This window comes from Paramacrobiotus metropolitanus, unplaced genomic scaffold (assembly GCF_019649055.1).
Source record: "Paramacrobiotus metropolitanus isolate TYO unplaced genomic scaffold, Prichtersi_v1.0 Parri_scaffold0000160, whole genome shotgun sequence".
Classification (NCBI taxonomy): Eukaryota; Metazoa; Tardigrada; class Eutardigrada; order Parachela; family Macrobiotidae; genus Paramacrobiotus; species Paramacrobiotus metropolitanus.
This window is the reverse complement of record NW_026570380.1, coordinates 5,577-76,398: the sequence shown is the minus strand read 5'-3', so window position 1 is coordinate 76,398 and position 70,822 is coordinate 5,577. Positions and strand designations below refer to the sequence as shown.

General features: G+C 49.1%; 2 protein-coding genes and 1 long non-coding RNA gene across 8 annotated transcripts; 1 reads left to right on the top strand and 2 right to left on the bottom strand.

Annotated features, from left to right (window-relative positions):
• Positions 1–47,741: 47,741 nt before the first annotated feature.
• LOC129600004 (uncharacterized) lies at positions 47,742–50,524 on the top strand. 5 transcript variants are annotated; one of them, XR_008691996.1, is made up of 3 exons: positions 47,742–47,887; positions 47,981–49,935; positions 50,076–50,524. XR_008691996.1 is itself a non-coding variant. In XM_055498379.1 (2 exons), exons 1-2 carry the CDS (start codon positions 49,665–49,667, stop codon positions 50,300–50,302), a joined length of 498 nt encoding a protein of 165 aa, XP_055354354.1. In that variant the 5' UTR covers positions 49,013–49,664; the 3' UTR covers positions 50,303–50,524. The 5 variants fall into 5 exon arrangements, 1 of the variants encoding a protein (XP_055354354.1); XR_008691998.1 differs by having other exon boundaries at positions 47,742–47,904; XR_008691997.1 differs by having other exon boundaries at positions 47,742–47,904; positions 47,978–49,935.
• A 7,537-nt stretch (positions 50,525–58,061) lies between these two features.
• Positions 58,062–62,954, bottom strand: LOC129600008 (uncharacterized). Its single transcript, XR_008691999.1, has 3 exons — positions 62,547–62,954; positions 59,288–59,651; positions 58,062–59,164 (listed from the first exon to the last, which is right to left on the bottom strand). It is a non-coding gene; the product is annotated as an uncharacterized LOC129600008 (long non-coding RNA).
• Positions 59,946–68,494, bottom strand: LOC129600005 (uncharacterized). 2 transcript variants are annotated; one of them, XM_055498381.1, is made up of 2 exons: positions 68,121–68,494; positions 59,946–62,600 (listed from the first exon to the last, which is right to left on the bottom strand). In XM_055498381.1, the coding sequence occupies exon 2, from the start codon at positions 60,950–60,952 to the stop codon at positions 60,020–60,022; it is 933 nt and encodes a 310-aa protein (XP_055354356.1). In that variant the 5' UTR covers positions 60,953–62,600; positions 68,121–68,494; the 3' UTR covers positions 59,946–60,019. The 2 variants fall into 2 exon arrangements, with proteins under 2 accessions (XP_055354356.1, XP_055354355.1); XM_055498380.1 differs by lacking the exon at positions 68,121–68,494 and adding an exon at positions 62,953–63,077 and having other exon boundaries at positions 59,956–62,600.
• Between the last annotated feature and the right edge of the window lie 2,328 nt (positions 68,495–70,822).

Sequence of the window (70,822 nt, the reverse complement as noted above, 5' to 3'; positions counted from 1 at the left end):
AATATCGTGTTGGGCGTGGTTTCCACGATTAGCTTTGTTAGCTGGTCGGGGCGTCTGTTGGCTCCAACCGTAGCAGATGTGGTTCCGATGTGCTATGTTAGCCTACATGGTTCCGCGGTCTGCGCATGCCATGCTGGGGAACTGAGGTCGGTTGCTCAGTTCTGTCCAGGGGATTCTTCGGGGGACGTACCGGTACGGTGAAAGGACCAAGATACCCAGGTCTAACCACTCGTTTCCGGGTCAGACCAAAGAATCCGGCCGGCCTTTGTGGTCGGCTTAAATGGCATGATCGTGGTCGACGTCTGTTACGTCCATGGTGTATCTGTAGGAAAAACGTAAGAAAGGTGTCCATTCCGAATTCCATGTCGTTTCTCGACGGTGCTGTTTCTCAGCTAGGCTGATTCTCAGCCAGGTCGGTTCTCGACCATGCCGGTTTTTGGCTCCTTGTCCTCTTGGGTATTGTGGTCGAGGACTAGGTTTCCTTTGTGGAAACCTGCCCCTATCCCAAGTTCACATCGACCGGCGCATCACCGCCGAAGTAGTCATCTTCGTCATCGTCCGGTTTTGGTCGGTGATGAGGTCGTAATGTAGACTCCCCTGGTTTGCAGCTGACGGAACTACTTCGTTGGGACGCATTGTCGTCCTCCGTCTCCTGTCCAGGGTGTTCGGCTTGGGACTTCTTTGCCTTGGCTCCCTGTTTTCGCAGCTTCCGTGCTAAGGGTCGTGCGCCCGGTGCCAAGTCGTCCGACATCCCTTCTTCGTAGTGATGTGAGGTGAATCCGGCCGGTAAGTGTTTCTTTTCACGATACCAGCTCACAAATCGAGGTGCGTCGTCGTACGTATCGATCTGTTCTTGGGTCCGGATTGCGTATCGTCCGGCGTGCCGTTCGTGGGCGAAGAGGAGATCCCGTAACCAGACGGCTAGGGTGATGCTTCTCATCGGCGAGCCGAGTTGGGCTACAATTGTTTCCAGTGCTGGTGGGATCCTCTGATTCCGGTAAAGTCCGTACAATGTGAAGTGGCAGTGGTAGTTGCCGAGTCGTGCTGCAAAGAGGTATCGTAGTACCGCTGCCGTACTGTTCTGTTCCAGTGCGATCTCCTCTTGTGGGAGATATTGCAGCAAGTCCAGAGCCGCTCGAGCCGCCGTGATGACAAAAGCCGGGTGTGCGTCGGTGATGACGAACTGGGCTACGCTTTCCAGCTCATCGTGCTGGCATTCGCGTGGGCCTAGTTGGCTTAACCGTGGTCCGTCCGGACTGTACAGCGGTGTGTTCAGCAAGGCGGGGTCAGTCATCGATGGCAAGGCGTTCGCTCGGTCATATGGATGTTCCATATTCGGGTTGGTATGGCTGGTCATGTTGAAGGTCGGCAACCATTGATGTCGTTCCATCAACGTCTGGTAGCCGGACCGGACGAGGAACTGTCGTAAGCTTTCGACCATACGCCATACTTGTGGGCGATGTCGTTCCTCATACTCCATGGTGTTCATGATGTAGTTCGTCCGTTCGGTCGGATGTGGCATGACGATCTCAATTCCCTGTTGGCGGGCAAGGTCGTAACGAGGGTCTTCTCGAGCCGGCACCTCCACTTGTGGGAGATTTGCCATTTGGTCGGCTACATCCACATCCATTTCGTTGGGTTGTGCTTCGGATTGTGCTACCGGTTCCACCATGTCGGCGTCCGGCTGCGGTTCTGGTGTGATAACGTTCCGTTTCGACTTACTGGTTGAGTCGACGACCAGTCCAATGCTGACTTCTTCAGCTCCGGTTCGTTTGCCGGGTGGAGGTCTGGTCGATTCTTTTCCAGCTCCACGAATAATAGCCCGTTGTTCCTCGATTCTGTGTCGAGCGTCATGGCCAATTCGATGTCGGAGATCGTGTCCTGCCAAGTTTCTAGCCGGTCGACGCCGCTGTTAGGTCGTCGACGGCGGCGGCGCCATTGGTTGCGCTGCCGGTCCAGGTTGTGGAATCTGTTGGGACCCTATCGGTTGAGCTTGGGTAATGACCGGCGTAGCCCTTTGTGGGATAGCCGTCAACTGGTCGGATGTGGCCGGGGTCAGGGTAACCAGCTGTTGGGTTCCATCCGGCATATTCATCATCATCTTTATCTCAACGCTCTGAAGTGGTCGGTGTGGATCTCCGACAAAAACTTCGCGTATTTCCTTGACCAACTGTTCTGGTTCCGAGCGACCCTGTGTGGGTGCCGGTAATCGAACCGTCATTTCCGGTTCATGGCGGGTCGGTGGTGGGTAAACTTTCATTTTAGCGATCTTCTCATTGACCTTTTCCAGTTTTTCCTTCTCTTCTTTTTGGCGTACCAGGTCTTGTTGCTGGCGCCATTCGAAGAGTCGGGCAGTTAGCACCGGAGGTCGAGTGCCTTTCCAACCTTCGTCCTCGGTCCGTTGCCGTTGGATGACTGCCAAGTTATCCTGTTCGTACGCCCGTAGCTGGTTGACGAGGTTCTCTCGGCCAGCCAAGTATCTATACGCGCTGAGGTTTCCAGCGACGACGTTCAAATAAAGGGCTTGAGCCTGGGCGTATATCTGTCTTCCGGTGTCCGGAGTCCGTTCGTTCGTAAACGAGATGATGCACTGCGCGCACGGGAGTCTGTTACCCTGCGGCGTTGCGTTCTCACTGCACCGTTGGCATTCTCTGGTGTAGGCTTCTGTTCGGGGCTGTTAAAACAAAAGTTAAGCAATCCACTTTGTCGGATGCATTCTATGTTATTGGTCCTATGATTTTACACCCTATAATTACTACGGTCGGGCCAGGTCGGTTCTCGAGCTGGTAGAGGCGCCTTTGTGGTGCCGCTGAGGTAGGTCGACTTCTGTTGGTCGACAACACCTTTGTGGCGTTTTGTGGAGGTAGTCGATTCTGCAACTCCTCCAACGCGTTCTGCGTTTCCTCATTCCCGAGTAGGAGGGTCGGTTGGTTCCGGCCGGTCCACTTGGAGAGAGTCGGTCGACTCACCCTGTTGCTCCGTGGCCGGTCGTTCCTTCGGCAAATGTCCATGTCGGTGTGTCGACGGGTTACAAGCCACGAACCGCTGGCCGCCTTGGATGTTATCCGTGCTTGAGGCGAAACGTTTCTGGAAGAATCCCTTCTCCAGGACCCACTCCAGTTCGTCGGCCAGGTCGTATCCCTTGTTTCTGGGATCTTTCTTCGGCTTGTATTTCGGGTCGTTCAACTGAGGTTTCTTCGCCAGTCGAGCGAATTCGAATCGCGCCAATAGTTGGTGCATCAGTTCACCGCGCGTTATTCCATCCGGATGCCAAGTCATTTCCATACACGCTTCGATGGCGTGTACCCATCCCTCGTATGTATCGGGGGCCGGATCCAGTTTGTCCGGTGGAAATTCGTAATACATCCGCTTGTTGCTGGTATGTGTCCGGATGATTTTTCCGCGCTGGTATCCGAGTTCGCAATACCGTTTGACGTTGTTGTAGCTCAATTGTCGCCACTCGCCTTCGTTCACCTTCCAGTGTTGGAGGAGTTTAAAGGCGATCCTCGGCGTAGCGAACTTCGGTCCACGGGTCGCGAGAGCCTTCAGAGCCGCAAACGTGTACATCCATCCCGGGGTCGTATTCCGAGACGGACGGTTTCGGCTGTTGGGCGCGCATCATACCGGTATATTTTACGCGTACGTTTGCCAATGGGGGAATGTCGTTTGGTAAGTCTTCCCTGGTATCTTCGTCCCATTCCGTTAGGAGTTGATCTGGTTCAGAGTCGGGAGTTACTGGTATCCGTTGACCGTAGTAACGGGGGACGTAGACGTCGCCACTATCTCCCTGCATCGGCTCGTCGGCATTGTTACCGTCGGCCGGTGGCTTATCCTGTTTGTCGGATATTTCCGGTTCGCCCTGCTGTTGGGGCGCCGAAGGCGGTGGCGGTGGTGGTTTACCGTTTTCGTCGTCGTCGTCTTTTCCCGATCCGCTTCCAGGTGTTTGGAAGTCTTCATCGTCTTCGTCGTCGTCTTCCGACTCGGACGTGGTCGACTCGTCTTTCTTAGCCGGCTTCTTCTTAGACTTTGTTGTCTTCGGCTGACTCTTTCGTTGAGTCTTCTCTTCTGGGGCCGGCGAGTTTTCCATCGGCGAGGTCGGCGGAAGTGACTGTGTGTCCTTCGGTTTATACCGTCCTTTCGCACTTCGCGTCTGTTTTGCCGTGCTGGCCCGTCCTGTTGGGGCCGGTGCCGTGTTGATGTACGTTTTCGGCTCGAAAGGTGCCCGAGGTCGGGGGCGAGCCTGGATCCGCTTCTGGGATGACTGTCCGGCTGATCTAGCTATGTGCAGCATGTCGGCTGCAGCACCGGACGGTTGTTCGTCCGTCTCACTATACTCTTCGACAATCATTTCCGTACCCGCCGGTGGCTTGTCCCTGTTGACGTAAGACATCCGCAGTTTGAACTCACGCCGTTGTTGTTCCGGTATGAATCCTGGTACGGTGTACCGAACGGGTAGGTCGCGTTCCGCGTTGGTCGTTTGAAGGGTATTTCCTTCGACCATCGATGCAATCTCTTCGGTGATCACGTCGTTGATGATATTGTCGATGTTCCCCTCGCCGTTCATGTACATCACGTTGTATACACGGGCGATTTGGACCGAATTCGATCCACGAGGATTCCTGATATATCCGATGCACCTCGCAATTCTCGTCGGTATGTCGTCGGAATTCTTTCCGGAGGTGCTTTTAAGTGCCTTAATGACGTCTGGTGGAAGCAGTTCAGCCATCCGTCCCCATTGTCGGTGGACGGCTACCGCTAATCCAAAATCCAGAGTCCACGCCACAATTGCCATCATAAGTTGATGTGTTAGCCATGTGGCGCCGTCGGCTTGGACGTTAGTGAGGAGGTCGCGCACCAAGGACTGGTATATGTCCGTGCCATTGTCTTTGGCGTTTTTGATGCTGCGTACCACTTCGACGTGTACCCGAGCAGTACGGAGTACTATCTCCGTATCTGCCTCTTCTTGTTGGTCGGGGAGTCGTTCGCGAACGTCATCGGGGGCCGGCCACTGTGATTCGTCAGTGTCCGGTGCATGTCTGAAGATTTCCTTCAGGTTCCCCTTGAATCCCTCGTATGGGTCGCCGTCTCCATGGTCGGAGATTGAATCCTTTCCCTCGATGTCCGAGATCTGGTCGGATTCTTCATCGGACTGTTGCTTCGATGTCGAAGGCTGAGGTTCTGACGACTCCTTCGGCTTAGACGACGTCTGTGGTCGCTCGGCCGTAGCTTTGGTCGGCTTTGTGCCGGCCAGCTTCATCAAGTCCTGGAATCGTCGTTCAGCGGCTTCGCTGTCGTACTTTTCACTGGGTTTGTCCTTCCGCTCGGTCCTTTGTGGGCCGGCGTCAGAGACATCCAGGTCGTCAGATGACTTATGTCGTTTAGCCGGGTTAGGTTTCGGCGTCTTCACCGAAGGATCCGACTTCTGTTTGGCCGACTCCTTGGTGTCCGACTTCGTTGGTTTCTTTTCGGTTTCCGGTTTAGCGGGCTGTTTGGCCGCTTCCTTCTTGGCTTCCTTGTTGGCCTTCTTCTTTTCCCTCCGTGACAGCCTAGCCGAGTTGGCCGAGTGGATGACCTGCGAGTTAGGCATTGGGTCATCGTCGATCTGTACGGAAGGTTGCCGGGTCGGCTGGGGGACTTTCATCCTGACAACAAGTTGTGATGTCGTCTTGGAGGTCGGCTTGGGAGTCGGAGCGGTGGGTTCAGCCGGTGTGACATCTTGTAGTGCCTTCGGCTGATTCTTTTCTTCCCGGTAGCGTTCTCCCATTCGTTTCATCACTTCGGCCATCCTTTCTGGTAGTCGGTCGTATTCCCGACGGACAGCGTCAGTATTTCCGGTTAGGTTAGTTCGGCGAGTTCTCAACGCGTTCCATAAGTCCCTATCTTCTGGGAATGCGATGTCGACGCTAACGTCCTGTTCCGACCGAGTCAGGTCTTGGACGTGTCGCAAGGCCATGTCGTTATGGAGCTCGCGTGAGAAATCCTGTGGAGGTTTTTCCTTCTTCTTACTGGACCTGACCGGTTCTGTTGCCGGCTCATTTGTCCGAGATTCATCTATGGTTAGATCCGGGCCGGAGCGGACAGAGGTCGGTTCGGCCTCTTGTTGTACCGTTTCGGCTTCCGTTCCGGTTTTAGCCTTCGACTGAGACATCGTGTCCATCTCTTCCGGCGTTTCCTTCGGTTTAGTCGGAGTATTCTTGGGCGTGAACCTGCGTGGTTGTTCCGTCGCGGGTTGACTTGGCATCCGTACTGGTTGGGATGCTGCCCGGTTCGGCGAAATTTGTTTCACCGGTGATCGGCTCCTTCGTGGCGTCGACGTTTCCGTTCTGGATACTGACGACCGACCTGAGACTGTGCGTGCATCTTGTAGCAACGCGTCCTGCCATGTTAGGTCGTCGTCGTAAGTCGGATCATCTTCAATCCGTGAACCTTTCCGGTATCCCTGGTCGGATTCGTCACTGCTGTCCGACATTGTCATCGGGATTTTATCGGTGACGTCCTGTCCGGGTTGAGGTGGTACTTCGAGTGTGATTGCGGCCGGGTTGATGCGAGGTCGGCGGAGCTGTTGGACCGGCTTTATAATTGCCGCGTCAAGCGGGAGCTGTCGTAACTCCTGCTTTCCACACCTCAGTATCATCAGCCGTCGTAAGGCCGTATCCCTTTCCTGGGTGATGGCGTAAATCCGCTGAGCCAGTTCCGTCTGCTCATCTTCGGACATGTTCTGCTTCCAGATACCTCCCTTCAGTTGGGCTTCATAAAGTATCCGTTGCAGGTCCAGGGATTTAGCCTTTCTCATCAGCCTCTTGTGGGTGCTGGGAGTGAACAGTTCGATATCCGAAGGGGTCGACCTTTGTGATCGGCTTTCCTTTTCTTCGGCTGGGGGTAATGTAGGAGCCGATTTCATCACTTCGAGGAGTTGTTCCTTCGTTCTGACCGGTGCAGGTGAGAAGAGTCGTCGTCGTGGACCGCGCTCTTCGATATTTTCGCCCGTCTTCGGCTCCCTATGTGAAAGTCCCGGTAAGGTCGTCGGTCGGGCCAGTGGCTTTGGTTGGCCGTTATCCGGTTCTGATGTATCCATCGCGTCGACTTCGTGTTCGAGCGCTGGTGCCGGTGCATTGTCCATAGGGTCGTCCTGATCGACTGGTGGAATCGTTTCCACCAAGTTGGTCGACTTCCTTGGTGACTGTTGCACCTTTGCTTTCTTCGCCGAAGGCGGATGTTTCGCCTTACGTCGTTGTTCTTCGGCTATTTTTCGCCAGTGGAAGTCTTCCACAAACGACTCGATCTTGGCCGTCAAGATCTGCAACCTTTCCCGGTTCTTTGCTGACTGTACTGTCGTCGGTCGAAGTATGAACCGGACCTCCTTGGCATTGTTTTCCAAGTGGCCTAGGTTGATGTCGATCTGCAAGTAACGTGGACTCTGTTGGTCGGTTACATCCATGATTCGTCGGAGTTCGGCGATGACTTCGTCGGCCGACTTCAGGATTCCGTTTATCCGTTCCAACGTGGCTGGGTCGAGGTCGGCTTCTTGTTGTGCCGAAGGAAGTGGAGGTCGGACAAAGTCAGCAGTCGGGTTTCGTGTCGACTGGACCTGTCTTATTCGTGACGTTCGACTAGTAACCGTGGCCCTTTGTGGTGCCTGGCTAGTCGTCGCCGTCCTTTCCTTATCATCCTCATAATTTCTGACCTGTGTTTCCAACCAAGATGTAATTGAATTTATATGTCGTCTGATGCTGGCCGTTTTGGGGGCGTCTGCGTGGTAAATTTGACGCAGGTGTTTGGCATTGCTTCCCCAAGCCAGGATGTTGCGATCCAGGTCGTGAGCCAGTTGGCTGCCGGATTCGCAGAAGTTTCGGCGAGCTCTCATCTCTGTGATGAGTTGCTCGACCTGGTTCATCAGTTTGATCGTTGACGACGGTGCGTTGACCGGCAAACTTCCTGTGTCCGGAATTGCTGCCATGATCCGTGCCTCGGTAGCTGGAGACATAGGTCGGTCGCTGATGTCCATTAGTTTCGGCGAGGCCGGTTTGGGCTGAGTCGGCACAACTGTTGGTGTCGGCTGGTTCCATTTGGCCATCGGCTGCATTACCGTCGGGATTCGGGGCATTTGTTGCCGTAGTATAACCAGTTCTGTATCTAAATCGCGCAGGTGCATTCGGGAGATCCTAAGTTGATCTTCCATTGCCTGCCTAATGTTTGCGATGGTCGGGTCGGTGTCATCCATCCGGTCGATTTGGTCCATCAGATCGGAGGTGATCTGTTCCGCCCGCCTAATGTCGTTTTCCACCTTTGCTATGCGTTGTTGCAGAGTCAGTTCGGGTGGTTGAGTGGGTTTGGGCCGAACCCTTTGTGGGTTCGCCTCCAGTATCTTCCACAAGTCTTCAACTCGTCGAGAGCAGATGCTGTGCTGTTGTTCCAGCGCTGTTTTCATCTGGCTCTCAAAGGCCTTTTTGGGATCCAGCTCGCGAAGTTGTTTGGCGAGTGTTTCCATGACTTCTACCGCTTGTCGGTATTGATCTTCCACTTCCTCGAGGTCGACTTCTTGTTGATCGACCGCGGTTTCGACTAGTGGAAGTTCAACGTCCGGTCCGGGCGAATTGGTTGTGGTCAGTTCCTCGTCTTCTGGAGTGACCGGCTTGGTCGGTGCTTCTGTTGGCGCCGCCAAGTACTGTCGGATGTGGTCGACTATCGACTGTAGGGCTTCGGCTAGTCGGTCTTGGTTCGGACCGACGCTTGGAATTCCCCATGAGCCAAGTGTGTCGGCCCAGTCCAGGTCGTTCCGTAGAGCTCGGTCGATGCGTGCTAGTCGACATGCCTCCTGTTGAGGTAGGTTTTCCTTAAGTCGATGATTGAAGATTTCCGCCAAGTCTTGACCGGCCTGGTAAACTACTTCGAGGTTACCGAGTAGGTTCGACATCGGTGTCGAGTGTACCAGGGTCATCACCGCCGTTGTATTCGGTGTTGGTCTTCGAGGTGGTGGGGTCGGAATCCGCCTGTACTTCGGTTCGGCGTCGAGGATTTCCGTGATCCTCTCGATGGTCGACCGGAGTTGCCGTTCGTCGGCTTCGGTCGGCTTGTCCTTGTTGACAAGATCGCCAGCTTGCCGTAGGTAGGCCGCCAGATGATCCATCTTCTGCCGAGCCTCTCTGACGCTTACTATATCGACCGGAGTTATATCGATATATTTCCGCTGGAGGTCGTCCAGTAGATCTCGTCCGTCGGAGATCGTAGTTTCAATCTTGTGCCGGCGGTCCTTCTTCATCTGTGTTGTTGGGGACACAGCAGGCGCCGGTGAGGATATCGGCGAGTACCTGGTTGAACACGTCGTCGGTTCCGCCGCCAAGAGGCTTCGTTGCTCTCTATTGGAGTTAACCAGCAGGTCGACGCCGGGTTGTATCAGGCGCCTGTGGTTTTCCGTCGTCCGCGGTCCGTGTTGGATCAGGTCCTGAACTAATTTGATGTGGGTTGAAAGTTGGGAGAGTTTCTCCCGGGCGTTCGGTTCGAGGCCCTTTGCTGATCGTTCTTGAATTTGTTTCAAGATCCGTTCTGCCTCCCGCAGTGCGACCTTGGCATTAATGTATGTCCTAAGGCCTTCTTCGGCCGCCTCCGTTACGACCTGTGTGGTCGTCGGCTGCGGTGGAGCGGTTAGCATCTGGAGTACTTGTTCCTCCTTTCGGATCTGTATGTCCAGTTCGTTGTGCTGGTCGTACAGTTGTTTGTACTGATTCAGCAAAACTTGGAATTCCTGGGGACGGTTTGCTCCGCTTGTTGGGAGAATTCTCATCCGTTCCCTTATTTTATTGGACTGGTTAATTATTCCGCTTTTTCTTCGCTTAAGGGATTCAAGTCCTCGGAGTCGTTCCGGGTCGACTGCCATGTTAGTCGACGTGTCCATCGTGACGGCCTGTGTGGTCGTCGTCGGTGTACTGGAAGTCTGTTCTTCCATTTCCGGAGTCGGACGTGTCTCCGCTTGAATGACCCGTTTCATGTAGACCATGGTGGTTTCCAGTTGGCTTCTTGCCATCAATGTTGTAGGCATGCCCGCTCTTATGAAACCTTCTGCGATATGTATGTTGGCTACCATGGTGTTGTTCTTCGGCAAGGCTTCGAACACCGTCGTCTCGGTGACGTCCTCGTAAATTCCCATAAGGGTCCGTTTTCCGTCCAGAATTGTTTTCCAGACTTCTGCGGCCTGGGGGTCTTCCCTGGCTCGGAGTGCCATCACGTGGTAAGACGGAGCTTGTTGTTCGTTACCAGGTGGGTCACTCTGGATCAACTGTCGAATTGTTTCGACATGGTTGATGATCCGTTAGGCCACATCGTCAGCGGTCGGTTCACCTCTTGCCGCTAGTATGCCGACAATGCGGATGCTTCGCTTGATGCTGTTGATCCGTCCAGCTTTTGCTGGCGCCGTGTTTCTGTTGACATGCGCTCCTGTCCGTCGGTCTAGAGCGAGGTTTCCCTCGACGACGACGGCCTGCACTTCTATCATTGAAGACGGTTTCACGTTAGTCGACCGTCGTTCGGCTGCGTCCAAGTTCTGGACGAACTGGGGATGTTTGCCCATCAGCTGTCGAAGTTTGTCAAGTTCCCTCCGTAAGGTCCGTAACGGTAGTTGTTCCGTCGGTATTTCCTGGGGGGACTTCGGTAGGCGTCCAATAATGACGTTAAGTTCCAGTTGGTCGCTCTCGAGTGTGCGAGATTCGACCGTTCCACGTGGTGTGTCGTCTAACCGCGCTTGGATCCGAGTAGCCATTATGTTAGCTACTCGAAGGAAGTGTGCCATCTCTTGTGTTGTAAGAGGTGGGCCACCCAAGGCTTCCTGTGGAACCTGTTGGTTCACGTCCATTTCGACGTCGGGGCAGCCGCCGGTTGGGTTGCTTCTAATTCTGCCGCTCGGACTTCGTTGTCTTTGGACATGGCGTAGTCGGTCAGTCGACGTACTATTTCTACCGTATGTTGGTAGTCCGGATGCCCTGGCGCGAGACGAGTCAGTGTTTGCTGCTGTTTACGTATATTGTCATACGTCTCGTCGCGTATGGCCTTGGCATTTTCTAACCAAGCAAGTCGCTTTTCTTCGTCGATGACGGCCTGTGTGGTCGTCACCGATATTCCCGGTTGAGCCTGTGCCGCTTCCAGGGTTCGGATTTGGCGTTCCAGCTCTGTTATTCTCGCATTCGATCTTCGGACCTGTTCTTCCGACTCCCAACGTTTGTAGGCATAGTCGTGGGTCGAAGGTGGGAGGTCGGATGCGGCTTTGCTGTAGTGAGCCACCTGTCGCCGAGACTCGTCTAATTGTAGTCGGAGTTCCTATCTCCACCGACGGTGCCCGGACAGTCGTCTGTTGGCCTGCCGAGGTCGGCTGGGGTATTCCCGTGGGAAGGGAAGTCGACATTCCCACCTGTGTGGTCGTCGTCGGCGTTTCCTGCGGAGCAGCTGTTGGTTGAGCTGCCGATGTTTCCGCTTCATGAATCTCGTCCTCCCTTTCCTGGACGTATTCATTCCATTCCTGGATTTGGTTCGTTAATTCTCTCATCCGTTGAGAGAAGTGCTGATCCGTTGGTAGGAGCTTGGTAAGTCGCTGTTGTAACTGGGCGATAGTGTCTATCGCATCGGTGCGCTTCCCTCTAAGGTCTTCCAGCCGGGCGAGTCTCGTTTCCTCGTCGATGACGGCCTGTGTGGTCGTCACCGATGTTCCCGGTAGTGCCTGTCGAGTCCTGAGGGCATATTCTTCAGTTCGAATTTGTTCCTCCAAGTTGGCCACCTTGGATCGGTGGTAAGCCTCTTGTCGGCTGAGTCGTCTCATTTCGTGGTCGTAGTTATCGACCGTTCTTGGGAGGTCGTTCATCTGTTGATCGTATTCCGCCACTTGTTTTAGGGCGTCCTCCCGTTGAACCCTCAGTTTTCCGATCGCTAATGACGGCGCTCGGCTGATCGTCTGTTGGACAGCGGAGGTCGTCGGAGTTAAGTCCGATTGGACGGTTGTCGACGTACCGACCTGTGTGGTCGGTGTCGACGCAGTTCCTTGGGGATTAGCCGTCAGTTGAGCTATCCCTTCCTTGTTCCGGATCAGGTCGTAGTTGCCATTGATGAAGGCTTGGAGTTCTCCAACCTGCCGTAACAATGCAAATCGGTATTCGGAGTGGTCAGGGTTTGAGGCTGTTGTCGCCCCTAATGAATCCTCCAAGTTTTTGATTTGAGACTGGGCGATTTCCACTTGGCGTCGCAATTCTCGCGGCGTTTCAGTTCTCTGCTGACCGCTTACCGGCAATGTTACCCGGGGCGGTATCGGCGGTGGAGGCATTGACGATACGACCTGTGTGGTCGTCGTCGGTGCAAAACCCTGTGTGGGCTGCCCTCCTGCCAAACTTCCATACTGATTTGACGGGTTCGTCGAGTATGGCGCCATGGTCGGATTTCCCCAGAGAGTCGGTTGTCTCGGGTATCCGAGTCGAGTTGGCGAGACCGGCGGTGAGAACGGTCCCGGTACTGTTGACACTAATATCGGCCTTGGTGGCGATATAGTACCGTCCGGGCCGATTATACTGATTGATGCCAGTCTGGTCGGTGACATCATTTCGGGTGGTGACGGTAATGGTGCGTATGGTAACAGGGGTCCCACGAAGGTCGTTCTGACCGGCGCCATGGTCGGCGTCGTGTAAGGTGGTCCCGTTACGTTCACCAACCCTGGTACCATTGTGGGTACCGGGTAAACTGGTCCGAGTATGTTCGGTATTCCAGTCGCCATTGTCGGCGCTGGATAGGTCGGTCCGACCAATGTCGTCGGAACCGGCCAGCGGTACGATTGACCATGTGGGTCAGTTGCCGTTACCGGAGTCATCTGACTCGTCGTCGTAGTAAGGTTCCATAAGCAGCCGGTGTCGTCGACCGCTGTGTTTGGTGGCAGGATCTGCGGGGGTATTGGTCGAAATTGTGGGCCGCGTCCGGACCCGACCGTAAGACCTGCTAATACATTAGCTGTGACATTAGCGCTAGGGTTTTCTACCTGCTGAGCCGGCGTCTGTGTGGCCGACCGCGAGTTATCCGATCGCGAAGTCGAGCGATGATGTGTCGGATACGGGTGCGATCTATTGTTAGATCCGCTGCGTCCGCTGTTAGATCCGCTGGAAGGTTGGTCGTTACGCTGTCGGCTTGACATTGTTGTCGCTGTTAAGGAAAGGAAATACGGCGCGTTAGAATTCTACTAACTCCCGTACATTCAACTGAAGATGTTCCGGTCAACTGAAGAGGTTCCAATTTCGACACCAAAGGTCCATCTATGCCTAGCTACTGTTAAGCTACCTATAACCTATGTTAAGTTACGCCTATGGCCCTATGACTGAGTCAGTTCTGTTGTGGCTGATGTTTTAGGTGTCTTTGGTTTGGCTAGTTTGGTCGGTTTCTCCGAGTCAGCTCGTCCTTCTGAGATTCTCTCCAGGATTTCCTTATGAGCTTCGTCTTCAGTGACTTCAGTTTCCTCCAGCATTTGTTGTGCTGTCAGCTTCGGCTTCTTGGCCGTTCCATACTTCCGTTTAGGCTGAGTCGGTTCGACTGCCTGGTCGGCTACCGTAACCTCTGTGGTTGGTGCCACCGGGTCGGTCGTTTTAACCGTCCTCTTCGTATATTTCCGTTTTGGCTTGGTCGGTTCGACCTCTTGGTCGGTCGTCTTGACTTCCGTGGTCGACGCCGATTGGTCGGTTGGTTTAACCGTCCTCTTTTTCCTGGCTGGTTTTTCTGCCTTTTTCGTTTCGTCCGTAGGTTGGATAGCTGGTTGAACTGATGTTTCCGACCTACTATCCGACTCTTTCGGTTTCCCCGTGGTCGGCTGAACCGTGTGTTCGGTTTTTTCCGTAGTCGGTGCTGGTTCGCTAGCTATGACGTCTTGCTTCTGCAATTCTTGCAGTGCTGGGGTTTCGAAGTCGGTCGGCGGCTTCTTCCGTGGTCGACCTTGTTTCTTCTTCACCGTCGGCTCGGTTTTATCCGTCGCGTTGGTCGGATCCGGCGATTTTTCAACGGTTTCTTCTGGTTTTTTCTTCGGCGTACCGGTTACCTTCCCCTTTGTGAGGTCGGCTACCGGGCCTGATGACCGAGTTACCGGCCGATTTGTCTCGGCTCAAACTTCTGCACCGCCCATACCACGGCCAAACATTCCCATTCGGTAACTCCATAGTTGAGTTCCGGTCCATGTAGGACTCTGCTGGCGTAGGCGATCGGGTGACTGTCTTGTGAGAGCACCGCGCCAAGTCCGGCTCCGCTTGCGTCACATTCTATGAAGGTCTCTTTTGTTGGGTCGAACTTCGCCAGTACGGGCGCTTCTGTTAGCGCTTTCTTGATGTCGTTAAACTCAGCCGTGTGGGCTTCCGTCCAATCGAGCTTAATGTTCTTGTCCTTCCGTAGGAGCTCATACATTTTCGACGTTTTCTGAGCGTATCCTCGGATGAATTTTCGGTAGTAGTTAGCCAATCCCTAGAACGACCTTAGTTGGCGTTCCGTCCTCGGACAGCTTTGTTCAGCTATGGCTGCTACCTTTTCGTCATCGGTCTGGATTCCGTCCTTACTTAGGACATGTCCCAGGAACAGAAGTCTGTCCGTTCCGACCTCACATTTGGAGGGTTTGACCGTAAATCCGGCATCTCTGAGGCATTCGAGGGTTGCTCGGAAAGCCTCAACGAAGTCTTCGAAAGTTTTGCCAAAGAAGATGACGTCGTCAATGTAAGCGAAGACGCCTTTCTTCCTGGCCGATGCCGTTATTTTATCCATATGCATCTGGAAGGTTGCTGGTCCGTTGCAGACTCCAAATGGCATGCGGTTAAATCTGTACATCCCCTCCGGTGTTACGAAGGTGGTGTAGTCCTTGGAACTTTCGTCCATTGGGATTTGCCAAAAGCCGGACTGACAATCTACTTTGCCATAGTACTCCATTCCGGCGCACCGGTCTAGTAGTTCGTCCGGGTTCGGTAGTGGGTAGTTATTCTTCTTCGTGACTGAATTCAACTTTATGTAGTTGATACAGAAACGAGTTCCCACTGTGCCGTCTCCGTTTCGTTTCGCGGCTAAGACGACAGGGAAGCTCCATGCAGCCGATGAGGGTTCGATGACTCCTTGTTCGAGCATCTCCTGCACATGTTTCTGGATGAATTCCCGTCCTTTCCAGCTTGTCCTGGTGGGGTTCATCTTGATCGGCTGGGCTCCTTGGACGTCGGTGACGTGTGTTACGCCCTTGACGTCTCCATATGGTTTCTTCGAGGTCGGGAAGACGGTCCGGTAATCCCATGCAACGGCCTTCAGTATGGCGAGTTGCTCATCGGTTAAGTTTTTCCCGAAGTTCATGGAGTCGATGATTCTTCGTCGCTCCTCCTGGGATTCCGCATCTTCTCCCTCTACTTGAGTTGTGTTGACTCGTGCTTCTTCCATCTTCTGGTCGTCCGTCATCATGTTGAACGGTTCGACTCAACCCATCGGTGCACCCTTTCGTAAGGTGACTAGATGGTTGGTGTGGTTCGCCACCAAGACGGTAAATGTTTTTCCGTCGTGCATCGTTGCGCCGTCCATCCTGTCGATCCCGTCGCGTTTGGGGTCGGATCCACCCAAATACATGAGTTTCTGTAATGGGGATACTGGGACGTCTAGGACGACTTGTACTTCTGTTACCGTTCGAGGTTGGAGTTGGACCTTCCGTTGGGCTCTGACTCCTGTTGTCTCGAAGATGTCGAACTTGGGAGATGGCCTCGGTTCCGGTCTGGCCGGCCATGTTTTCGCTACTCCAAGTGGGAGTTCCCAAATGACATGCTCATTGTTGATATCTGGTGCGTAGATGTCGCTGTACTGCATGTGGCCAAGTTTTATGCCCTTCTTCAGTACCTTCGGTTGGGAAGTCGTATTCTGGATGTTTATCCAGGCCGTGTCTATCTGAGGTCGGATATCGATCTCGGCTTCTATTGGCCGGATCGGTCGGATTTTTCTTCGCAACGTTACGAAGTGTATCCGTCTCCTCGGGTCCATTGGTTTGGCCGTCCGTACCTTGATAGCACACGTAGAGTGAGGTGGGAGAGAGACTCGTTCGCCGTTAAAGACCACTTGTCGGTCAAATGGCCTGAAATCTCCTCCGTCCAGCTTCAAATGGTAGACCTCCGGACATTTGTTATCCAGGTTTAAGTCTTCAACCTTTGCCTTTGCGATTCGAGCTTTCCGTGAGTTCGGCTGTCCTAACTTCTGTTGGTCGGTCAAGTTGGCCGAGGTCGGTTGTTCGGTTGACGACTGCTGGACTACTATTGTTGGAGGTCGGAGGTCGGTTTCCTCCGGTTGGCCTCCTGCCCATTCAAATAAGGCAGCTAGCTGATCCTGTTCAGCTTGTTGCTCAGGATCGGCTAGTTTAGTTTGTTCCGTCGGTTCGACGTCGACTATGAGTTCTGTATGGACGATCGACCGCAGTGCCTTTGTTAGCCGTACATCGAAGGTCGGTTCTTCGTCCTCCGACGACTCGTCGTCCGAGTCGTTTTTCCGCGGTTTATCCGACCTGCAATGTCGGACTGACGGGTCGAATTCTTCGTCGTCGTCCTCTTCTTCGGATTCTTCCGAAGGTCGGTTGTCGGAGTCAGTGTCCGCTGAATCGCTCGTGCTTTGTACGTCCGAGCCGTCCGACTCATAGTCTTCGTATTCTATGGCCGATCCTTCTTCGTCGAGGTCAACCTGCGGCGTGTCGCCGTATCCGACCTTTGTGGTCGGTTCGGACAGGTCGGCCATATCCGTCGGTTGGGTCGGTCGATCTGTTCCTTCCTGATTCTCGAGGTTGGTCGGCTGTGAGCTCGTGTTGCTCAGCCATCGGATGACTGTCGGTTGAGTCTTCCGAAGACGGTCTACCTTCCGGTCTGGTTGCGGAGGTGCCGGTGACGACGGTCTGCCGTCCAGCCAAGTTACGTTGTGGCGGGTCTGTATCGCCCTTACCACTCCGTCAATGTTATCGTTACAGATAACACATCGGTACGGTCTGTCCGTTTCATCCAGTTGTGTGTCCTCCTTTGGTCGAGGTGGGCTCGTTATGAATTTTATTCCGGTAGGGTAATGTTCTTCCACCGGGGGTAACGGGTCGGGTATGTTCCGAATTATGGACGTGTTTTCGCCATACCGTTGCCAAAATGCCGTTGTTCCGGTCCCTCCATACTGCTGTATGCGTTGCAGGTAGGAGAAGAGTGCTCTAGCCAATTCCTGGCAGCATACCTCTAAAGTCCCAGGTACTGGAAGTTTATACTCCATGTACTGGCGGTGGATAGGGAATCTGTCTTCCTCCCACTCGTCGGCTTCTTCTTCAATGGTTTGTTCCAAGGCGATGACCGGTTCGCATTCTTGTTGTGCTTTCCGGATCTGGTCGGGTGTTGTCGCTCCGTTCTTTTGCAGAGTAGCCACTAACTCTGACGTCCGTCGGTCGAGAAAGTGCTGAACTCCCGTAAACCAAGTTCGATACTTCTGTTGTATCTCCCTCAGATTCTTGTCCAGAGCATCCGCTTCCGTGGCGGATGCCTCTGGTGTCGGGATAGACTTTAGTATCCGCTTTGCCGGTCGTAGTGTTCCGTTGCGTATCCGCCCCTGATACTGTTCTATCACGTTGTGGAGTGCTAGTTCCTCCAGCAAAGTGCGGTTTGTATCCCGGCAATCGCGGCAGATGTTACTTGTGGAGTTCACCGGGTGATCAAGCCGACTAATCCGAACCTCGTTTCCTACCGTGTCCGATGCCTCTGGTATCGGGATAGACTGCATTACCGTTCCTTCTGGTTGTTCCGGAGTTGGGATCGGTGTTAAAATAAATGTGAGCTTCGAATGCAGGTAGTCGCATCCAAGTAACACAGGGACGTCCGCGTCGGTTGGCTGGACGTGAAAAGTATGATGGCTAGTAAAGCCCTGTATTGTTACAGGTGCTGTACAGCAGTGAGACACTACGAAGGCGACTTGTCCGCCCACACCTAGTATTTTGGTGTAGTGTCCGAGAGGTTGCATCGTCAGGCCATTCCTCTCGCAAAATCGTTTCTTGATTAGCGAAGTTTCTGCTCCAGTGTCGATCATCGCCATTGTGGGCGTGAGTCCGATCTGGATTTCGTGTGTCCAGGCTCTGACCGTCTTTGGTTTCTTATGAGTCCCTTTTTCAAAGGTGACTTCCCGTACTGTCGGTTTGACGGGAATTAACGACACTGGTCCGTGGTCGGTTGAGAGTTCCACTTCGGCTGTAACCACTTTCCGTACTTCAGGTCGGTTAGCTACTCCGTCCTTCCATGGGTCGGTAGTTTCGAACCGTCGTGCGTGTTCAAGTATTCGTTCCTCTATGGAGACGTCGGTCGGTCTCACAGTTGACAACATATAGTCGATGTTTTGGAACGTTCGAGAGCCGGTTACTGTTCGTGGCTGGGGTTGGAAGAAGACTGTTTCCTCCGGCCGAGAGTAGACAGGGACTTGTACTTCCAATGGGACGGTTTCCCAGCCTTCTATGTGGAAGGCTGGTTGTTCTCGAAGAATGGAAAACGTCGGGTTGGATCGTTCTGTTGGATCCTCCGCTATGTTTGCGGTGTATCGATCCGTTGTACGGACGGACGACACGTTGGGGTAGTTTCTGTTGCCCCAGTGCGCGGGTCGGCTTCCCGGTCCTCCGCGTCTTGGGCCACGTCTGGGCGGCTCGGTTGAGGTTCTGCTCACCGGCAATCCGGTCCAAGTTCTATGGCCGGTCCGCTCAGCGTCACTTTCTGCGGCTGGCGGTGCGGATGCAGTGTTAGGTCCGCGTAGGTCGGGTAATTGTTGCATTCCGACCTCCGACGTTCCAGTGCCAAGTCTAGGCGCTGGGGGTTGGCCGATCCGGGCAATCGCTGCATTCCGACCTCCGACGTTCCAGCGCCAAGTTGATGCGGTGGGTCGGTTCGGTCGGGCATTTCTTGCGTTCCGAATCGGATCTCGATTCCGTCGTTGTTGACGAATATACCGAGCTCTGCCGCCGTAGTTCTGGCGACTTCGGCTTCCTTTGTGGAAGCCGACAGCGCTTTGAGGAATTGGTCTTCCGTGCTGTCTTCATTCAGTCCCAGTGCGTTTAGGACTGTCAATATCCGATTCTGTTGCGGAGTTAAGGTCGGTTCGTTCCGTGAAAAATGCGGTTGATTAGTCGGGTTATCCTTGTCCGGTGGTTCGGTGGGATGTTGGAGGTCGAATGAGTCACCGGGGCTCATCGACCTTAGGCGTTTCCCGGGGAGTTTCCCCGCGCCGGCCCATTGTTAGGCGGCGTGTTCAAGGACTGGCGTGACGGTAACGGTTCTCGATACCCCGGGGATCCTTGTTGGTTCCCGCCACTGTTTCTGCGGTTCCCGCCGTTTCCTCCGCCGGGCGACCGGTTTCCGTTGCAGGAACCGCCCGAGCCTCCGCCCTGTTGTTGGCGAGGCCGCGGTGGTGGCACAATCTGGGCGTAGTTCGGGTTGTCCGAGCCAATTGGGCCATCCGTCGTGTATCGTTGGTACCAGTCGTTGTACCAACGAAGATTCGGGTTATCTGCCGGTCGGTTGCCAGCATATCCGCAGCGCGCTCCGTCGTGGTTATTAAACATGCAATGTCTGCATGGGAAGGTTTTGTTCTTCGTCCACTGGAAGAACGCCGCCTCCATCTTGTCGACGTACGTTAGCGCCTGCCGAGCACTTTGTTGTGCTTGGGAAGGTCGGTTGCCTTGTGGGCTTCCGCCTCCGCCGCGGTTGGCGAAGTTACCACGACCTCGGTTTCCGAAGCCGCGTCCCTTTCCGCGACCATAACCTCCGCCGCCATATCCCTGTGTGGGTACCTGGCCGTATGCCCAGTATCCCTGGTTGGGATCCTGGTTGTAGCCGAAACTTCCGTTGTTTTGGCTGCCTCCCGAGCCATAACCAGCGCCTCCGTAACTGTTGGGTGGGGCTGCCATGGGTGGGGGCATGTTCGAGTTTGCCACCGTTCCTGCCCAGGTCGGTTGCTGGACGGGTGCTTGTTGCACGGGTGGTGTTGCCGCTCGGATCGGTTGTCCGTATTGTGCCGGTGGAGTTTGGTATCCGGTCGTCATGTGCGGCTGATATGCGGTCTGTTGCGGAGCTTGGGGTGGTGGAGTTTGAGTCGGTACTGGCGTTGTTGCCCGTACTCGGACGTAATCGTTATCACGTGATTCCTTCCGTACCTCATACAGCTCCTTCCCGCTGACAAAGTCGCTCAGGAAGTCCCGGAACTCAGTCAGAATTGCCGGCATCCTGATATCCAGAGCTTGCCTCAGTTTGGGTTCGTGGATATTCTCTTTCAGGTAGTAGAGTGCGACGTTGTCAGTGATTGTACGGACCTGGGACTTCATGTACATCATGGCGTCGTAGTACTGTTCCGGCGTCTCTTGTCCGAAACGGTACGTTCGTTTAGCCATCCGTTTCACGGTGTTAATTTCCCTGTTTTTGTCCGTAAATCGGGCTTCAAACTTGGTCAGCCATAAGTTGACTGGCCATCCGCCGAGAGGTTCGTCGACTCTTGTTAGTCGGTGGAACTCCTCTGCTTGGCCTTTTAGTTTGGCTATGAGGTCGGCCATAAAGCTCTGGTCGGTTTCGTACCATTCTTGCGCCTGCAGGTATAGCTGGCGGATTTGCTTAAGCCATTCGTTGAGCTTAGTATAGTCGCCGTCGAAGTCTGGCATAGGTTGCCGACGTCCTCGGGCCATTGCGTGTACCATTGCCACATGAGCAAGGTCTAAGCCTGCTGGATTTTGTGGTGGCGCTGGGGCGGCCGCTGGTGCAACTTGTTGTGCTTCCAGGGCGGGCGGTGGGTTCGCCAAAGGTATCCGACCTTGGTGGTCGGCATAACCTGCCGGTTGGTAACCCGGTTCACCGTATCCGTTCTGTTGCGGAGGTGGCGTTCGAGTGTGATTCTGTTGTGGTGGGGGAGTTCGGGTATGTGGCGTCGGCTGCCGTTGTTGTGGCTGTTCCGAGTAGCCTTCATACGCGTCCGGTCGCATTTGTGGCGCCGGCACCGCCCTCAGTGGGGGCTGGTAAAATCCCCTCGGTTGTTCAGTTACTCTGCCGTACAATCCGGGTTGTGTTCCCCTCGGTGGCAATCGGCTTTCCGGTGGCCGAAACGGCGGCGCCCGACTTTGTTGTTCGGGGTAGCCTGCCGGATGGCGGGTCGACTCTTGTTGGTCGTAATATCCGCCTTGGTCGGTCGTGTTGTTCGACCGAGCTCGTGTTCGTCCGAAGTCGAACCCACGTGGGTCCAGACGATTCGGATCTCCCATGTCCGGGTGGGAACCTGTTCGTCCCATAAACCGACCTGGTTGGCGGTTAAAAGGGAATCCCCCGTCGCTGTTGTCCCGGTGGGATGCGGTGGGTATCGGCGCGTATGTTGTTGTACGCGTCGAAAACGAGGTGCTAGTGTATGCACCGGCCGTGGCTACTGACGTAGTCGGCACGTTCGACGTTGGCACATGTGGCGCCGCGGTCGACGTATTATGCTCCGGTTCTGGTTGACTCGGAGTCGGGTTCGGTTGTGGAGGCATTCCGGTGTTCGGGTCGGTTGTGACCACGCCCACGAAGTAAGAAGGGTTTGTCTCCATCTTCTCCGGGTCCGTGCTCCACAGGATGTCGTGTATGGCACGTGACGGATAGTACTCCTGTGCCATAGAGGTCTTATAGGACGGAGGTTCAGCACTGGTCTGTTCCAGGTGCTTCTTTTCTTCCTGGAGGCACCGGATCTCGGTTTCCATTTCGTCCATTTGACCGTTCATTTCGTTGATTTTGTTGGCAGCGGTCGAGCCGTAGTCGAACAGTTCGTTTTCCCGCGCCTCCAGGTGAACGATGCGGTTTCGTTGCGCCTCGTTCACCTTTTGAGCTTCAGCTAGGCTGTATTCTAGCTGTGCTCGGAGTTTCTCCTCCTCTTTGAGGTAATCGTTAAGGCCATAGACCTGGTCGACTAGCTGTATGTTAGCTTCCTCCAGGTCGGCGATATGTTTCCTCTGTTCTGTTGAGGTTGGCTGACGACCAGAGTAAGTCGGACTTTGTTGTCGACTTCCGGCCGTTAGGATCTCCAGTTCTGTTTGGAGTCGGTCGGTATACTGTCGGAGCTGGTCGACCTCGTTGTCGGCCTGCCGCAGTTCGACAATATACCGATCCACTTCATCACGGTATACTTCGGCTTCTTCGTTGGCCCGATTCAGCATTTCGTGGAACTGTCCGGCTGCCTGTTCTGAGGCGACCAATGCCGTTTGTGTGTCGGCAAGGTCCTTTTCGGCCGTTTCCAATTGTTTCCCAAGTTGGAGGACGGCTTCTGTTGACCGGTCCAACTTGGCTTTGAGGTCGGTTGCCTCTTCGAATGTTTCGTATCGACATGGTCCTTCCATCCGTTTGACGAAGGCCTTGAGTTTATCCATCTCGCGCTGTTGGTCGGCAATGACCTTGTTGAGACCGCTGTTTTCGGTTTCCCACCTCTTCCGTTCGAGGCGGTGTGTCTCTTCCGACCGTGCGCATGAGCCTTCTGCTGCATTAACGAGTTTGTCGGCCAGCACGATCTGTGTGATCAGCTGGTGACATCGTTCTCGAAGTTTGTTTATGTCTTCGATCTTCTCCGGCGGTGTTGCCGAGATCCACTTCCGTGCCGTGTACTCAAGCGTGCTGGCTTGGCACCTGTCCTTGTGGGACACTATCGGCGTTCGGAAGAATCCGTCCGCACTGTTGGGGAGTGATTCCGTTGGATCAAATACGTCGTCGGTCGGTGGCGGTGTTTCGCTACCTGAATCACCGACGTCGAACATCGGTAGTGATGTCCGGTCGACAGGTCGGCTAGTTGCCGACCTAGTCGACTTCACCGTCTCTGGAGCCTTTCGTGGCTCGAGCCGACTTGCCTTCTGTTGGCGAAGGTCGACTTAGTGGTGAAATGACCCGTTCGTTGGGTGCCGGCATGGTGGTCGGCGATCCGGCTGGGCGAGGGCCGCTTCGTGGCTGTGCCTCGGTATCCTCCGTTCCGACCGTTGGTTTGGTCGGCTGGCTTCCGATTTCCGACCTGTTGACGGTTGGTTGCTGTTCCAGGTTGGTCGGCTTTGGATGTCCGACTTCCTTTTGACCGACCTCTATGGTCGGTTTCTGTTGACCGACCTCTATGGTCGGCTTCTGTTGACCGACCTTCGAGGTGGGCGAAATCCTTCCGACCTGTGTGGTCGGTTGGACATTGCCGACTTCTGTTGTCGGCTTTTCCTGTCCAGTCTTGGTCGGCGATTGTTGTCCGACCTCGTTGCTTAGTGGTTGGTCGGCCTTCTGTTGGTCGACTTCTTTCGTTGGTTGAAGTTGACTGGCTTCGGAGGTCGGCTCTTGTTGCTCGACCTCCTTTTTCGGCGGTTTCCGACTAGCGCCTGGGGTCGGTTGTTGTTGACCGACGTTTTTAGTAAGTTGGTCGACCTTCTGTTGGTCGACTTCGGAGGTCGGCTTCGGTTGTCCGATCCCCGTGGTCGGTGATTTCCGACCTACCTCTGTGGTTGCCGTGCCCATGTGGGGCGAGGTCGACGTCCGAGGTTCATCCGTCCTGTTGGGTGATTTCCGTCCGATGGTCGGTGCATCTTGTGGGTGCTCCTGACCGGCATGAGACATTGTTATCTCAGCCTGCAGCTGTACCGCATCCCCCCCGGTCGGGTGGGACGGGGCTGCCGAGTCAGCATTGGGTTCCAGGAATGTTTTATCCCTGGCGTCCTCGAAGCTGTCGTCCGACGTTGGGTTCGAGTCGGCGAGGAGGATCCGCTCGTTTCGCTTCTCCCTTGCCTCTGCCGACTTGGTCGAGTCCGTTGAGGACGGCTGACTTTTTTCCTGGCCAGCATATCGCAGTAAATACGACGTGGTCAGGTTCGCACGCCGGGAGTAGTCCGTATTGAACTTCCGTGCGTATTCGTTTTCCTTTGGATTCGACATTGTTATCGAATCACTAATGGGTCAGGTCGGTTCTTGTCGAACCTTAAAGACTTGTTGCTCTTGACCGTAGAATTGAACGATCCCCTTTGTGAGGATGTTCAACGAAATCGGGAACTTCTTTGCGTTCAGGAACTTCCGCTTGTCGGGATCTTCCAACGAGATGTTGTTGTTGTTGTTGTGTCTGTGGGTGACTCAGTACACAGGTATACAGTACTAAAATACAGTACAGTATGTTATAGTAGTACAGTGTAGTACGTCCTATACTACTGAACTGACCAGTATGACGTCACAGTGTCAAGTGGTCTTGCACCTACTGCCTACGTCACAGATAGCGAGCCACGTGCAAAAGTTGCAAAAAATAATGATTCACGCCTATGTTAGACTATGGGAAGTTTCCCCTGCACGCTGATTGGCTGCCCTCAAAGTACTGAAAAGCGGTCGTTCTGACGTCACAAGGAAATTCGCGAATTTTCGCGCTATTTTCCGCAAGAAAACAAATTATTTTTGGTCGGCCAAAAAGTTTATCTGGTCGAATTTTTAAATTCTAATCCGTTAGAAATATGTTTTTCGATTTTAGAATTTTTCTGGCGGTTGAAACGCCGTTAGAAATGAAAAGGAAAAGAATTTCCGACCTGTTGTCGGTTAGCCTTTGTCTAACTGTCTAGACAGGTTCGTTGACCTAGCAGGTCGGTTCTCGACCAAAAAGTAGAAATCTAAGTCGGTTTCTCCGTTAGATTTTACTTTTCCACCGTTAAAAATTTAGATTTATCAATCAGAATTACTTTCGACTGTTGGAAAGTGGAAAGCCGACCTTGTTACGGCTAATTCCGACCTATAACCACGACTTTACCGGTGTCGGTGTCGGTGTCGGTTGGTCGGTTATCCTCCGTCCGAGGTCGGAAATCCGTTGTTTCCTGGGTGAAATCCGCCGTTAAAGTTGCGGGTCGCTGTTCAAAGCGAAGGTCCCCGTATTATGGAGAAATCCTTTCGCGTTGCAGGCTCTCGTAGCGAGCCCGGTGGCCGTCGGTTGGGTCAGGAATTCCGTGCGTTCGGGAATGCTCTTCTTTGTGAAGAGACGAAAACTGCGCTCACCAGCTGTGGCAGGGATCGCTTCAGCGATCAACCCGTTTTTCCAGCAGCTGTAAGACGGCAAGATCGTGTTGATCTACAGTCAAGGCAGAGGCTGCGTTCGCAGTCGATCTGGCGGTGACTGTCAGGTTCTCCGAAAGTTCTCCGAAAATCAAGCCTTTACCGTCTCCTCAGACGGTCCGTGGGATCGAAAACCAGACGATCTGCTTACCATGTAACAGGCAAGCGCGAGGAGCTCACAGATGTCTTTATTGACACAATAAAGGGCTGACAATACTGCGTAATAGCAGGAAGAAAGAACAATGTCAGTATGGCAGAATCTAGAAACTGTTGCTAGAAGCGTTCTTGAGCGTGTCCCAACGTGAATGACGCTGGCGGCCACAGTGTGCGTGATGCGGCCCTCTCAGCTGTGTGATGCTGTGCGCAGACTGGACTCTATCCAACGCGAGCGTATAAGCGCTGAGTCATACGGCGAGAGAGGAACGAGAGAGCAAGTATGCTCAGTGTGTGCGCACGCGGTATATCCACTTCAGTGGATGAGTGCAGTGCAGCAGCACACGTACGTACAAGAGAGAGGCGAATGGCATGTAAGTGAGTGCTAGTACGCCACTTGTGGGCGTAGCACCACGCACAGGCTCGTACGCCTGATATGCTTAGTACCGTTTATCTCTTTTCCCCAGCTGCATCGCTGCCGTGAGTGAGCGCACACGTGATACATTGCATTCAGTCGTTTCACACATAAACCGGTTTTGCGGCCGCGGCAAATTACGCAACTGATCCTGTGCACAGATAAGAGCGCTGTGCCGCCTGTGAAAAGGCTGAATCAAAGCGTCACGTGTGCGTTCACTCACGGCAGCGATGCAGCAGGGGAAAAGGGATAAACGGTACTAAGCGAGGGGAAAAGAGATGCCGTTTGCCTTGTACTGCAAAAAGCTGTCAAGAGGAAGATAAGTACAGTAATAAATTACAGAGTTGGCTACAAAACAGGAAGCTTCAACGCATTTTTATACTTACAGTTGCATTACAGCGCATCATAACAACGCATTTTTTTGCTATTGTGTGCACACAATCAGTGTGCCAGCACGGCAAGCGCGGAATCGGTAAGAGCAAAGGAAAGCGCAGTAAGTACAAAAAATGCTCCTCGCCCATTCAAGAACAATTTTTGGAAAAACAATTTCTAAAATCAATAACAACTTTGAACTTTGAAAATTTTGAATTTTGATCAGACTAAAAAAACATTTTCAAAAAGAACTGTAAAGAGTTTTTGTGATAAATGTTTTCGCATCTTGTTTAAAATAAATAAAAGCAACTTCCGGTGTCGAAAAGTTTTTTTAGGATAGGGTGCGTTTTGTCAGAAAAACGTTCCACAGAACTCTAGCCATTTCAGCTAAACACAGCTTCGTGCTTGAATATAATTCTTTAAAAATCTGTTTGGATTGTTACTATGTACTTCCGCGAAATAACGACTTGCATCTGTTAACCTTTACACTTTAAAACAATTTAGTCATATACTCATATAAAATAAACCTATAGAAAAATATCATTGTGCTATCTCAAATTCGTAGTTATGATGCTGCGATGCAGCACAAGCGCACACATTGTGCCAGCGAAAATAGTCAAAAGAGGTCCAGATTGGTATAATCTCTTCTTAGGGTGTTTTTGGAGAGGTAAAAATTGATCTACAAATCAGCTTTTCTTTGAATTTCTTCCAGTGATATCATCACTCTGGTAAAAGAGTTATTGTTTCATGATGACATGGGTGACGTATTGAAAATGTCAAGTCGGCACCACTTTTTTTTTGTAAAGAGGGGAAGCATTATTGCTGGTCGCATGCCTAGGTATGTCGAATTGTGTTCAAATTTGTACAAAATGAAAGGGTTTAATTTTACTTGAGCACGCATCAGTTAGAAATTCCTTGAAAAATTAAGTTTTGAGATTTGGGTATATAGGGTCACTAGGAAGCATTTTTGAAGCTGTAGAGACATTACAAAAGTTTTGATTCACTATAAAAACACTTTAATCAAATGTCGGATGTTTTTCAGTTGTTCTTGAAAAACATCCGACATTTGATTAAAGTGTTTTTCAGTTGTTCTTGAAAAGGATAATAAAAGCAGTTGCAACACTTACTTGAGCGACTAAGCTGCGCTCCGGTCTGCCAATGCACGCCAAAGTGCATTTTCCTAGTTAGGCAAATTATTTTAAGTCATTCTGTCCAGCCTTTTCTACCGTCTTATCCAATACGCCCGGTTCGAGCGTATTGGCCTGCCGCTTTTTGCTCATTGAGCTTTTCTCTGATTTTGCTCGACCCGCAGTTATACGAGTGACTAAGTCTTTGTCTGCCTCATCATCAGCGACTTTGTCCTCTTCTAGGACCTGCTGAGCCGTAAGGGTTGCCTTCGGCTTTTTAGGCGACTTTGGTCGTTTTGGTTTTTCCTTAATTGCCGGGGCCTGTTTTGGCTCTTCAGGCTTGGGATTGTCAGGTGCAGCCAATACTTTTTCAGGTTCCGCAGGTACTGACTCAGGATCAATGACGGCTAACGGCTGGTTTTGGAGTTTGGTTAGGGCTGGCGTCTCGAAGTCCGGTTTGATCTTCCGAGGCCGGCCACGGCCACGCTTTGGGGCCGGGTCTTCTGGTTGTGGTTCGGGCCCTTTATGGCCAGGTATCTTCAGAGTCTTTCGCTGCTCCTTCACAAGTTTCTTGGAAGGGCCTTCCGGGCTTTTGCGTCTTCATCAGCTTCTCCAATTTGGTCTCGGGAGAAGCTGCCGGAGAAGCTGCATCTTTGCATCTTTCGGACTCTGTGGCTTGTGGGAGTCCTGTGCTTTGTCCCGACTCTGTTTGGTCTTTGCTTTCACCGTCCCGACTCTGTTTTTTCAGGTCGTTGCACTTTCCCGACTTTGTAGGTTCAGGTTCGGCTCAGCCGCACTTCTTCTTGGTCGAACGGGTGATTCGGCGACTTGGGCCGTCCGGGTTTAGGAACGGCTTCAAGCGGTCGACACATACGGTGAGTTCTTTACCGTTGTCTCGTTCTCGGATCCAGTACGTGTTTGGCTTAGAAATTCCGAGGATTATGTAGATGCCCTCATACTTGTTTGGATTGGTCGGGTCATCCACCATATTCTTCAGGGTGACCAAGTCTCGCTTCTTGAACTCGGCCTGGGCCATCTTTTTGCTGTAAATGGCCGCATCCCGTAGGAACCCTTCTTCGATGCGAGTTTTCGCGATTTCAGGCGCCCGGTTCAGGCGCTGCTGCATCCTCTGGACATGACGTTCGTCAGTCGTAAAAGTTTCTGGGACGTTGGTCCCAACGAGGACGTCTTGTGGTATGGTCATCTCCCGTCCGTATAACATGTGGTACGGTGAGAATCCGGTAGTTGCGTGAACGGCACGGTTCATGCCGGAAATCACGTATGGTAGGGCCCGGTGCCAACGATGTTCGTCGCCGGCGCCGCCAAAGTTTCGAATTCCGTCCCAGATCGTTTGCATCTGGCGTTCGACTTGGCCTTGGCCCTCCGGGTGGTACGCGGATCCGAACGTTTGTTCGATGCCGAAGATTTTCGCCACTTTGGCGAAGGACTTTGCCGTAAAATGCGTGCCCCGATCGGAGTGCATTGTATGTGGCATTCCATATTTGAGGACAACTTCATCGACGAAGAACTTTTCAAATTCCTTGGCTGAGTTTGTTTTGGTCGGCCGGGCTATGGTGAACTTCGTCATCTGGTCTACCACGACGGCAATATACCGGTACCTCTTGGTTTCAGTCACCGGTAACGGTCCTTTAAAGTCAGCAAAGACGCGGTACCAAAATGCGACAACGTCGGTCGGCTGCAGCTTACCGTTGGTAGCGCGCCGCGGTACTTTGCCAAAAATACACCTCTGACAACCGTTGATGTAGTCGTGTATGTCGCTGCTCATACGGTCCCAGTAGTACCTGAGCTTGGCGGATTCAATGGTCTTGCGGTATCCAAAGTGATTTCCTGTTTTTCCGTCGTGGAGCGACTGGATAATATTTTTCCGCATGAAGAGTGGAATGACGAGTCTCTTTTCGAGCTTCGCATTGATTTCGGTGAGTCGGTAGAGCACATCTTTATCCATTTGGTAGTGTTCAGGTAATTTAGACCGTTTATCCATTTCGGTCTGGTGTTCCAACTCGTAGATTTTCTTGGCCAAGGCTGGATCACGGTATTGCATCCGTCGCAGTTCTTGCGCGGTGCGGTCCGTAACTTTTTCTGGAACGGTGGGACAACGGGGTCAGGTTCGTCCGGTTAGGGCGCCTGTACATTAGTTACCCGTATGTCCGTCTTGCCGAGTTCGTTCCAATCAATAATTGCGTTACAGTCAGTAAGGAGAGGCTGTTCCCAATCGTCTGTGGGATCCTCATCGGTTACTTGCAGCCATCGCACCTTTATGACGCGGTTTGGAATCTCGTCTTTGTAATCCTCGAAGTTAGGGACTTGGTCCAACTTTTCATGTGGGACTTTGTCATCGTCCCGTTCGAGTGGCCATCTAGTTAGCGTGTCGGCGTTGTCGCAGAAGGTGCCTGGTTTGTACTCAATGGTGATGTCCCGTCCCTGTAAGGCGAGGGTTGATGCCGGGCTAGTTAGACTCGCATCTGAGGAGGTAAGTCAGGGCTCTGTGGTCCGTCCTTACTGTGAAAGGTCCGTGGTCAATGCAGTGCTAAAACTTTTGGACGGCCCACACTACGGCTAAGCATTCCCATTCGGCCACGCCGTAGTTTTTCTGAGCTCCATGTAGGACGGGACTCGCGTAGGCGATTGGCCTCGAGTCTTGGCTAAGTATGGCTCCGATGCCTGCGCCACTTGCATCACATTCGATGGTGGTCCGCTTGGTCGCATCGAATTTGGCCAAAATTAGAGCTTACGTTAGGGCCTTCTTGATTTCGTTGAAAACGGCTGTGTGGACGTCAGTCCAGTCGTTCTTGACCGAACTTTCCATCCGCAGGAGTTCGTACATCTTGGAGGTTTTCTGAGCGTTGCCCAGAATGAACTTTCGATAGTAGTTACCGAGTCCAAGAAACGAGCGCTCGGTCCTTGGCGTTTGTTTCTCGGCGATGGCCGCAACCTTCCCTTCTCTGGGCCAGTATCGACACCGTCCTTGCTGACAATGTGTCCAAGGAATTGAAGTTATTCCATTCCGAATTCGCATTTCGACGGTTTTCTCGTGAATCCGGCATCTCGCAGGCAGATGAGCGTATTTCTGAACGCTTGCCTGAATTCGTCGAAAGTCTTGCGAAGAATATCACGTCGTCGATGTATGCGAAGACACCGCCTTTCTTGCGTGCTAGTGCGATAATCTTGTCCATTGTCATTTGGAAAGTTGCTGGTCCGTTGCAGACGCCAAACGGCATTTGTTTGAAGCGGTACATTCCTTCTGGTGTAACGAAGGTAGTGTAGTCTATCGACGCTGGGTCCATTGGGATTTGCCAGAATCTGGACTGACAGTCTACCTTGCCGTAGTAGGCGTTGCCCGCGCATAGGTCCAGGAGTTCATCTGGGTTGGGCAATGGACAGTTATTCTTTTTGGTCGCCGAGTTCAGCTTTGTTTAGTTTATGCAGAACCGGGTACCCATGGCTTCGTCGCCGTTTTTCTTCGAAGTGAGGACCACTGGGAAACTCCACGCTGCTACAGACAGTTCAATGACGCCTTGGTCCAACATCTCCTGAACATGCTTGTTGATGAACTCTCGTCCCTTCCAACTCTTTCGGGTTGGGTTCATCTTAATCGGTGCAGCGTCGCCAACTTCTATGACGTGGGTCACTCCCTTAACGTCGCCGTTAGGCTTTTTTGACGTGGGGAATATGGTCTTGAGTTCCCATAAGTCCTGAAGGAGTAGAGAGGTTTGTTCCTCGGTCAGGTGGTCGCCAAAATGTGCGTTGGCGATGTGGGAGCGTATTTCGCGTTCCACTTCTGGGTTTTCCTCTCCGGTTCGGAGGGAATTAATTTGAGCAAATTCTTCGTCCGTGGCCTCTTCATAAGGTTCTACTCTGCCCATTTCCACTCCCTTCTGGAGTATGTGGGTTTCATTAGAGTAGTTTGAGACCAGTATGGTAAAACTTCTGCTGTCATGCTGGACTGGTCCGTCGAGCATGGCTAGACTCCGTTTGGTGTCTTGGCTTCCAAGATACATGACTTTCTGCCTTGGGTCAACGGCGAAGTCAATGCTAATTTGGACTGGTGTAAAGGAATCCGGTAGCAGCTCCGTTTTACCACTGGCCCGGACTTCTGTGTAATCCGTTATGGTGCGCTGTCTCTTGGGATTGTGTCCCGCCTCTTTTGGCCATGGTAAGGCGCTGGCGTTTGGTATAGACCAATCCACGCCGTCCTCTCTGATGTCTGGTTCATATATGTCACTGTAGTACATATGCCCAATTCTTGCACCTTTACGGAGGACTTGGTCGCGTAGAGACTTGTTCTGAATTTGGATCCATGCGTACTCGTCCTGACGGGTTTCTACCTCCGCCTCGATCGGTAAGAGCTGGCGGTCTGGTCGTCTCAACGAGTTAAAGTGGATTGGGCGCTTTGGATCCAAGGTTCTGTATGTGCGGCCCTTTACCCAGCAGGTTGAGTAGGCTGGTATGGTGTACCGCTTATGGACGAAGACAACTTCCCTTTCTTCTTTAGGCCTTCCATTTGCCGTTGCAGTCTGGTTCGGCGAATGGTGGGTGCTTCGGCCCGAAGTTGGCGAATGGTTGGTTCGTCTTCGTCGTCAACAGACTCCTCCGATGATTGGTTGTCGGAGTAAGTGTCCGGTGAGTGGCTCGATCTTTGGACGCGGAGTCGGTAGACTCGGATTTATCGTCCTGCTCTGGCTTTGGCCCGCCTTTGTCCTCGTTAGAGGTTGGCGCGCCTTCGGTCACCGTTGGTGCCGATTCAATCAAGAGATTCGCTTCTCAGTTCTCTAGCTCTCCGGTTTCGATTTCATGGCTCTTAGGTTCGTCCGTTTCAGCCGAAGTAGTTAAACGGTCCCCGTTAGGGAGTGGCGAGGCTGGTCGGCTTCCTGTCCACCGCTGAGCAGCGCGGGTCCGCATGGCCCGTATTACCGTTTCAACGCCGTTTCCACATAGAGGACAAGTCAGCTGGACTTCCTCCGTTGAAGGGTCCTGCGTTTGGCTGGTGTCCCTCCTATGGCCTTCCTGTTCTGGGTGTGGGCCATCATTGAAGCGCACTCTTGTCGCTATGTGCGGTGCTGCTTCCGGTAATGGTGCCGGTATGGTTTCGACGTTAGTCACGGACAAGTCGTATTTTATTCATATACTGACGGTTACGCCAGGGTGTTGGGCCAAATTACTGTGAAGTTTTATGATGTCATCGAAGAGGTCCGAGCACATCCGTTGGAGTGCCTTCGGCATTTCCATGTGGTGATCTACTATATTTCCACCATAGGGCTAGACGTTCGTCCTCCCATAATGATCCCTCTTCGTGGAGTTTGTTCATTTCCTGGGCAAACGGTCCATATTCTGCTCCAATCTCGCCCACGTTAGTGGCTAGCCTTTTTCTCCAAGCCGGCCCTCTTCTAGTTCAAGGAGTCGGTCAGCGAGGTACTGGAGGATGTTTCTTACTCCGATGAACCATGTTTTATATCGCTGGACCAGTTTCTCCTTTGCTTCTCTGTCAGGCACCGGTCGTTGGGCCGGTGCCTCTGGTATCGGGATAGTCTTTACTATCCCGTGATTTGGCTTGAGTATGCCAGAGCGAAGTTGGTTCAAGTAGCTCTCTATGGCGTTATGGACGCGCAGTTCCCAGACGAGGCTATCAATGGTGCCCAGGCATTCCGAACAGGTAGAAATTTTGTGTGGTCGGGTGATCAGCCCGATTTATCCTAACTTTACTGTCGGATCCCGGTGCCTCTGGTATCGGGATTGACTTTACCGCGTCCCAAACGATTTTTTCGGTTAGAAGGTGAACTTGGAGTGAAGGTAATCGCACCCAAGTAAAACTTGCAGGTCCGTGGTCGTAGGTAGGACGAAGAACGTGTGATGGCTTTTATATCCCTGCAATGTCACCGGTACGGTGCAGCAATGGGAGACCACAAAGGCGGTTTGGCCGCCGACCCCAAGGATTTTGATGTTCCGTCCTAGTGGCTCCATTTTGATGCTATTGGCCGTGCAGAATTGCTGGGTGATGAGGGAAGTTTCTGCTCCTGTATACAGCATGGCGAGCGTAAGGACAGGTCCAATTTGGACTGAGTGTGTCCAGGCTCTGACAGTCTTCGGTTTCCGATTCTCATCAAGACCAACTGTCACTTCCCGCATCACCGGTATAATGGGGATTAGCGACACTGGTCCAGGGTCGTTAGCAGCGTCCATTGGTGTTAGAGGCTTCTCTTGGGCGGACTCTTGCTGTGTTCCCGGTTCCCTTAAGGTTGGAAACGCGTGAATTCCCGGGAATTTTGTGAAAGTCCGTGAACTGTTAATGGTCCGCGCTGTTGGTGCGGATCCGAGGGGTCGCCCACCGGTCTGGGGCCCGCGGTTTCGGAGACTTGACGCCTCAAAAGGTTCGGCTGTCCACTCTTTTAGTGGTGCCACCTCGCTGTCCGTACTTCCGAAGGACCATTCCTCCGGTGCACTGTCGGATGAGGATGATTCTGACGCCGATCTAGGATACGTCATATTCGTGGTGCGACGTCTTGCTTTTCCACGGGATCGGTTGGCTTTAGGGTACGGGTGTTTATATACAAGACTAGAGATCGGTTTACAAAAGACTTTTGGAACTTCCAATGTTTAAACTTCTGGAATTCCATTTCGCCAAAACTCTAGAACCAAATGGTGCACAAACTGTATTAACGGCAACGTCAAAGACCGCTTACTCGAGGCGGTAGACACCTCTTGGGGCTTGCTCTGTCGCCCGTACGCAGGTGGCCACGCCACTCGTGCCGCTTATATACGATGATTACTCAGCGTATACTTTGTCTACGGTGACCAATCAGCGCATTCGCTATGCACTCGTGGAGGTGTGGCTCAGCCCACGAGCCATGTTTTGCGGTTTCAGCTGTTACGCAGCTGCAGCACGCCGCTTCCTTACGTTGATTTCTCATGAGCTCGCTGGCAGCTAATTTTCTACAGCTTTTCCGCATTGGTCTTCTGTTGGTTTTGTGGTTGCTTTATTGTTACACAATAAAGGAGATCGCTACCTTTCATCCCTGCTTTTGTGTCGTTCTGACAAGGTAGCAAATGCGTTCAGTTTTCCTTTCACGAACCTCTGAACCCCCAGTGGAGGCATTTTCGGTCAAAAGAACCCCGCAGCGACTATAAATTGTCCTGTGTCCTGCGACTAGAAGTGGTCGCCACTTATCTCGTTACGGCGTAATGGTAGGTGATCGTTACGGCGCTAATTGTTGTGGTTTGGTGGACAGTTGCACGGGCCTGTAGCCTGATTTTCATCGTCCAGACGTTCTCAAGCTCCTGCAGCACAAAACTCTCCTCGAATACGAACTGATATGCTTCGACATTCGCCTGGACCTGGAGACGGTTCCGGGCATCCAACCCGAGTACAAGATCCACAACGCCGACGTGACGCTGCGCTGCGGCGCCAGCGTGGAGGACCTCTTCAACGTCATCAAGGCGACCGCATCTACATGCCCATTTCTGCCCACTACAAGTGAAACTTCAACACGTGATCGCAAAGAAAGTGAGTTTTCACTTTCAGTGAATCTGAGAGCCAATTGGTTCTCAGGAATTCGTAAATGGATGATCGTTCGATCAAACCGCATCGATCCATCGACCCATTCCCTCTGCAGATTTACGCTTTCTTCCAACGGCTTAGTATAGGGAACTTTTGAACTGCGCTATAAAAATTTTCTTTTGCACTACACAATACTAAGAAGCAACATGCGTTTATAGATTAAAATTTACAGGTTTTAATTGTCAAGCTATCGTGGGCGGATACGACATTTTCCTGCATAAAGACTTTCCATTGCTTCCACAAGTAATTTTCGTTTCAGTTTATCACGATAGTTCTTGATTCTGACGCGTTCTTGTTCTTCTTGGACATGTCTCTGGGACGGTCTTAGAGTATCTTGGAGAAGTTTCTCCCGCTTTCGCTGTTGTTCATTTTCCGTTAGACTTTTGTTCGTTTTTTGTAATTGTGATGACTCCAGAAACAGTTCTGTGGAAGTGTTGATGATGTCACGATCAAATGTGCAACTGCTCTGCGAAGGCATGGAAGAAGCGTCTGCATTACAACACTGGACATCGTTACTCGTGACGTGGTTGAAATGCCCAGAACTTTCCATCCACAAAAACCGGTATCCCATTTACTGACATTCAATGCCCAGATGAACTTCATTATGCCACTTCCCGCTGAAGTGCGCGCAGGCTCTTGATCGGGCCTAATAATAAAAAATACGCCATGGACCCATCGACTACACGAACAGCAGCATATTCTTTACAGCGCGCTTCAGAACGCAGCATATCATACAAGCCAATTGAATTTTTTACTTGAATTTTCGGTACTGATTATCTTATGTTCTGATGCCGCTTTCGGCAATTACAGTTCACTAATTTTGACCCTGATAGCATTAACGTACAGCTCTCTCCGCAGCAGGTCGAATGCCACCGTTGCCGATGAAGTCAGCTCCTTACGAGTTGACGTAAGTCAGCGGCCTACAGAAAGCCATGCATACTGCAGATATTCCTGATACTTTGTTCCGTTCAGTTTGTTGGGGTAGGCGATGCTTTTGTCCAGCAATTTCCTTTTCCTCCATGCCCTGCAGTCTAGCCAGATCTCTGATGCGCATGTCGTATCCATAAAGGTTAACCAAGCAACATATCCACTGCCTAGACCAGTCCTTAGTATGCTCCACGTTCTCAACAGCCGCTCGCATGCTACACTGGACATTCGTTATCTCCTGCAAAACAGTAGTGAAAACAGATCGTGTTTTTTGGCCACAAATTAATGAAATCGTTAAAGTTAATTACCGCAGTACGCCGGTGCGCGATATCCGGCTTCATGCCATCTCGCTTGTTTTATTCTTTTTTCAGCACCCAAACGCGTTTGATTTACGCGTCTAGGGCATCAGCTGCATTTGGTGCGGTCATTATTCTGAAAAATTAATTCGCTAAACATATGTATTAATTACGGTAGTTGAAAAAATTTTAATTGCATTATTTCAGGCGTTTTAAACGAATCTAGGCTGGGTTTCTTGACATCGAAAGAATTTCTTAAGGAAGAAAAGATGCAAAGGTCACGGATGCCAAAGCGTACTATGACACCTAGAAAGGCTGTCAAAGCCAGTGGGAATAAATCAAGACGGAAGCAAATGTCTGACAGCGGACGTGATCGGACCAAAGAGAACGAGCGTGTTAGGCGCAAAAAACCTCGACATGCCTTTGGCGTGGAAATACCTGACTTGCAAGCTGCGGTTTCTGATGTCTGTCCAGAGCTAGATGGTTCCAGTGTTGTAAACCCCAATGTTTTGCAGTGTTGAAACACCCCTAGGATTCTTACGGACGGACAAGGTTGTCGATGGTATGAAACGTTTCGCTCTGCAGTACAATCGTTCGCTTTCGAGGGGTGTTTGGTCTGCAACGATAGTTTTCCGGATCTGTGTATTTCAAGCAGACAAGAAACATGCCGGCGTTGTACTACGGAAAAAGGAACCGAAACTTCTCTCCAAGGACAATAATATGGATCCAGATGCTGCATTTCTGAAATGTTTAACAAACTGTTTATAATTATACTAACTGTATTGCAGCCATGGATGTGCCGCCTGAATTAAGTTCTTTGGAACCGATAGATAGAATGTTGATTGCACAAGTCGCGACGGTTATGACGGTTCAAACACTTCCAGGTAAAGTTTTTTTGTGTCCAATATAACGCAGGAATGATGAACGATATAAGGAAGGTGAGATTCTGCATACCGGAGGTCACGTTGGATACAAAGGAAACGTCATCAACTTCGATCAAAACGTTAAAGAGTTCGCCAAAGCTCTGCCTAAATTGCCGACTATTCCGATGTCATTATGGTTAAACGCGCTGATACACCACAGTCGAAAAACTTCAAAGTCCCACAAACCGCAATAGAAAAAGCGCTACGATGGCTTCAGAAGAACAACATGTATTATCACGACGTTATTGTTTCCAAGGATCAACTTCAGGCCTTACCAGAAGACGACTATATTGATCATCAGCTGCGAAGCGCAAATTCTGAGGATATTGCGGGCCACCAATGAGCGAAAGGCCTATGAACACTGTTAAAGATGACGTTCCTGAGGATGTTGTTGCTGATACCGAAACATTTACTCTCATCATTGAGCACAAAACAATCGAAGATGAAGCTGTTAATTCAGCTTTTCGGGAATGTGTTAACCCTGCAGTGCAGTGGCCGTCTTAAGTAATATGCCCATAAACGGATTTCAACTAGCAGGCTATAACGTGTGTGCTTTTCCCACTATGTTTCCAACGGGCGCGTTAGTCTGTGACGGAGTATAGCAGTACTGTAGCGATACGTACGTAAAGTGACGGCTTTACTCGTACTTTCTATTTATCGCTATACATTCTCGATCGTTCCCTTTTGTTTTCGGGTTTACTTTTGGTTGCTTTTACACGGATGCGCCGTGTCTATATAAGTCCATGTGTGGCAGTATTTTAGGGGATGAGTTCTCGCATTCTGAGTTTGGCAGTGATCGGAGTTGAGAATAAAATATCGTCGGAGATGCAGTTCTCGCTTCGCGTAGATTCGTAGACTTAGCTATGCCACATTGAGACACCAGCTCACTCTGTCGTTGAGTAGGTCGGTAGGACAGATTATTACGGTAATTATTCCTATCGTACTGATCTCTCAGTCATGGCGCCCACCGATGTTCGAACCTTTCCGATGGCTTAGTTAAGTAAAACTGTGATTGAAACTGCGATTGTGAATGTTGGCTTTTAGGTCGTGCTCAGTCCGGGTACACTTGTACTGACTGGACGGATGTCCGGGCAGCTGGTCTGCCGTCTGGACGCCTAAACGTTAGTAGTCCGGGTACTGGCGACGCGTTAGTAAGAGGAAACCCTGCTGACCCGTGCCTGCGACCCACGACGAAAACCTGTAAATGTCCGGGGGCTTTGCTCTGTCTGGACGCTGAGCAGTTTGACCTGCCAGCAAGGCGATGCAGGGATAACCTGTAGATCGACCCATGAGCACTGACATGAAATGAAATGAATATGATGAATGAGCGTGAATGTGAATTGAAACTGAAGCAGGTACTCGTAGCTACCGGCCGGAGCACGAGTTTCCTAGAAAGTGTAAAGCGTAGCAGTTACGTAACTGGACTGCAAGTAGACAGAGTTCGAAAGCAGTTTCCTTGAGCTAAAGTTTTGTATGCCAGAGCAGTGCCTGAGCATATACAGTGTCGACACATCTTGAGCTTAAGTTTTGTATGCGAGAGCAAAAAGCCAAGCATACAGGTGCACCATATCGTAGCGTAGCCATACAGCCAGAGCAATTGCGAGTGCTGTGAGCGGTGAGAGAACACCGAAGATCATCATCTCGATTTGCAATATCCGGGTGAGAACAAAAGAGTCTACCTGGAAGTCAGTGTAACGAACACTGAAAATAAAAGCGTAGCTTAAGTTTCCGCGTAGAACAAAGTCTACCGGATAAAAAACCTGAAGCCAGTGCAACAGACAATGAGAGTGAATGCGTATCTGAAGTATCCGGGTAAGAACAATAGAGTTCTTCGGATAGTCGGTGCAGTGGACGCTGAAAATGTTAAAACAATGGAAGGCGTAGCGTCAACTGCATACGATAATGCAGCACAGCAAAATGAAAATGCCGTACAGTTCGGTGGTATTGCGGAAAACGAAGAATTGTGGTACGACATGCACCCGTTGCAGTCGGAACTGATTGAATCGTCGCTTGACCAGAATAGGTTTGAAGCAGCAATTGAAAATTGGGATGTAAGAATTGATAACGAAGTGAATGTGAATGAACTGAAAGAGATTGCCTGGGCATCTCTGTATACTGCGCTTGCACTTCAAAGGAAGTACAGCAATGCTAATCGCATATGTCATGCGTTAAACGGCCGTAATACGAATTTGGAAATTGAAAACAGTGCGCTAAAAGCTGAAGTGTCGAAATTGCGCAACAAAACTGGAAGATTTGAAAACGAGTATCGCAGTGAAAAAACAAGAGCCGACGAACTGATTAAACGTCAGTTAGCTCTGATGTCTAAAATGGAAGAAATGCAGCGTACGCCTAAAGCGTCTGAAAAAATACAGTACCCGCAAATGTACGAAGATACACCAGAAAGCGGTAAAGTTGAACGGTTCATTTTGGATTGCGAAAGGTGTACAAACTTGAACGGATGGAATGAGAAACAGTTGATTAAAAAAGGTTTGTCTTATGCATTAAAAGGCGATGCATATCTATGGTATCTGGAACATAAAAAGTCAAATCCGGATAAAAATTGGGTTTACTGGAAAGAAGTATTAATTAGTCACTTCTCATCGGAGAGTGATCCGGCCGAAAAACGGCAAGCGATGTATGCACGTGCCTTCAAAGAGGAAGACACGGTAAATTCGCATGTGGATGGTTTCTTGAATTGGTTTAATACATTAAATACAAAAGAAGAAGAACGAGTGTCTGTGCTGATTCAGGGACTAAAGAAAACCCGTATGGAATGGTATGGCAAGCTGATCATGTCAAAACCAAAAACTGTTGAAGATGTTATGTCACAGTTGAAAACGCTGTACACTTTGAAGTGTCAAAAAGAAATGTACGAAAATAGTGATTTAATTGAATTTGACGATGACTGTGAAAGTGAATGCGATGAATATGAAAATGATACTTTGAATGATGACGAATGTGAGAATTACGAAGATTATGAAAGCGGTGGTAGTGACAATAGTGGCGTTAAAAAGCCGTACATAATTAGAAATGTCGAAATTGACGTGGATAAATGGCGAACCGATAGCGGTCAGCCGATCTGCTTTAAGTGCCACGAGCTGCACCCAGCTAAGTACTGTACATACGAAGGCACTTGGAAAGATGTTTCAAAAGAACCGCCTGTAGAAGTACTTAAGCGGTACAATATGAAACGACTGGAAGCGCATTCATTGGAAATACGCACTGTACAGTGTGAAATGAAATTAACTGATAATGTAACATCTGAAATGCAGCAGCACTCAAGTTTGCGGGGGCGAACAGTGCCCAGTGAGCTACCGCCCGATGTGTCGCAAACGACTGTGACCAGTCAAGTTTGCGGGGGTAAGCCGGATAATACTAAAATAGCCATATTGGCTGATAACTTTGTAAATGAAGAGTTTTGGAAAGCGGAGCAGCGGAAATGTAAGGATACCAAACACTGGTATTACTTGTACAAAAATCCCATTCAAGCGAAAAATAAATTTCAAAATGAAGCAATTTATCCATGATTGTGGTAAAGGGTTTGCTTTGTCGAAAACGCTATAGAAATGGTATTGATAGAATTGTGGTGCCGAGACAATGGCAACTAAAACTGATCATGTCTGTACAGGAACGAAGTGCGAAAAATGAATTATTACCGCGCGGCGTGTCAGTGCAAAAGTATCTGACCACTCGGTATTATTGGTGTAATATGCGGAAAACTATTGAAAATGTTTTGCAGAAATGTGAAAATGCTGTAGTGTCTGAAAATGTGACGAATGAAACTGAAAATTTTGAATCTGAAAATGATGCTGAAGTGTACAGTATATTGCAGAACGAAGAAGTTGAAATTCTTCTTACGCAGTCGCAGGGAGAAAGCCCGTACACTACAAAATGTGACCAGTACGAGTGTAATTGGGCTGGTCGACGTGTCGACTCAAATGATTGTAAAAAATCTGAATTTAATAATCAGACTTTAGCGGATCAGAAAAATGCCGTAATTGAAGTTGATGGTCAAGTCGTCAAAATGGTGTATGAAGAGAAGTCCAGTGAAGTGGACAAACCTCGAAACGTGCCTGTAAATTTTCTGGGAATTTATTCCCGGAGATATCCTTTCTGAATGCCGTCGTACGGTGATTGTACGTTTGCTACGCGAGTCGCACTTGTAACCGCCTCGAGTTGCACTGCTGACTGTGTGCGTTGTTTTGCGTTTCGCAATTTTAGAAGTGGTGTTTTCTTTTATTTTCATTTTTCATCGCAGATGTTTTTTGCTGAAATTTTCATCGGCGATTTTACGTAATTAAAATTGGCCACTAAAAAACTCAAAGTTTGTTTGTTCCGACGTTTTTCTGTTTACTTCACTCCGACTGCTCTTAAACTGCCGTTTTGCCAACCTGTTCGTTCTTCCTGCCTGCGTTCACAAGTTCCATCCCGTCAAGGATCCTCTCCTCTCACCACCTCACTTGTCACCCGTGGAGGAGGATCAGTCACTCACTCTTGGACGGAGGATGGATTTGCCCGACCTTGCCCAGTCGAGAGCGTGAGATCTCATTTAGTTTTGTATTCCTGTTTTTCCTGTTTTTGCTTTTCTGTTCTTTTTGTGCTGGGTTCCCCAAAAGCCGTTTGCGGGGGTGACGGAATATAGCAGTACTGTAGCGATACGTACGTAAAGTGACGGCTTTACTCGTACTTTCTATTTATCGCTATACATTCTCGATCGTTCCCTTTTGTTTTCGGATTTACTTTTGGTTGCTTCTACACGGATGCGCCGTGTCTATATAAGTCCGTGTGTGGCAGTATTTTAAGGGATAAGTTCTCGCATTCTGAGTTTCGCAGTGATCGGAGTTGAGAACAAAATATCGTCGGAGATGCAGTTCTCGCTTCGCGTAGATTCGTAGACTTAGCTATGCCACATTGAGATACCAGCTCATACTCTGTCGTTGAGTAGGTCGGTAGGATAGATTATTACGGTAATTATTCCTATCGTACTGATATCTCCGTCATCTGCGCGCTCCAAAAATTTGGTCAGTGCAGACGGCTGAATGTTTTTTTGCATTTGATGAAATACGGCAACGGGCGCTTCAGACGTAACGAGCGTTTCCGATTCTTTGCTTTTAACTCCTTGCAGCGATGAAGAGCAATACTGCTGGAAGTATTTATCTAAAATACCGATCCTGTGAGGATGAGCAGATGACAGCCGAAGAACTTCGAGAGAAATACAAGACAGATCTTTCATTCCTAGCGGCTCGCGTCACATATTTTTTGAAAACGCTATTAAGCAGTAAACAGTTCTGGATGGAGAGGCGTGATAATCTCTTGGCTATGCGTAGGCAAATCAGTCCTCCTACGAGTTTCTTCTCACTTAGCTCGGGCGATGTTCAATGGTTTGATACTCAACATCTGATGCCCCTTGAATATCCGGCTAACTGGAGCGAAGAAAACTCCAGCGCGAACTACGGGCAGTGTATCAAAAATCTGATTTCCGAACCTGCTGTCGCAGAATGGGTGTTCACTGAATGAGTTGAATTGTTCCTAAAGCATGTGTTAACCGAACTGTTCCAAGTGCAGGACTACTGGATTCGCTGGGAATGGCAGGTTCGTAGAAGTTCTCATGTCCATGGGTTCTTGTGATGCAAAACTGCAACACGTCGCTCGTTTAGTGTTGTTGTAGATTTCATCATCCAAAAGATATTTGCGCTGAATGCCGAATTGCGTTAGATGAGAAACAGCGCGCAAGACTCCTCCGGGAGCGAAACGATGAACGAATAAATGCGCACAACCGGATTGTGGCGCAGACGCGGAGGGCAAATGTGGATGTGACGGGATTAGTTGACGTAGGGTATGTGATGAAATACGCCGCGAAATACGCTTCTAAATCAAATCTGCGATCTGAAGGCGCTATAAAGCTGCTGAAAAACATTATCAAAGGAATGAATGAAAGCAATCGACCCCGCGTGGCTGTCCAGAAACTCCTGTTAAAAACTGTTGGAGAGCGGGACTACACCAGCCAGGAAGCCTGCCACATGATTTTTGGATTACCATTGGTCCGCTGCAGCAGATCTTTCGTGAAACTTTGCATTTTTGAACATACTCATCTCTGAAGAATTAAGCGCACGTTACAGGGCGATAAAGATTCCAGTGATGCCACCGAAACTGATGCTGTCTAAAAATACATCAGCCGGCTTGAGTAGATCGAGAACCTGTGGTTACGACAAGTGATGACAGCATTTACGTGGAACCAGAAGGAGGAGAACTGGAGACCTAAGCCGGCCGGGAAAGAAAATGTCGTGGACGTCATTCCTTATTTTACAGTAAATCCAAGCGATGAAGGGTACTGCCGACAAAGGTTAATGCTGGAACACCCTTTCCGAGCTATAGACCAGCCTGTGGGAGGCTTTAATGGTTCATGGGTTCAGGCATTCGCATCGTCCAAAAAATTTACTGAAGAAGAGCGGTTTCCGAACGGTGCCGAAGCGTCTGAGGATGAATTCGAAGAAGACCCACAGCCTGGCGTTCAGCACGCGGAGTAGATGGAGGTAGCCGGACTCGGTCCCGGAGCTACAGTTTCTGTGGAAGAATACGCTACAGTTTTAGGTAAAAGACAAGTTGACACTAGTCATGAATGGGGAGCTGCGATTCGGAATGTTTAAAATGTGGAGCTCCTTGCCAAGTTCGTTGACCGATCACGCCACGAACTGGGAGACGTTGCGCCTGAAGTCCTTCTTGCAGATCAAGAAAAGCTAAATCGCGAACAGAAACTACTTTTCGACATGGTTGAAACCCAGTGTGAGACGGCTGACGAGACACCTTTGCGACTGATTGTTCTGGTAAGCAAAGAACGAGAACGCGTTGCAGCACCTAACTATGACGTTTTTGGGTTTTTAACAGGGCACAGCTGGAACTAGGAAGTCGTTTCTCATAAAGTCACTGATGGGACTGCTCAACTATTCGCAGCAGGATGGTTCCCGTTACCTGCAGTCCTTCTGGCGCCTACTGAGGCGGCAGCTTTTCTGGTTGACGGAAGTACAATTCAATTTCGTCTGCGCAATTCTCCTAATACCTGAACCACGAAGCCGCTTTCTGGAGAAGCATTGCGAAATCTGCAGAAAGAGTGGAAAAATTCTCGGTATTCAATCCTAGAAGAACGCACCATGATCGGCTGCCGAGTTTTTTGTGCCATAGACAAGCGGCTTCGAGAAATCTTCGTTCAAATGTCATCAGAACCATTTGGTGAGATGTCTGTCTTCATGATTGGAGATCTGCTCCAGTTACCTGCGGTAAATGACCGTTCTCCTTACTGCCCATCCACTGCTTTGTCAGCAAATCAGGACCACCAGACTGCCTATATGCTGCATAGTGTTTATTCGAGCAGCGGTTCTGAGAATTCAGCAACGCCAAATTGGTGACGACCCCACTTCAGCCGTATTTCGAGACGTTGTATGGAGGCTCAGTCATGGCACTTCAACGATTGAAGATTTTGAAGTTCTTTAGAGCCGCCGGATTGCGATGCTATCTTTTGAAGAGCAGCAACAGTTCCGCGCTGACGAAAGGCTCTTCTCCACTCGACCAGAAGTGGAACAGTACAATTGTGAAGTTTTGGAGCAAAAGGGGTTATGTGTAGCGTTAATTCAAGCCATTCATAAGTGCGCCATTGGGAAAAAATCTGACATTGATGATGCTTAACGGCTGCCAGCTGTACTACGGCTTGGTGCAGGATGTCGTGTGATGTTGAAGTTGAACCTGTGGGTCAGCGTCGGCTTGGTTAAAGGTACCACCGGAACAGTTGAGCAGATCATCTATGAGCCGGACAGCGTGCTTCCAGCACTGCCGCTTGCCGTCCTTGAGCGTTTCGACAAATATAACGGGCTGTGCTTTTCTGCTTCAGTAAACTGCGTTCCGATCGAGCAAACGACGAAATCTTGGTCCAGTGTTGTTTGCCCCGAATTCAAGACAAACAAGCAACAGCAATGCAGTCGGACCGTCATTCCATTAGTTCGAGCGGATGCTTTGACAATTCATTCCAGCCAGGGTCGTACAATGGAGAAGACTGTTAGATCTGGCGAAAAGGGAATTTGCTCCTAGTCTTAGTTTTACCGGTTCTTCCCGCACTCGCCGCTTACAAGATTTAGCTTATAAAAAAGACGTTTTATTATATGAGTATTCAGTTTTCTGGATCCGGAGTAATTGCTGACCGGCTTACGGAAGAGGCCAGATTCGAAGCTCTTGCAAAGTTCATCGTTTTCCAGTGGTATGTAACAACTTGTCTTATAGCAGTAAATAGTTGTTTTACAAGTTACGATTTATAGGGCAATCAGTATGCGACATCGAAGCGGCAGAGACAGAAATAAATTATCACATGAAGAACCTGACCATAAAGAAAAAGCCGGGAGGAATAGACTGACTGTTTGGAACGTGTTTCTAAATAAAACGCTGGCCGTTAGAAGCTTGACACTCGTCAAAGTTACAAGTGATGGAAACTGCTTTTACGGTGCTTTGTCGTTTGCACTACATGGAACTGAAGATCGTCACCTTGAAGTTCGAACAAATATTTTTGATTTCATGTCTCGTCCTGAGAACTTCCCTTTCTTAAGATACCGATGTTCGGAGTTAACTTGGGCAAAGCTGTTAATTCTTATGATCGGAATATGCTGCAAGCTAACACCTGAGCTGGTGCTGAGCAATCGGTAGCCGCGTCTAAAGCTCTGAAGTGCAGTATTACCTTTATTCACCCGTACACTGTGTGGGATTTTGATAGGACTCATGTTCAGTCTCAGAAATCTGTGTACATAGTCTATGATGGAGTTAATCATTACCTATATGACGGCAATACGAGAATAAAAATTGAAACAAAAACACTTCACGATTTTAAAAACACCTTACGATTTTGGAAGCCGTAAAGTCTTTAAGGGTTTATAGCTTCATATTTCCAGCGGATTAGCGCTCGCGCTCGGTGCACTGATGTGGTTAACAACCACCACAAGTACAATATGTATTGTTTGCGGGTTCCATTACAATATTTACACTACATGGCTACTCTACCCTACCTGTACGTTGGTGTGTGGTGCGGCGGCCGGTGCTGCGCAGTGTGGAACGGAGGCCGGTGCTGTGCAGGGGCCAGTGTGCGACGGTGCGGAGTGTTGGACCCGGTGTGATACGGTGCAGGTGTAAAGTCCAAGTATTGTTTTCTCTTAGCCCTTTCTTAAAATATTAACTGTTGCTCACGCCAGTTACGTCATCATCGCCAGCTGTCACTGGCCAATTGATATGCATGTCCTCAGTGAAACTGACACAAAGCGCCATCACTTTGGTCAGAACAATGGTATACAGCTGACAAAGTTGGAACTGGCGCAACTACTATACTTGAAAAATGAGCGTAAGCTGCATGCCATTTATGATGCTGCCAATCGCTCACGTGTGGAGCAGAAAATCCCTCTTCTTGGAAAACGGAGTACAGTTTTTACATTAAAAGCGGGCCTGGGCGGTGACGGCGAGCGGTCATTGGAAATCATACAGGCGGAAAACTCCATCAAGATATCGTTTCATGCTCTGTTGTTGTTGTTGAGAGAATTCATCTATACTGATTTTACAGTTTTTGACTTACCTATTGACTCGCATGACGCGCCTGAGTGGAACACGGTTTTTAGTACTCTGTTGAATTCTGAATTAAACGAACAAACAGAAAGAGGATAGGGAAAAATAACCAAAAGAAGGGGGTAAAGTACGGTTCGGTGCAGTCTCGGTCCGGTTCGGTCCGGCTCGGTTCAGACCGTTTGGGTTCATTCCGGCTCTTGCCAATCAGAGAAGAGGAGTAAACCAATCACAAAGGCATTTAGATCGCCGCATAAAAGTGCGCCAAAAGCAGTTACACCTGCTGGTACACTACTGACCATCCGATCCGCTGGACTTATTCCCGGAACTCGAACCAAAGAGGATTCCGCTAACATAAAGTCAAACACGTCACCGCCGCGTTTTACTCCATGTTTGCCAATATATCATGGATACCCCGCGGATCGGAGCTATAGCTGGCTGCCAAAGACCAGCGATGGGCCCAGTAGGCCCTTGTGAATGAAGAGAGAGAGAGAGAGAGAGAGAGGAAAGCTACTGCGAAAATTGAACAGTTGCTTACATTGAAGAGTTTTGAAGGAACCGTAGGTGTTCAGATTACACAGGTTTTACTGTATTACATAGACCAGCATGGATCGCTAATAAAACTAGGGTGCATTGTTACGAGGGTAATTATTGATAGTTATTCTAGTGGCGATGTACCCCAGCCAAACATATCCAAAGCGCATATTTTCAGGATAGTATGGCCTCTGGTTGGAGCTCCATCTGCAGCTAAATGACTAGGCAAAAAAAAACGGAAGTCTCCAATTCAATAACTAAGGACTGCGTGTCTCAGCGGCGTACGACCAAAACAACTAAGGTTACGAACTCAACAATTTAGTCGAAGACTGTAACGAGTCTCTAGGTTGAAGCATAAGCACCCGGAAACTTTCACCAGGTCCAAAAATTCAGACCCGTAATTTAGCCGCCATGTCCACAAATTTTGAACACCCACACCAGACAGGTCAAGCGAAACTCCACTGTGGTTTTCTTTCAGGTGAATTTGGCTTATATGCTAAATGAGTTTAAATTAAGCCCATGCGCTGCTGTCTGTGACGTATGTGTAGTATTGTGTATCGTGCTGGAATTGCTTCACCAGTTTTCAGGTAAAGCTATTTTCTGACGTAAACTACGTCGCAAGTGAGTAACTTAATTCACAACACCGTCAAATAACGGTTATCGTTGACGTCTACTTGCATTTTGCAACTACCCTGGGGCAATGCGAGCACAGTACAGCAGCCTTTCGGGTGACCGTGCGCAAAATGCTCGAGCATTCTCTCTTTGTGTTCGGCTCAACCTTGACCGTCATAACCATTGTGGAGCATATGTTGTGAGAAATGAGGTGCGCGGTCAACGTTTGTGTACAACTTTGGACAAGCCTCGCTAATCGATTCAATCTGTTGCATGCATTTTGTGTTACCTTTTCCACACATTGAATAACAGGTGAAACTATTATTCAGGTCTGTAGTTATCTTGATATGCGCCTCATAAACAGAAGCAGTCTGTTATCGGGCCTGTTATGTTTTTTAATAGTAGGATGCTGTCTTATCTGGCTGAAGCATATGCTTAACTGGGATCCTCCGGCTTTCGGTACTCAAAGCAATTTATTCAATAATATTTATTCGGGCAGCTTGGAAACAAATACTTCGGCTGGAAATCTTGTGGGGTCGATCAAAAACGCCATGGCAAGGCGGCCTCTCAACTATAGTTACAAGGAAAGACAAGACGTTCGAAGTATACATGCGCAGTACAACATCCACCCGGAATCGTGTGCTGGAATTGCTGGCTCGATTTTTATGTTAATTGCAGTTGCCAGTGGCGCAAAAAACTTCGAGAAGAGGAGAGCCATTCGCGAAACGTGGGGACAACATGGGACGGTTACTTGTGGCGTAAAATTTTTTTTTCTACTCGGGAAAGTGTACAATGTAACGTTACAGCAGTTGATAGCCTACGAAGCCCGCCAGCATGGCGATGTTTTGCAATCGAACGTGTTCGAGGATTCTCCCCTGTCATCGCCCCAAAGGATGTACCATCTGTTTCAATGGGCAAATACTTTCTGCACAGACGTTTCTTTAGTAGCAAGGTCGGATGACGACTGTTTTATTAGCATTCCAAACGTTATGGCATACTTTCGAAAAGAGAATACCCGCAGGATGAAAGGTTTCTATGGTTGGACGCACCACGGTGGGGTACTCGGACACAGAAATCCCAATAGTAAATACTACACATCCCGGGAAGACTTTCCGGGCGATACCGTGCCTGATTTTGTTGTGGGGTATTTCATTGTTGTAACCGCAGATGCTATACCAACCCTTCTAAACGCGAGCCGTTATGAGAGCCGGTTCACCGTTGATGATATTTTGTTCGGAATGATGTCACAATCCCTAGACCTTTCACGTGGACATTTGCCTAAAGTGTGCATAAACTACTTCCAATCAAATAGCCAGTGCCCGAAAAAGGAATATACAGTTATCCATTACGTTGAAAGCCACCAAATGTACGTCTTATGGAATGATCCTTGTTCTCCAAATACCATTGCTTGTGAAGTTTGACGTAAGCGTATTAAAAGCGGCCGTAATGCCACCGAACAGAAACCAATCTGCTGACCACGAAGACGAACCCCAATAGCGATCCAAATCAAAATCGTGTTTGTAGTGGTATTCGGCCTGCTTTTTAGTATTCGGCCGCTAGCGGCGGAAGTACGAAAAGCGGGGAACGTAACTGCCCTCGAAGCAGTTTTACCACTTGCCACAAATGTCGAAATCACCACAACTATCTGTCGAATTACAGTTTCAAAAAAAGCTTGACTTTGTCATTTTGAACATTTATGATTCAAATTCGCTTTAGTTTATTTAAAAATGAAACTGGCCACGTTAATGAAGTTGTATGTCCGAAAAAATACTTCTCAACTGCTGTTTTTAATTCTGCGACGTAAGATACTTCGACGGAGACGAAAAACATATTTTCATGACGAATGGCGCGCAGCATCATTTAGCTTGAATGCTTTAAGCGAGGAGTGTTGGGATTTTTTCCGCTTTAAGAAGCATGATCTTCCTATGTTGGCGGCGGCGCTTAAATTCCGGATTTGGTGTGGACTGCAGAAGGAGACTGTGTGAATGCTGTGGAGGTCTTATGAATTTTGTTGCGCCGTCTGTATTATCCAAACCGATCGACTGAACTGCGTAAATTTTGTAAAATTTTTAGTCGTTCCCAAGGTTCCATGTGGAGAATTTTCTACGCGGTCTTGTCGATACTGGATCGCTTATGGTCGAAGCATCTTTCCCGCCTGGATCATCCCTGGTTGTCAGAAGAAGATCTTTCGGGGTACGCTTCGGCTATCTCACAGAAATGGGGTGTTTTCCCAGATGTTTTTGCCTTTATCGACGGGACGGCGCGTCCCATTTGCCGATCAACATATAACCAGAAGATCATGGACAGCGGCCATAAACGTGTCCACTGCATTAATTGGCAGTCCATTCTACTACCAAACGGTAAATTCATTTTTTTTTGTCAGTTAATAAATTACTGTAAATTTGTTATTATTTTTTTAAACGTCGTCCACTAAGATTAAGTAGCATTTCAGTAATTTTCTGATCAGTGATATTATTGAAGCTCTGACATTTTGCTTTAGGATTGATTTGCTACCTGTACGGCGGTGAACCTGGTAGTGTCCATGACAGTCGGGTGTTTCAAGAGAGTGAAATGCTCTGGCGATTGAAAACTATGCAGAGCACCTTTTGCCGGAAATTCTCGCTATATGGAGATTCTGGTTATGGAATGAACGAATATTTAAGGAAGCCTTACTCAAAACTTCAGACAGCGTACAACCGCGCAAAAGACACCAGAACGATGCCATGAAATCTGTGGAATGGGGGTTCAAGGAAGTGGTTGTTAAATTCGCTTTTGTGGACTTCAAAAAACAGATGAAGTTATTTGAGAAACCCGTCAACAAAATTTTTCGTACGGCTGTTTTTTTCACAAATTGTTGCAATTGTTTGTACCCTAACCAAGTAAGTCAGTAGTTTAATGTTGAACCACCAACACTGGAAGAATATCTGTGCTAAACATCGGGAATAAATTTCGGCAATCTACAATAAGAAAATATTTCATTAAAACAAATCTCAAAATAAAACAACAAATAAATTAAATAAATTAAATAAATTAAATTTAAGAAAATCAAAATTACAAATCAAAAAAATTGTTGTTTGATCCCGGCCTAGAATTGTGTCATTTTAATTTCTCCACCGCAATTCTCTCAAGTTCAATATCCAGTTTTTTTTAGTTCGATCTCTTTTGCGTCAGCGGCTTCCTGTTCTTTGAGTTTCATTTTTTTCTCGTCCTGCTCTGTCATGAAATTTATCCACATCATTTCACTTTCTGCTTCTTTGTCTTTTCGCATACCGCGGGAAGATTTGACTTTCTTTTCTTCTGACGTTTCTTGTTGGACAGTGGCTGCTTGTTCTGCCCTTCGGAAACGAACTTCTTCTTGCCAGTCTCGAATATCGCCGCCGTTGGCGCTGAGCCAGTCGTTCATGGCATCTTCATCATCTAGAAATAAAAAGCCCCGGTAACTATTTTGAAATGCTGTGCATCAAAACGAGCAAGTGCACGAGCAAAAAACAGTAAAATATTCCATGAAATTAAACGACCTTGGTCCAGTCTGACATGCCGTACTTCGGGAACTGTCAGAAGCAATATAAAACTTAAAATTACAAATCATCAAAATATAACACAAGCTAATTCAGCTAAATTCTTTCATAAAATACTAAATATATACAAGTAGAGATTAAATGTGCATTTTTATAATACCGTACATCAGCAGCACTTATGGAATTTATATTCTTTAAATTATTTGCACTGTTAAAATTCTTACCAGATAAAACTGAGGCATCATCAGGGGCTTCCCGCTCGCTTATTTTTCGCCCGTGCTCTCATGCAGAAACCATGAAGGCCGCTATCCGCTTGCGCATGGCCATTTGGCCAGCATGGGCCTTGGTTTTCTGCTGGCGCGTTTCATCGGCGCTCTTCACTAGAGTCAAAATTTCTTAGAGTAGGTGCTCCATCTTATTGAAATCCACCTCCGTTCCACTGCGCGTTTTCTTCTGCAGTTCGTTCGCCTGGAACGCCGTGATGAGCACGCTCAGTCTTTCTTTCACAGCTCGGACGTCCAGAGACTTTAAAAACAGTGCAGCATCGTTCAGACTTTTCACAAAATCGATCCACGCTTTTTCCTTGTTGTCAGCCACATAGGGATTAAAATGTTGGACTTCACACAACGAGGCCACATCTGCTTTCGCGCACAATCGATTATAAGTTTTTTTAACTAGAGTATTTTCCATTATGAACGTTCGCGCAGCAACAAGTTGAAAATTAAAACAAAATACGACGTACAATTTGAAAACAAATGCACGGCTGACACGAGCCAGTGCACACAAGGCAACCTATGTGTATTATTGCAATATACCGCGGCCAAATTAGATTTTACAGCCTGTTTAGGTGCTCTCCTGGGGTTCATAGTTTCATTGTGCCGACCTGTTCTACCCGCAAAACGCCCAATTACTTTCACTGTGTTTCGTACGGAATTTCCATAAGAATTTAATGGACAGTTAGCTAGCTAAGTGAAGTTAAATTCGTGGCAAAGTCGCTGTATAGCTGTGTTTCGTGTTGCTCAGCCTACTTTTTTGTCATGCCTTGGGAACGGTTGTGACTTGCCGCCGGCCATGCACACGGCCCGGTTACCTTGTGCATTCTGTTCTGATCAGTCGTGCTGACTAGCTGTTATTTTATCAGACCGCTCATTTAGCCCTCTTGCGGTTTTCTTTACCACCCGCCCACCCATACATGGTGGCCTTTGATGTTATTGCTTTCGCAACTGTTCTGTTACTCAATGTAATAAATGGGGGCAGTCGGATGGAAATGGGGATATCGGAAGCTCGAACCGGTGAGGTCATCACCTGCACCTTCGACTTCGCATATGCCGCCGCGCCGCCGACCTGTTCTACCCACCAAACGCCCAATTACTTTCGCTGTGTTTCGTACGGAATTTCCACAAGAATTTAAGTATGCCTTGCGATTGAACGTGATGCTTTAAGCGTTAAATGCGGTAGACTGATAAATTAGCTTACATACTTACACATGTACCGCATTTTCTACATATATGGGAAAGGCGTAAGTAGGAATTGCTTTTTTAAAAGATCTTCTCCGTACACCTGTAGCACACGGTTTGTGGTGTTGTCTGTTCTTTTTTACTTGTGAGGATCGCTACCGTAAATTACCGCCAGTGATAAAGTAAATGAAGATTTCTGTCAAACGGACTCAAACTCAATGATTTTATGAAAGCAATTGAAAGTACGAAAGTTCAGAATAGATGTAATGGTTTATTATATTAATTTCACCAGTTATTTTTTAGAATAGCCATACTGCAGCATAATACTGCACTACAGTATGGAAAATTGTTCGCACATATGCACACGCCACACAGCAAGATTCAGCGATGACTGCACAATTCATGCTGTTTGACGTTGTACTACCACTTACTGGAAAGTGGCAACAGATGCCATTGATTATACCCAAAATCGAATTAGTAATAGGATTGTAGTTAATTTTTACATTTTACTGAAAGCAGCACTTGTTTCGGATAATTTAAATTACTGTTTTCTGTGATTAGACCGTTTTTTCCGGCTGCTTGTTAATTCACTCTGGATAGAAATTACTGGTTTTCGTTACTGTTAGTAGTTATCAACACATTGTTGGGGGGTAAACAAGGGCAACAGCCAACAAACAACAAAACTGTCTGCAACAATTCGGATTTGTCATGATTTTGTTTCGGATTGTTCCTACTGGGTTCGTTTTTGCCCCTGGATGAAAACTTTCCCTCATCCAGTACCGAAGGGTGGCTGCGGGACCTAGTCTGGAGATCTTTCTCCAGAGACTGTCGTGGCAGTTGTTCCGCAGTTATCGAGCCGCCACACTTATACATCGTGTAAGTACTCTTTTGGTAACCTGAATTCAGATCTCTTTCCCCTCGATCGCTTTATTTAAGGGACGACAATGACGAATCCCTTTCAGTGCCCATAATGCCTGAAAGTCCTCTCCAGTGCACTGTATCTGTCGAAACACCTTGAGACCCAACCGAAAGAATGCGCCAAAGTAGAACAACGTCAGCTGCGTTCTCAACCGCCAGAACCAAGCGCTTCGACCAACAATCAGCAGCGCAACGTACCCACTGATCTACCATCCCGCCTGGCGGGACTCCACGAAACAGTACACCTTCCCGATCACATCCCGAAAAGCACCCGTATCATAGTGGCTGAAGCGTTACTGCAGACAGTGACACTGGAGAGAGTTACGGACAATAACTCCACCAAAGCCTGGACAGATCTCCTCGTCTTCAGTTACGCTACGCTTGGGCAACCAAAAGCAGCGCAAAACCAAAGACCACGAATGTCGTACCCCAATATTATTCGCCAGAATCTCCAAAATCATGGTCCTCCCGAATTACTACAGGGTCCGCCGACGGACCGCGCTCCTCGAGCATCTAAACCAGACTCTCCTGTGCAGCTCCGCAAGCGAGTCAGCCGCAAGCTTCAGGATGGCAATGTCACGGTGCAGTGCGGCAGCTGACCAGCGAAGAAACAGTTTTGTCCGAGTCGCCAGAGACATTCGCTGCGTTGAAGGAGAAGCATCCTTCGAACCCACCGATATGTCACCCGCCTCCGGGACCCGCAACTCCGATAGCTGTCGATATTACTGCAGCAGAAATCGTGGAAGCAATTTGTGCCTTCCCGAATGGATCGGCAGCAGGCCCAGATGGATTTCGGCTTCAATATATGAAGGAGGTGATCAGTCTGAAACACAAATAACTGGGCGAAAAGTTGAGTGAATCACTAGCTGCCGTTGCCAACATAATGCTGAAGGGAGCTGTGCCCCAGGACATAACCCCGATACTTTATGGTGGAAACTTGTTTGCCTTCAAGAAAAAAGATAATGGGATCCGGCCCTATGCAGTGGGAACGAGCTTACGGCGTTTGTTTTGTCGTATTGTGACTTTCAGATTGCGCCATCTGAGTAAAGTGCTGCAACCTATCCAGCTGGGCTTCGCAACGAAAGGGGGTGTGGAAGCCGCTGTTCATGGCGCACGCTACTTTATCGAACATGCTGCGATTCTGGACAAACCACAGGTTTTCCTTAAACTGGATGTCAAGAACGCTTTCAATTCCCTTGACCGAAACTACATACTAAAATTTGCCGAAGAGTTCATGCCGGGGTATTACAAGTTTGTGTGGCAGTGTTATGGTGAACCATCAATATGCACGGCAAGTACAGTATCTCTTCACAGGCGGGTATCCAGCAGGGTGACCCCCTCGGCCCACTACTGTATTGCCTCGCAACTATCGGACCACACAAACGCCTAAAGTCAAAGTTGAAGGAGAGCTTTCTGGACGATGATGCGCTGGGCGGAGACCCTGAGGATGTGTTTGATGACCTCTGCTCCCTTCAGGAAGCGCTACAAGAACGCGGTGTAGCGCTTAATATAGCGAAATGCGAGCTGATGGTAATCGGAGGCTCAGAAGAAGAACGCCAAACTGTGCATGACGCATTTCTCCATTCTTATCCAGACCTGCAATGTCCCCAGCTGAAGGATCTGAATTATCTCGGTGCACCTCTCCACGATGATGCGGTTGCAGGCGCACTCGTTAGTGCTACGGAGGTAATCGCCCGATTGACGGAGCGCCTAAATCTAATACCGGCCCATCAGGCCTCGTATCTGCTGAGATGCAGCATGGGTACGGTAAGGCTGAGCTACAACTTGCGCGCAAGCCGTTGCTATTAACAAGGGATGTTATTAAGGAAGTTTGATGATATGATACGCCACACCCTCACTTCTATTAACTGGGTTGCGGCGGCTCTAAATCGCTGCAGAGCAGCCAAGGTTTGCATTCCAAATGCCGCTGCCGTCTGGCACAGAAAGACGTTTTTGGTCTGCTGCTTGAAAAAGACTTGCGAAACAAAACGTGCGCCATCGCATACAATACCAAGAGGGAAACGGAGTACATGTGGACTGCTCTTCCTCTCACATTCAGATATACTGACGCCCTACACTCAGACCATACTTTATGCGTTTTGACCAGTCCGAGCGACTTTGCCCTCTCCTGTGTCTTTTGATAGGGAGCAGGGAGCGCAGCAGTCGACCAGGACCTACATGTTCAAAAAAGGCGATTTGGACCGGGCTGCAAGAGCGTTGCAGAGGACGGTCTGCAGACCAGACGGGGTTTGACTCAGACCGCTTGCCGTTTTTATGGCCTCTGCAATGCAAACTATCGCTGATTTGTAACGATTTGAGAGCCGCCGCAATCCAGTTATTACCAACGTCAACATCACTGATTACATGTGGTCGCAGGCATCGCTCCCGATTGTAGAAGGCGGTCTCGGAATTCGAAGCGTCGAGAAGCTTGCCCTCCCGGCCTTTTTGGCCTCAGCTTACTCGGTAGCTCCACTAACATCGGAAATTATTGAATTCGTACAGGACGTCTACTGCCGTGATGCTACTGCAGAATGGCTCCAAATAACCCAACATGATCTCCCACCCTCGGACGCGTGACCAGTCCAGAAAGTTTGGGATGACCCTATAATCCACGACACCGCTGATCGGCTTCGAACGGCAGCCGGGAGTGACATCTCCGAGCAGGCAAGGCTGCGAGGTGTGAGCACGAAAAAAAATGGGGCATGGTTGGGAGCGCTTCCGGTTGCCTCACTTGGCAACCTTCTTACGGACTTCGTGGTAAGAATCGCCGTTGGTTTGCGTCTGGGGGCACCGGTCATTACCCCACACCGCTGTGTTTGCGGTGAGTGGACGGATGCTCGGGGCTACCATGGGCTAAGCTGCAAGAAAAGCCGCGGACGAATCCCTACACATAAATGCCTGAACGCCATTGTGAAGCTCAGCCTCGCATCTGCTGGTTTCGAAAGTGAACTGGAACCGCAAGGCATCTTCCCAACAGACAGTAAGCGACCAGACGGTGTTACTTTAACACCTTGGGAGAGAGAACGAATGCTGGCATAAGACGCTACTTGCGTAAACACAATGGCCATATCGCACATTTTTGCGACATCCGCCCGAGCCCGAGCAGCAGCAGCACAGGCCGAGCAGGGCAAGATCGAGAAATATCGCGACATCGGCCAGGACTACGTGTTTTGCGCTCTTGGTTTTGAAACGCTCGGACTGCCCGGACCGGATGCTGTTCGCACGATAACGGAATTCGGACAGATGATACGACAGGAAACCGGCGAAAAACGAGCTACGGAATATCTTAGCCAGCGGATCAGTATCGAAATTCAACGAGGAAATGCGGCATCGATCTTGGGGACAGCGCCGATAGGGGCAAATTTAGACCAAATTTTCTCTGTGATTAGGCCGCCTCTGAATGTGATCGTTTCCGAAGTTATATGCCATTCATTGCACTTTTCTACCAAATTTCGTTTTTGTCTTTTATTATTATTTTTCTGTGTACGTTGAAGGAAAGCAGTTAGACTTTACACACATTGTTTAAAAAACTGTGTAAAGCAAACGCAGGCAGTACTTCTATTATGAGAGATCCAGGGTGGATCCCGTGGAGTGAGCAATGCTGAAAGTATTGCGAACGATGCAATAACACACGACATCCGCTCAACTACTTGCTGACTTTAATAATGAAAAATCACAAATCGGAGAGCCACTTGCAGTGCGCTCGCATCCGCATTGAGCGCCGCCCACGCACATGGCGAGAGACCGCAAACAAAGAACGGCTTTAGCCGTCAACCACTGAGAAGCGGACACGTCACAGACAGTAATACGTTGGCGTAGCGTTGCGCAGGTGAACGCCAGTGATCCATCGCTCACACTTCTGTGCCAAAGTGCTGATAAAAAATAACGCGAATACTGTAACATAGTCTATAACGCGAAGTAAGCTGGTGGCGTGATAGCAGCCATAATAAAATTGATTCTGTTAACGCTAATTACTTTTAGTTTATTAATCGACCGAAGCGAAGCGGGGGTCCTCTATGTTCCGAAAAACGGGACTTTTGTCTGTCAGTCTGTCACGTAGTCCGTAGTATAGGCCATAGTATAAGCCTAGGCCGTATCCGTAGTATAAGCCGTAGCATAGGCCATAGTATATAAGTCAAATATACGGGATGGTGGAGTGCGCAAAAGAATCTTTTGCTTCGGTCGCAAAAGAATTAGGTAATTTAAAAGTCTTTTTAAATCACCTAATTCTTTTGTATGCGTGCCTGTAAAACTTCGCTGCTGTTCTTAAAAAACAAGCGCCCTACCGGGTGGCTGAAGAAAATGGCCGTCTCCGTTTTAAGCTTATTTCTTGCAAACGATTCGTCGCAGCGTATCGTGTTTACACTCATTCGACAGAGAATTTTACTGGTGAAAGCACGCTGTGTGCGTAGCACAGGAGTGCGAACGGAACAAACGCGCTACCAACCAAGATCGTTTATTAAAATAAAATTTTAACTAGGGAAGTGCACCGCTGAAGCTAGCACTAAAAGACCGAAGCGAAGCTAGAACATATTTTACAGCACTTGAATTTTAATAAATGAATATTAATGAAATGAATTTTAATAAAGGCACTATCGCCCGACAAATGTAAATCATCCGCAGGATGATCAGAGGCCCAGAAAGGGAACACGAGGAAAAACACTGTCGACTAGTCAGGATATTCCTGGCTTGGAGATGAGAAATCCACCGAATGAGAGTGGGACCGTACATCTTAATGTACGGTCGAAATTCGAAAAATACCCGGGGATCGCAGAGCGACACCCACCGCCAACCTGTGCGGTGGCACTGCTTTCCTGACATGCCACGGGAAGGAACTCTGAGCTCCCGCGAGGACATACAGACTCAAAAAAACACAGAAACTGATGAGCAAAATGCGACCAAATACAAGCGCGGCGGCATATACTAGGTTAGAAAAATCACAAAAAATAGCGAATTTTATGAGATGCATTTCGTCATGATGCGTTCCATTCCGTAGAATCACTTGTCCTCCAAATCAGCACAATTCCGGCAGCACATCGCTCACGCATCAGTCAACATATCGGTGTCAGCATCAGCTGCAGCCGTGTCAGAAACGGAATCGGTTACAGCGGCGACGGCGACTGCATTCCTTGCATCGCCACGTATTTCGGACATTGGTTGCACAAATTGTGCCAGCTCATTTTCCACTGTATCGTGGAATTCTTCACCTTGCGGTGACGGCAAACGAATAAACGGCTGCTCAATATTATCGGCATCATCTAGATATTCATCTAGGTATTCGTGACGGTATCGATGATAGAACTCGAGTTGTTCCTCATCCATTTCGGACTCTTTCATTTTGCGTAAATACGCGTACGGACGCAGGTGTACGGCTAGTGCGGCGCATTATCGCGCGTGGGTCATGATTCACAGAGATCAGAACGGGTATTTAAAAAATGGAGCTGTGCAGCGCGGTATTTTGAATACGTGCGGTATAGTTGTTTTGACCATTCAGAGCGTAGATAAGCTCCGGATCGTGATGACACACGTTACCAGTCATTTCTACTGCGGATAATGCACAAAAAACCTACATAAGCGTTGGAAGATACCCGAATGTCTGAATCTGAGCATTGCGCATATTTCGCCAGCTGATACTGCGTCTGCTGGTATTGATAATAAGGTATTTGCGGCTGTGCCTGCGGGTTCACCGCATAGACCTGCGGCATAACATTTTGTAAATTTAACGCATCTCTCTCCCACTGACTGGGACTATGACGATTTAGGGGAATACATTCCCAATCACTTAGAGAAAACGTATCAGCATCTGAATTAGAATTTACCTAGTTCATCGGCATCTGCATTTGCGCAGAATAGTTTATCGGCAACTGCAGTGGCGCAGGATAATTAGGCTGCGGCGGCAAGTCGACAGGCAGTGGCATATCGCACCACTGTGGTTCGCGATCGGCTATCAATTTCCGGGCAGCGTCATTCACCCTGATACGCTGCCATGGTTTCGCCTGGAATACCGACTTGAAATGCGCTTCACCTAGTGTGGCGTACGCATCCAAACTGCAGGAAAGGATTTTATTAACCAGTCGGTTAACAACGGTTTCCTTCTCCCGTTCGTCGTACAATTTATCTTCGAAGAGACATTCGGCGCATTTTCGGCGGTTAGTGGTATACCGTGGTTAGTGGTGGCATCGGCTAAATATCGCATATAATAACATTATGTTAATTAATCGACAGTAATTAACCGGCAATGTGTTACCTATTTAAATCGGCTAAATAATTTCTTAATCGACATGATGATTCAGAGCAAAGAGGTACCAACCTCATATTGTGGGGAATTAGTCAGCTTATAATTTTAATTATTATTTATACAGAACTCTACAGTTCAGTCGGTAACACATTTCTATTTTAATTCGGCGATTTGTGCAAAAGGAACGGACCACATTTTAACGGGGAAATCTACGGCTAATATAATAATTATCCAATTAGTTGTTAATTATTAGGCGGCTAAGTGAAAATTTATTAATTATTATCGACAATAAATCGGCTTTTAATGTGTTATTTTATCGGCGTGATGGTCCCGGTTCATCAGCCCGGTTAATACGCCAAGTGATACCACGTTCCGGATCGTTTGTAGAAATACTACGCGGATCTAGTACTAACTCGGACACGGCTAATTCCACATAATGATCAACACGATTTCCCATATCGGGACGAACCGTGCAAATATACTGCGCGATTTCGTCGACTGTCGATCCCTGGTGATCGTTAATTTCTCCGGCCGCACGGGTAACTACTTCTTGCCAAGAACTGGCACCTAACAATGGATATTCAAGCAGAAACGAGATGTGCGGCGAAACGGTATAATACGCCAGCAATTGCTGAGTAATAAAACGGCGTAATAATCTACCCTCTTCATATGCGCGGGTAACTGCGGTTACAACGGCTGTCGAATTATTTCGATGCCTAAGGCGATCGATAATTCTTCCAAAAATCGGCTCTTCACGAGATCGAAGGATCTGCCCGAAAGTATCTGCCAGAACAGCCAGAGTAGGTTCTGAAGGCGGCGGCGGCGGTCGAATGACCGTGTTCTTCTTTCGCTTCTTATCGGGCGGCGGTAGACCTAAGTCTTTTACTGGCACACCAGTTACGGCATTCATTCGCGTGCGGTTTGTTTCGGCCAGGGCATATCGCGGCACAATAAACCCGGCAATCTCTACGAGTATTTCCCTACGGAGTAACTCGTGGACGGCTTCCAAAATCATAGGAAACTGTTGTGCAGCAGAACGCGGTCGCATCGGCAATGTAAACGTTATGTAGTTCGCTATTTCGGCTACAGAGGAACCAAGTCTATTGTGAATATCGTGTAAAGCGATAGTCACGGCTCCTCTGAAACTTTCCGGCGTATTAACGATCATCCGCTCGTACCACCTACGGCGATGATCGGTCGGCGAATACATTATCGTACCTGACCAATGTTGGTACACTTCGAGCATTTCGCCCCGGTTAACTGCGCCTTGAATCGCTAGGCGAAAGCGTTCACGATTAACATCTCTGTTAACTTTGCTCCGATAGGTCTGGAATAAAAAGGTAAATGATGCGACTCTTTCCTTATTCTTCAGATCTTTAAAAAACTGAAAAGCGGCTCTAACATTACACGCAATTCGTCTTCCGGTTCATCGTGCTCCGCTACAAACGGCAGCGAAGCATTGGACCGCGAAGAATCTTCCGAATAATTCGACGATTTATTCGGTGACTTTTTAGGTGACGGCTTCTTAGTAATCGGCATATGTTCCGGAAATTCCGGCGACGGTACACGGACAGTTGAAGGAGTATTAACATTCTTCCCGTTTGATCCTGCATCGACTGATCTAAATCACCAACTTCGACAGTCGGCTCATCGATTACGAGTCTATTCGGCTCATCTGCATCGCTATCAAACAGCATCGGTTTATTTGGTCTCGAACCAGGATGATTTGCCGTTGCAACTCCTCCCGATCCTGACGCAACTTCTGCCTACGCTGTGACTCACGCAGAGCCGTTTCGGTACTAAGATTACCGGTTGCCTCTGGAGACAATCGCGGCATTTTATTTGGCGACAGCTGTCCGTCTTTAGACTGCTTAGGCACACCATCAGTCTGTGCCACCGGCAAAGTACCACTCTGTGATACGGGTAAATTCGGCATACGAACTGGCGTACTAATTTCAACAACTCCCGGTCGCACTATTGTACTAATAGGGAACTGCTGATCAGTCGGCAAAATTATAAAACGGTGTTGCGATAGAGAGCTTTTGCTCACCGGTCGAAGACGTACAGCAGTATTCGGCGGTGCAACAACCATACGCGGCTGTGCTGACGGCGCATGACCCGGCACAACCGGCCTGATTTGAATTACTCGCGGCAGCAATGTCGGCGGTATGCCGGCCCCATTACAAGCGTATGTCGACGGTGACCTATGGTAACGCGTGCCAAATTCATGTGTGGGTCTCCCGGCACCAGAGGCGGCAACGGCGTAATGACCGGCGTTTCCGTGATACGAATCTCATGGCAACGGCGTAATGACCGGCGTTTCCGTGATACGAATCTCATGCGGCACTGGGTAATTTAAACGGATCACACCGTGATCTGATATCGGGTTGCAACGCGCACCTTGCGGAGTCGCTAGGTACGGCTGTGCCACTACGGCAGGTTCTTGCACATTACGTGCCGGCTGAATAGACGGAGGTTCACTCTGGAACACGTTCAAATTTATCGGCAGTAATTGTACTGGCGCCTGTGTTTCCACCGTGCGTACAGTCAGCTGAATTACGGCTACATTCTGTACTGGTTCGACATTAGACTGTCCGGCTTGAATATTTCGTACATTTTCCGGCGATTCATCTGGCGGAAAATTCTTGCCATCATCTTCCTGCATACGGCTTAATAATTCTTGATAACGGTCATAATCGGTAATATATACCGGATCGGTCTGACTAGAACGAGAAACCCGTACGGTGTCAATCTGAACCGCCTCTTCCTCAGGTTATCATCATGTAACAGAATATTCAAACGCTGAGTTTTCGGCGGCGTTCACGGCGTTATGCCATTACCTGAACCCCGCGGTCGTTGCGGCTGACGGCCTTGGCGTTCCATTCCGACTTTGCCTACAACACAGTGAGCACGGTGAGTTAGCAGCATAATAATTACATAAATAATTCAAGAATTAGTTCAGTAATTGATCGGTAATAATTTCGGCAATTATTTCGGTGATTTAGCGGAATCATTAACAGAGATACGGACCACTACGTTAGTGGAATTCTCCAAGTCGGAGCGGCTAATTACATTAGAATTCGACAAGAGGTACGAACCACCGTAATAGGGGGAAATAGTAGGGTTAAGTCGGCAAGTGGTACGGACAGCAACGTTAATAACGAAATTACCGTACATGTACGTATCCTGTTTTGTTACGGCGTAAATGCAACTTTAATTTAATCGACTTTTTCTTATTGTTTTTACGGCTATTATCAGCGACAACCACGCCTTCCGGTTCCCACTGATCATTGTCGTTTCCGACGGCAGCATTATTTTCGACATTATCGTACGACTTCAGTAATGTCTATTGATTCGGCTGATATGAACGGCTCAGCGTCCACATTCAGACCATTTTCGGCTGATTTCGGGATCGAGATAATAGAAGTTGTTTCCTTCCGATCCTCTTCGGTTGTATTATAACGTTTGAGGCGCTCGCAATTAAGAATACGTGTTTCTCCCGGCTTATCTTTATTCTCGATTTCGACTGCGTTGGTGTACGGGAAACCAGCAACTTCCCATCTGCCTCCGAATTTCTCACGGAAGGATTCGGTTTAACCTTTCTTCTTCTCTCGCTTTAGAAGAACTAGTTCACCGATCTGATAATCGTCTTCCCTGCGTTTCTAATTAAAACGCTCGGCAGTTTTAACAAATTCTTCTTGGATATTGATTTCGGATATTAACTCATGCGCTCTCGCTAAATTATGACGAAATTCATCCATATATTCGGCTATCGACGCATGTTCGGCTGGTATATTGGTCTTATTGACCGTATCGGCTGGGATGACTTGCTCGCTCCCGTACAACATATAGTACGGCGACATGCGAGTGGACTTATTTTGGACACGATTTTTAGCGGCTACATTATTAGCTACGGTAACAGCATGATTAGGCTCGTTAGATTCGACATTCGCATTATTACTCACGGCTGCGTGCGTTCGGCTTTAATTGTGATCTACACGCTATTGTCGGCTCATCTCTTTTAAATTCCATTACCGACGCCATTGGATCGAAGCGTGACCGAGGCGCTCGGTTAGCTTGTAGTTTAATTTTCTTTTTGCTCGTGGCCTTTGCCTTGGGTATCGGAACAATTACGGCTTTAGGGATCGGCTCTTTAGGAATTGCAGTAGCAGTAATAGTTGGTTCCGATGCCACGGGTGTCGGAACAATTTCTTCAATAGTATTCGGCTTTATTGGTTGAATAGCTATCGGCTGAAGTACAACAGTGTTAATCTTACGGATACACTGTAACTAGTTTTTTCGAACTAAATAGAGAGTATCGGCCAAGAAATCTTGTCCCAATAGTGCTTTAGTATCGTTAACGGTCGGCTCAATATAGAAGGTATGGTCGGTCGATTGATTAAAGATATGTACTTTTACTACACAGTAGTGGGTAACTAAGAACCCGCACATACCTCCTATTCCTCGAATATTGAACGCCTTAATTAGGGGAAATTTTTCAACGTTTAGTTCATCGACAAACTCATTCGAGATGAGTGATGTGTCAGCTCCAAGATCGACCATAACTTGAACGCTACGGCCATTAATAAACTCCCACTGTGTTAGCGGTGGTGCTCGGCTTGGTTCTCTAGTAGAATCGGTAGTAGAATAATCGATATTGATGTCGTTAACAATCGGCTCAGATAGGTTGGTCGCTTCGGTGATTCGGATACCACTAATTGTTATTGATTCACGAGTATCCGGCGATTCACCAGTCATCGGGGAAGTACTGCTGGCGGTTACTCCCCGTTCTCGTTTTCCTGGCTACTTGCTGATGCAGCAAATTCAATCTGCTGCGGCGGCGGTGAGCACGACGTCGGCCGCGGACCGTTCGGATGGACCGGGCCTTGGTTGCGCGAATGGGAATTGTTACGGGAGCGGCCGCTATTAGGCGTACCCGCCTCACACCGGTTTGACTTCGGTTCCGGAAATCCCGGGCGTACCGACAAGTTCCCGTTACCCGATCATGATACGACAAATAGATCGGATTTTCGGCTTGAGACACATCCTTAAACTTCCATGCCTCAAAGTCGTGCCCGCAGAAATCGCACTGTTGGCAATACTCAAGTACCATTGCGCATTTCCTTCTCCAGTCGCATTTCCTTCTCCAGTCATGGAGCCCGTTTAGTATTTTCTGGAATACGTCCAGAGTTCTCGGCCCACAACTGGCTACGACTCGGCTGTTGGTTATTATTAATATTATTACCGGCTGGTCTTATTTTGTTGTTGTTATTAGCGTTGCAAGCTGGCCTAATGTTACCATCATTGCCATTACCGCCAGGTCTTGGTCGGCGATTCGCATTGGGACGCGGTGGGCTAGCGGCTGCTGCAGCATAGCTCACCGGCTTCGGCTGGGTCTGTACCAAACAAACGGTAACTGAATCGGCATCTTGATTCTTACGCTTGCTACCGACTGGGATTACATACTTGTCGGGATTACTCGCCCTCAAGTACCTTATCTTTTCTAGAATTTCTTCCGGCGTACGACGATCCATGCCCTCGATTTTATCATGCAAAGTTGCATGCATCTTTACTCCCTTAACCAAGAAGGCGACAAATTGTCCCGGCGTGCCGGCATAACCTGCCTTTTCTCTCAGCGTCATCAACGCCTGAAGGAAACTCTCAAGCGATTCTTGACCTGGTCGGTACGTTCGACTCTTTAATTCGGACAACGCATTAACAGAGCGTCTAGTATCACCAAACCGCGCGTCCAATTGATCGCGCCACTCCCGGTACGTAGTCGGCTTATTAACCGACGTTAGCAGACCATTGTACCATATGATTGCCTCGTCCTTCAGGCAGTAAGCGAGCTCGGAAATCTTACGCTCGTCACTGACCCAGCGGTTTCCTTAGCGGCTAGTTCAAATTTTATAAGGAAGCTATCAATATCTTCCTTACTGCCACTGTACGACGGCCTTGGTACCGGCTGCCGTATGGCATCGACTAGATCCGCTTTTCTTAACGGACTATAAGTTCAGCTTATTTGCTCGCTCTTCCTTCCTAGCTCTTCCCGCAATAGCTCGCGAATAGCTACTGATTCGGCTTGCGAAACTCGTTGCTGACTAATACGTTCGGCTGTACTATGAGTCGACTCCATGCAGGAGTGCATGGTCTCAGTCTGAAAAGTACGCACTCGGGGAGCCGGCCTTCCTTCGTATTCGATTTGATTTTCGGCTGCGGCCATCATCTGTTGATGCGTCGTCAACAGGGGGCTGTACTTATCGGCTGATTCATTGAATTCCGACCGGACCTTTTAATTTGTCTCTTTTAATTTCGAGATCGAAATTAACCGGTCGTTAGATTCGGTATTTAGTCTTCCAATATCATGGACGGCATTTAAATACTGATTACGGAATCCGCTCGACGAATTTCTGTTCGGATTTTAAGTCGGCCTGTACTTTTTGTAATTGGGCTTTTAACTTTTCAATCTTATTTTCGCGTTGTCTAACATGGACTGCTAGCCCGACAGCGGCTTCGCTCGCCTTATTATGGGAGCCTTTAGCAACCCGTAGTTGCTCATTCTTTTTAGGTTGTCCTTTTCGGCTTTTATATCGCAAATCGTTTTGTTACGCTCTGCGATATCCAGTTCGGCTTTTCAAGTCGGACTCTAAAGTCCGATACTTGATTCTGCAGTTCTACTACTGCATCTGTAGCTTGCAATAAAAGGCTCATTCTCCGATCGGCTGTATCGGTGGCATTTTCAAAACCGGAGTCATGTCTTTACCCAAGACTGTGTCGATTAGACTGGGACTAGAATGGGCTTTCGGCATCAACGGTACTACCGTTCTCGGCTCTTCGTCCTCATCGTCCGACGAGTCGGGCAGCCTATTGGACTCAGGATCGCTAATATTAATAAGCGATGCCGAAGATGTCGACGTGGTCGACTCGGTTATGCTACCTAATCTTTTGACATTTGGTGGCAAATCTTCGATCATTGCCTCATCTAGATTCATATGAACCACCGGCGAGGTCGGCTGTACTACCGACTCGGATACCGGTAGATCGGCTAATGGTGCTCTTTTCGGCTTCCTTTTATTTGTTTGTAGTACTTGATGTACTACTTCTTCCCCACCGGCTACGATCTGTTTTGCTTTACCACGGGTAATTTTGCCGGCGTTAGCGTTATCGTTTGCCTCATTAGTCTGGCTGACATTGTCCGGCTGGTTCCGGATAATCCGATCGGCTTTTTCAATTAAACCATTGGCAAACTGCCTTGGCTTATTCAAGGGAGTCCGATGCATGTCGGCAATATTATTAAAATACAAACGATGATTATCACGTTTGTATTCTAATAAAGAATACGTCAAATCAAACGGCAACTCGATTTCTATTTCCCATAAATGGGTCGGAGTGAAATCGACCAACCCGCGAAAAGACTTCCAATCAAAGTGAAAATAAGATGGTCGAGTAATTTCGGCGATTAATATATTATAAGTAAGGTACGAATATTGATTATCGAATTACTTCAATAATCAGTCGGTAGTTAATACAATGATCGTATTTTACGGTAATATCCTACCGCAATTGATTTGGCTAAATATCGTGTTATGAAACACACGCAAACATGTATCGAAATTGGCGGCTAGTATTGCAGTGTACTGCAATGTCAATAAACGCGACTCGGTAGCTATGGTGAAACACGGTAGCAGCAGCTTTCGTGTTCGGTAACGATCGGCAAAATCCACTGCGATATTCCGCAGTCGACCGTGGACTTGACTTTGCAAAATTTGAAATTTTACAGAGCACAAATCACAGTGTTTCTACCGTGATTATTCGGCAAAATATTAAAAGATTCGTTCGCAAGACTGAGCAGAAGTATGCAGGAGTATCGCGTACTACACACAGTTGCTTCGGCGACCGTATTCCATCGACTCTACGAAAATACATACGTAATCAATTTTCATCGATTACAGTTGGCAAATCTTGCAGAAAAATATCGGCAAATTGGGTCCCGTAATTCTTACGAATTATAGTTTAAAGTATACGGCAAAGACGCAATTTTAAATTGCTAGATCGGCTACCAAAAACGATGACACACGGTAGCGTTGACAGCTCCCGTGCGCGGCTAAATTCGATGATTGTGGATGAATTCTAACGATTTTATCCTTTCGAAATACCAAAATTTCATGGCGGTAATTTTCTGCTATTGCAGAAACAATATTGACGGCTGAATCGACTGAAAAATCGACCTTTAAGTCGATATTATTACGGCAAGATCGGCCAAGCTGACTCAATAGGACAACTCCGAAAAGCTTCTGTAATCGGCAATATTTCGAAAAGTAAAACAATATTCCTTTCGGAAACTGTTCGGCTAGCTATTCTGAATTTTATTTCAGAAATTTTCAAAATTTATCTGCTGGAGCAGATCGGCTTACCTGAGCTGACTGTCTGACGATGCGACGACGTGAGATGACGTTGCTGTCTGCTTGCTTCGGAAATTCTCGTCCGAATGCAGGATCGTTTCTGCACTCCCCACTTGCTTGCAGAAGTATCCCCGATATGTGGGCTTGCTTCTGGTTCCGGAGGGAGACGGTTATCGGTGAGTGGCGACGGGAAATCGTTGCAGGAGCTCCGGGGTATCGGGTAGCTGCAGTTGGTATTTCCTCGTCGGGCTGTACGGCTTCATTCCACACTTCGCTGTAGACGAGATGCAGAATCCGGTAGGCGGTACAGGGAATATCGGCTGCGCGCGCAGTTGAGTTTACGCACAGTTTAAAGTGCGAACGATCTGCTAAATACGGCTCACGAGGCAAAGTGCCTGCTTGCCAACAGAAAAAGTTACTCTAATACAGGGATGCGGAAGATCAAACCCGCAACTCTCCACCATGAAAGCACGCTGTGTGCGTGGCACAGGAGTGCGAACGGAACAAACGCGCTACCAAACAAGATCGTTTATTAAAATGAAATTTTAATAAAGGCACTATCGCCTGATAAATCTAAATCATCCGCAAGATGATCAGAGGCCCAGAAAGGGAACACGAGGAAAACAAAAGTTAAATCCGAGCGCTCTGCTTCACTTGCAACTGCAGTGAAGAGAAACCTTGCACTGTACGAGCAAGGTACAGATCTACCCCCAGTCCTCCGCACCCCAGCCGGAAGAAACGCAGCAGTGACGATGATCCCATTCGCCAAGTCGGCCAAAAAATCGATGATGGATCAGTCTCGGGCGCCATGCGAGTTCTGCTATCCGCAGATTCAGTAGCAGACTGCACGTTCGAGGACCTTCAAAGTTTGCGAGAGGAGCACCCATTAAGCGCCCCACCGTCCACGGCTCGTCACGCCACAACCGCTGCTAATGCGCCTGCTTTCACGGCTGCAGAAGTTATTGCTGCTATCCACACTTTCCCACGGGGCTCAGCCGCAGGACCAGATGGCTTACGGCCTCAACATTTGCTGGACATGGTGGGCTCGAAGTTAGACGATCATAGCGGATCCCTCTGCGAAGCCATTGCCTCTGTTTTGACGCTGATTGCGCAGGGTAAAATACCTGCTGACATACGGCCGATCTTCTTTGGTGGTTGATTACTGGCGTTGCGAAAAAAAGACGGTGGACTGCGCCCGATTGCGGTAGGACTGTCGCTGCGTCGCCTGATTGCTAATATTATTTGCAACAGGATAGCGGATCGGGCAACTGCTTTGCTCACTCCTCACCAGTCTGGCTTTAACGTTCGGGGCGGAGCTGAAGCTATCGTTCACGCAACCAGACATTTTATACAGTCCTCACCGGAGAGTATAAAAGCGCTCGTGGAGATCGATTTTCGCAATGCCTTCAACACCGTATCCCGAGAAATAATACTGGAGGCTGTGCATACCCATTTCACTGAGTACGATGAATTCTTCTGGTCGGCGTATGGGTATCATTCTTCCTTGTTCATCGATCAGACAGTGCTGTCGTCTGAATGTGGAGTGCAGCAGGGCGACCCGCTGGGACCTTTGCTATTTTGCCTTGCATTACTTCGTGTGATTGCTACGCTCGGTACTGAGCTTAACGCTTGGTACCTTGACGACGGAACCCTAGGCGGAGCTCCGGCGACAGTTGCAGAAAACCTCACTCGGGTAATTGAAGGCGCTCGTGCCACTGTACTGGACATAAATGAATCAAAATGCGAGCTTTTTCTATCGGGAGGTACCGAAAGTGAACGTCAAGAAGTTGTCAAGTTTTTTGTTTCGCGTCATCCACAGCTCCGTGTGATGTCTAACTCCACTTTAACGCTACCAGGCGCCCCGGTTCAGGACGACGCGATCAGTGACATCCTTGCTGAGAAATCATGTGTTATAAAAAGAGCCTGCGAACGCTTGCAACTCCTTCCTAGCCACCACGCACTATATCTGCTCAGGCATTGTTTGGGCGCCCCGAAAATAATATATGTTATCAGATGTTGCAATGCCTGGAAACATCCAAACCAGCAATATCAAATTGTTGACGCTCGTGTTTTCAGGAACTCAGTAACGTTCGCGTGAACCACGACGACTATCCTTGCTGGCGACAAGCGACTCTTCCGGTTAGTCGAGGAGGAATTGGCATACGTCGTGCGGAAGAATTATCACTCCCAGCCTATTTGGCTTCGATTCAACTCCGCATTTGATTTGTTATTGTCGATGCTTCCTCATACCCGGCAGTAGACGCATCAGAAGCAATAGAGCTGTGGAAAGTTAAAGCTCGACAACCGGAAATGCCAGAAGTTGCCTTCTGGAAGCTGCAAAAAACATGGAATTTGCCACTTTGCAATGTGTCAGTTTCGGTCTTAATGGACTTATTTCCCTCAGCCCACATCGGCAACCTTCTCGACGACGAGACTATGAAAATCTCAATTGGTTTGCGTCTTGGAGCAGATATTTGCGAGCCACATAACTGCACCAAATGCCATAAATTGGTGGACAAGCTCGGACACCACGGGTTATCGTGCAGTTACTCAGCCGGTAGACATGCGCGCCACGGAGGGCTAAACAATATCGTGTGTCGGGCATGTGCATCAGCCGGAATTCCAGCTAAGCTTGAACCACGCGGCACGTCGTTAACAACAGATCGACGCCCAGACGGTTGTACAACATTTGCCTGGAAAATAGGGATGTGCCT

Coding starts and splice junctions, on each gene's coding strand:
- LOC129600004 (XM_055498379.1), top strand. CDS start 49,665: ATGTGGAGAATTTTCTACGCGGTCTTGTCGATACTGGATCGCTTATGG. Junction 49,936..50,075: donor GTCCATTCTACTACCAAACG/GTAAATTCATTT, acceptor ATTTTGCTTTAG/GATTGATTTGCTACCTGTAC.
- LOC129600005 (XM_055498381.1), bottom strand. CDS start 60,952: ATGCTCGAAGTGTACCAACATTGGTCAGGTACGATAATGTATTCGCCG.